Source organism: Eublepharis macularius, chromosome 12, assembly GCF_028583425.1.
Source record: "Eublepharis macularius isolate TG4126 chromosome 12, MPM_Emac_v1.0, whole genome shotgun sequence".
In the NCBI taxonomy this organism is placed as follows: domain Eukaryota; kingdom Metazoa; phylum Chordata; class Lepidosauria; order Squamata; family Eublepharidae; genus Eublepharis; species Eublepharis macularius.
The window spans coordinates 66,699,144-66,769,878 of NC_072801.1; the positions used below are offsets into that span (position 1 = coordinate 66,699,144).

At 45.9% G+C, this 70,735-nt stretch overlaps 5 protein-coding genes across 5 annotated transcripts in view; 4 read left to right on the forward strand and 1 right to left on the reverse strand.

Annotated features, from left to right (window-relative positions):
• The first annotated feature begins 13,802 nt into the window (after positions 1-13,802).
• Positions 13,803-16,837, forward strand: LOC129340243 (ribonuclease pancreatic-like). Its single transcript, XM_054994915.1, has 2 exons — positions 13,803-13,868; positions 15,445-16,837. The coding sequence occupies exon 2, from the start codon at positions 15,464-15,466 to the stop codon at positions 15,899-15,901; it is 438 nt and encodes a 145-aa protein (XP_054850890.1). The 5' UTR covers positions 13,803-13,868; positions 15,445-15,463; the 3' UTR covers positions 15,902-16,837.
• Positions 16,838-28,984: 12,147 nt separating this feature from the next.
• On the forward strand, positions 28,985-29,565 carry LOC129340242 (ribonuclease-like). Its single transcript, XM_054994914.1, has one exon. It carries the CDS (start codon positions 28,985-28,987, stop codon positions 29,423-29,425), a length of 441 nt encoding a protein of 146 aa, XP_054850889.1. The 3' UTR covers positions 29,426-29,565.
• An 11,150-nt stretch (positions 29,566-40,715) lies between these two features.
• LOC129339573 (ribonuclease-like) lies at positions 40,716-41,186 on the forward strand. Its single transcript, XM_054994154.1, has one exon. The coding sequence runs from the start codon at positions 40,716-40,718 to the stop codon at positions 41,184-41,186; it is 471 nt and encodes a 156-aa protein (XP_054850129.1).
• Positions 41,187-55,475: 14,289 nt separating this feature from the next.
• LOC129340543 (regenerating islet-derived protein 4-like) lies at positions 55,476-62,105 on the reverse strand. The gene is made up of 6 exons (XM_054995399.1): positions 62,023-62,105; positions 61,023-61,102; positions 59,362-59,453; positions 58,538-58,678; positions 56,723-56,912; positions 55,476-55,723 (listed from the first exon to the last, which is right to left on the reverse strand). The coding sequence occupies exons 2-6, from the start codon at positions 61,087-61,089 to the stop codon at positions 55,656-55,658; spliced, it is 558 nt and encodes a 185-aa protein (XP_054851374.1). The 5' UTR covers positions 61,090-61,102; positions 62,023-62,105; the 3' UTR covers positions 55,476-55,655.
• Positions 62,106-67,825: 5,720 nt separating this feature from the next.
• LOC129340514 (C-type lectin LmsL-like) overlaps positions 67,826-70,735 on the forward strand; it is a 4,075-nt gene continuing 1,165 nt past the window's right edge. Inside the window, exons 1-4 of the mRNA XM_054995355.1 lie at positions 67,826-67,856; positions 69,786-69,864; positions 70,052-70,143; positions 70,266-70,406. Coding sequence (XP_054851330.1) covers positions 69,798-69,864; positions 70,052-70,143; positions 70,266-70,406 — 300 coding nt within the window. The 5' untranslated portion in view covers positions 67,826-67,856; positions 69,786-69,797. The remainder of the gene's footprint in view (positions 67,857-69,785; positions 69,865-70,051; positions 70,144-70,265; positions 70,407-70,735) is intronic.

Sequence of the window (70,735 nt, forward strand, 5' to 3'; positions counted from 1 at the left end):
ATAAGACTTCCTCAGTCAAAGCTCACTTGGTCAGACAGGTGGAAAATTTTGTTTGTCTTTCAGAAGCCAGTGGACTCTTACTCTCACACACTAACACGGCTACCCTGAAATATGGAGACCTGTTAGATTCACAGGTTTTTACATTTCAGTTACCTTATTTTTACCATTCAGTACTCTGTCTTACATACATTCAACACAGATAAATCCTTCTCATTCACTGCGTGTTCACACGCGCACATCTAACCGTAGTCTTGCTACTTAATTCTCACACCTAATTCACATACTACTCTCTGTCATTTGCAATTAGCCTTTCAGGTAGTTCATACACCTACTGAGGTACCATACTGCCAGTCACTTTACAATCTGTTGTCTACTAGCAGTACCTCCTCTCCTTCTTCAATCATCCCTAGATGTATGAAGCCTTGGTGTGCTGATAGGGTTTACTTTGGAATTGTGTTTATCTTTTTTCAAACTTTTGAGCACCTGGAATCTTCATAAACATTCCACAGCACCTCATCAGCTGAGCAGTGAGGCCCATTTCAGACTATTGAGTCTAGAATTCCCACAGCCAAGAGCAAAAGAGGTTTTAAACACTGCAGACTGTATTATTTCCTGTTTTATCTTACATTGAGCTTATCTAACAGCAGAGGGGGCAAATATGTGAGGGGTCTTCTCAGTATAGGGATATGTCCTTTGTAACTTCCCATACGCTGTTTGCCTCCCTGCAGGCATCACTAGTGTAATCTGACTATTGAACCAAACAAGGCTTAGAAATAGAAGCAGCTGCAGCTCTCCAGGTGCTGTTTTCTCCTGCCCTCTGGTGTCCATTGCTTGGTATTACACCCCTTCGCTTCTGGTCACCCTACAGATGAACAAAGTAATCTTCCCGCACCCATCCCCATGTTACTGCCCAATAATACGAAGGGAACACTGGATCAGGGTGAAGAACATGTGCTGGTGCTTGCTTTTCCCTCCTCCGAGTCAAATAAATGTGTGCCAATGCAAAAGCTCTGTGTGCATGTGTGTGAACGGAGCACCTGATTTCTAAACAGAACTACTGGGCTCATGTTTACCTTCAAGCAAGATCATGTTACTTGGTGCTGCTACATCGTCAACTTAAAGGACAGAGAATCATATTCAAGAGAAGAGGGTTTATTTTCTTTTTACATTCAGAACCCACAGCCCTTGACATTTTTCTAAGCACAATTGTGCAGTTCAGGTGGGCTTAGTTTGGAGACAACCCCCTGTAAAGGATCATGCCCCACTGTCTGTACAGCTTAAGGATCCCGTCCTCGTGGTGATAGCAGGAGATCCCCCACTCCTAGTCTCTGCCCCCACCACCACTCACCTGGCCGGTGGGAGGGAAAGGTTGGAGGAATGGACCCGGAAGGCAAGAAAACTCCCAGACAAAGTGCGCACAGAGAAAGAAGTCTCTAGGTAAATGCCAGGTTCCCCCCTCCTGCCAGGAGGGTCTAGGCCAGGGACCTGGCAACTCTAGTACAGCTTCCTTGGTAGCGCTACCACCATCTCCAGGATATTAATGTATTTGACCCCCTGAGCTTCCCTTGTCTCCCATAACTGCCCCGGGAAAAAAAATTCACACAGGGTTATTACTCAGTGCTCCATTGCGCTAAGCTACAGTACTGCAGCCCAAGCTCTGCTCACGACCTGAGTTTGATCCTGGTGGAAGCTGGGTTCAGATAGCCGGATCAAGGTTGACTCAGCCTTCCAAGGTCGGTAAAATGATTACCCAGTTTCCTGGGGCTAAAGTGTTGTTTCCACACCAAGTTGCAAAAAGCAGACATCCAGAGATGCAGGCTGGGTCCCAGCCTTGGTACAGCAAAGCAACTCCCCTCGAGCGCTCCATCACCATATCTGTCCAGGATTCTCTTCCTCAAATACTCTTGCTTCATTCCATGACACCCACCACCACTGATTTTTCTTTTTGAAGAACCAAACAGAAGCCCAAAGAGACAAACATATCCATGAACTGTGAGTGAAATAATCATCAGTCTAAGAATGGATTTTTAACACATTCAGAACCTTGTATTGGTTTATAACTAGACATGGGCACGGACCAAAAAACATTTAATGAATCAGCAGTTCGTGGTTTGGTGCCAACGACGATCCCGAAGTCGCGAACCGCAATGAACATTTTCTGTTGCCAAAACAGTTCACAGTTTGCAGTTCATGAGGCTCAGAATGCCGCCCCCCCCCCTTGCACTTACAGAGCCCATTTTCACAGGGAGTGTGTAGCAGACTCTCCTCCAGCCAGCAGCCAAGTTTGGTCAAGATTGCAAGAGGGATCTTGGAGTTATACCCTCTCCAATCCGAGGCCCCCAGGAAACCCCCACTCGATACAGTTAGAGCCACCAGTTGATGTTGGCCCAGTGGACAAGGGGTGTACTCAAAGGCGGACCACCTCCCCTCCAGGGGGCGGTGGGTATGGCCACTCGCTGGTGGCACCCCCCATGTGCCTGCCCGCCAGGCCTCAGAAGAGCGCGCCTTTATTTCCGGCGCAGGCCGGAAGGCGGGTGATGTCCCCTCTTTCTTTTTCTATATCGTTTTCTACATACAATTCTCTAACTATGTAACATTCTCTAACTGTAAACATACATTCTCTAATGTATGTACACACATTCTAGTGTACGTTCATTATACTTATACATTCTCAGTTGTTTGTCTCCTCTGTTTTTGATTTTCAATCCTTTTATCTATGGATGCATCGTGTTCTGTTCAATTCAATATCTCTTTGTTGCATTCGCCTTCTGTTTCTAGATGTAGAACAGTCGATATGTACCCTTTGCTATCTGTTTCTCTCTTACTGTCTATTTGTCACGTTCTTTCTCTCTGTTTCTTTCTATGTGTTTTCTACCACAATCTATCTGAATCTATATCTTTCTTTGTATATCTGCCCTTTCCTATTTCTTTCTCCCTCTCACTGTCTTTTTCTCTCTTTCTATAACTATATTGTTTCCTACAAACCTTTCTCTATCCTCATCTATATGTATGCTTGTGTGTCGATCTTTTTCTAAGGATTTTGTTTCTTTCCATCTATCTGTCTATCTTGTTCTGTCCAACTCTGAATCTATCTGTAGTGTTTGCATGTCATTTGGAGGGGGAGTGGCAAGATCTCCAGAAACTGCGTGGCCTCACCCGAGGGTCCCACTGAGGAACAGTACGGTGGCAGCCAACAGCGCCCACCTTCCTGCCTTGGCAGAAAGGACAGGAGGGACAGGAGATGCCATTTGGAGGAGAAGTGGGAAGATCCACCCTCCAGCCGTGAGGCCTCCTCCGAAGCTCCCACTGAGCTACTCTGTGCTGGCAGCCAACAGCACTCACCTTCCTGCCTTCGCGGAAAGGACGAGAGGGAGAGGAGATGTTGTTTGGAAGGGTTGGAGTGCTCCAGAGAGGGACAGGTCGAAAGAGGGTCTGTGAAGTTGGAAGATCCCAACAGCCGCGAGGACTCCTCCAAGGATCCCACTGAGGAACATTGTGGCGGCAGCCAACAGCACCCACCTTCTTGCCTTTGTGGAAAGGAAGGAATAGGACAGGACCGGAGAGATGGTTAGGAGGGGACTGAGTATTCCGGAGAGGGTGAGGTAAGAAGAGGGACCGTGTACTTATGTGGGAGAGGAGGGCCGAGCCCGAGGCTTCCTGGCCGTATTGCACAACAGGACCGGGACGGAGGAACCCAACATCCACCCTGAAGGAGTGCGCAGACTGCTGTGGCAGAGGCTTGTCCACTCCCCATGTCACAGTGGAGGCTGTCGCCAGCATCACTCACCTTCCTGCCTTCGCAGAAAGGACGAGACCGGTCATGGCAGCATTACCCATTCACCCCTGCCCAGAGGGGACTGCCGCTGCTATTGGCAGGGGCCACCGTGACGTACAATTTTATGTGCAACAGTAGTTGATTTATCCCTCATGGCCCAAAGCCGAAGCATCATACAGCACCCACCTTCCAGCCTTCACGGAAAGGGTGTGAGGGTGAGGGACCCATTCCCCCCTGCTCAGAGGGGGCAGCAGGTGCCCATGGAAAGGGGGGCGTGCAGTGCCACACTAACACCAGCAACAGCTCCCAAGCTGCCCCTTGTGCCCAAAAACAGCAGTGGCAGACCTCAACCACCTTCCTGCCTTCATGGAAAGAACACATGACTGGTTGTGGGACCCATTTCCCCCAAGCACAGAGAGGACAGCAGGTGCACATGGATAGGGGTGCACCATGCAGCTCAAACCTGTCAGCTCGGCAAATGTGTATGAGCTGCCCCTCATGGTCCAAAGAGGGGAGGAGCTGGGCCTACAACCCCAGGGTGGCTCAGAGCCCGGGGAGGTCCAAGTCCACAGAAGGTGCACCAGTAGGTTGAGGTTGACCTTTATGAAGGTCAACATGTCCCCCAGGTCTGGGTGCAGACGTGCACGGTGGGGACGGAGGAGGTCTCCCAGGTGGGGGAACACCTGCTCGCTCTGCATGCTGGTGGGAGGGCAGGACAGGATGTAGTTAGAGATGATGGACAGGTCCAGCCATCAATCAGATTTCCTTGCCCAATACTGCAACGGGTTGGCGGGGAGACTCAGTGGGCTCCGAAAGGTACTCACGTACCATGGCCCCCAATGAGTCCTCCACTGAGAGGGACGCGCCCACCATGTAGCGGCCAACCATGCAGCCCACTGATGAGGCCCAGAGATCGAATGGGGCCGTTTGGGTGGCTCTTCCCTGGCATGGCTCTCTTCCCACCTCTTCACCCTCACCCTCCTCCTCCTCCACCTCCTGCCCCTTGCCCCTGCCCAGTTCCTTCTCTAATGCCTTCTGTCTCTGGAAAAGGAGCACCTCTGTGCAGAGTTCCTTTTTCCAGTGCTGCATCTGACCCGCCTGCGTGGCAATGCTGCCCTTGATGCGGGGGTCACAGAGAGAGGCCAGTTGGTACGGCGTCTCGTGGCGTAGAGGATGCAAGCATTCAGCAATGCAGGCCTGGATCCTCCGGACAAAGTCCCGGACCCTGGGGAGCAGCTCTTGCTCATGCGGGAGCTCCTGGGCCAGAAACTGGTCAAGGCCATGGATCAGAGGGAGGACCTGACCCAGGCTGCCCTCGTAGGAGCACAAGAGCTCAGTGGTATCCTTGAAGGGTTTCAGAATCCGGGACATCTGGGCAAGGACTCTCCAGTCCATGAAGCTGAGGCTCAACTCCTCTCCCCTCCTCAGCACATCCGAAGAGGACAGGATGTCCTGCAATGGCCCCCTCTGCTCCACCAGATGACATATCATGTCGTAGGTGGAGTTCCAGCGGGTGGGCAGGTCCTGGAAGAGTTGGTGCTCAGAGTCCCCCCTCCCCCTGCCTCTGGAACAGCTTGTGGGAAGAGTTTGTGCTGCGGGAGAAGTGGGAAGCGATGCGGTGGCAGCTGTCCTGCAGGTTGCGTGTCTGCAAGGTTCCCTTGTCCCAGCTGTCCCTCGGCTTGCTCCCCAGTCCGAGCACATCTGGTATCACGAGGTGCAGCTTGTGCACCATGCACACCAGGCCTTGGAGGGATGCCTCTTACAAGACTGCCAACATGTTGGCTCCCGCGTCCATCACTGTGAAGCCATGGACAAACCCTTCCACCCCAGACGTCCACTCACTCAGAGCCACCTTTACAGTGGCAGTGATGTTCTTCCCGGTGTGGACCTCGTCCATCCCCCAGGCCTGAAGAAGAACCATCCTGTAGCCCGGAATCAAGCTGGGCACCTTTTTACAGCTGCCAGATCTTGGCCGGGGGTGGCGGAGGTCCTCTGGTTGCCACCAATGGGCAGTGATGGCAAGGTACCCATGATGGCAGCCACTCCACAGGTCAGCCATGAAGTGCACCATTCTGCCTTGGGCGGCCAACAGCTCTCTATGCACCATGTCTCGCACTGACTCGTACAGGGCAGGCATGACTCAACACCCAACAGTGCGCTGTGATGGCATGGGGCAAAGTGCTGGAGCAGCAGTTGGAAGCCTATGCCCTCCATGACCAATAGGGGGAAGCCTTGCAGGGCAATCGTCTGCGCCACCACATGAACGCCTGCCTCCTGAACCCTTGACCTCACCCTTTTCAGCAGCACCACCTCTGACCTCGATGGAACAACTTCCCCCGATGGAACAACTTCCCCCCTCTGGCCCTTCTGCTCCCACCAGCAGCACCCTCGGGGCATGGCTTCTTGCTCGGGGTGCATTCTGGAGACCCTCCCACCAATCCCAGATCAGACAAGCTGGTGGCCCTCGGTCTCCCCCCAAAGGATGTTTCACTAGCCGAGGACAGAGACCACAGGCTCGGGTGGTGCCTCTTCAGGTGCCTCACACACACAGCACCACAGCACGCGGGGATCAGTTGGAAGGGACCAAAAGAGCCTCCAAACATTGAGATTGAACCATGGCCCACTAACGGTTCCAAGGGAGGGAGGACGAAGGGTTACTGCTGGATGTGCCACAGAGCTGGCAATGGAAGATGAGTGATGGGTGGACTGCAGGCAAGGACAGCACCAGTAGTTTGGGATGGGGACGGGCTGGATGTTTCCTCAAACCCCAACCATTCCTCCAAGGATCCCTCGGCCTCCTCCTCCCCCAAAATTTTCAGGAGTTCCTCTTCCACCGACAGCAAGAGCTCTTCAGCCTCCTCCACTGCCTCAACAGGTGATTTTTTGGGAGCGGGAGTCTCTGTTGCTCCAGAGCCCTGCACAGCACTGCTTCCCATGCTGCAACCGGGACAATCTCTGCACTTCCTCCCACGACCACTCTTGTCCCCCACCCAAAGTCTCATAGTGCCAGCAAACAACAATTGAGGAGAGGAAAGGAGATGACACTGTGTGCCCTCAGCCAAGGTGCCCACTGAGCTTGGCACCAGGGCCTAGCAGCAGCCCTGGCACCAGAGGGAAGGAGGGACTAGACCCCTAGCCCACCACTTCCACAGACCTGACCAGATCAGGCACTTATGTGAACCCTCAGCCAAGGTGCCCACTGAGCTTGGCCCCAGAGCCAGGCAGCAGCCCTGGAACCAGAGGAGATAGATGCCTATCCCCGAAATCCAAGTTCAGTTATACTGCCTCTCTCTCCCCAAGTAGCAAGCAGCAGCTCTGTCACACTCCACTGCTAGCCGAAGGTGAACCCCATCCTGGGAGCCCACTGCTATTTATAAGCTGAGGACTCATTGAGAAACGCAGGAGGTCTGTGGTTGGCTGTCAGAACTGCCTATCAGGGTTTGCGGGGATGAGATTGAAGTGCCCATGGCTACAGAAGACCCAAGTGTCTTCTCCCAACTTGTAACCGCTTTGCAGCTCCAAGTTTGGAAGGAAGACCTGCTGATCAAGGTAAGCTGGGCTTCCATTTGGGTTTCCAGGGCGACAGAAGGAGTACAAACAGAGTTCAGGCATTCCCCCGGCTCTGTTGCCAGGGGAATTGATTGATCAAAAAGAGTCCAGTAGCACCTTTAAGACTAACCAACTTTATTGTAGCATAAGCTTTCGAGAATCACAGTGCTCTTCGTCAGATGCATGGAGGGCAAGAAGAAACTGGTCAGATATAGAGGCAGGGAGGGAGGAGTAGATGCAAACAGCTCCTTCTGATACAGATCAGTTTGCTTCTGTTAAGGAAATGTTACTTCTGATAATGAGATAACCATTCATAGTCCCTATTCAGTCCCAGCCTAACTGGGTCAAATTTACATATGAATTCCAATTCAGCCGCTTCCTGTTGGATTTTGTTTTTGAAAGGTTTCTGTTGAACTACAGTGACCTTTAAGTCTTTGATGGAATGTCCTGGTAGATTGAAGTGTTCTCCCACTGGTTTCTGGATGTTGCCATTTCTAATGTCAGATTTGTGTTCATTTATTCTTTTGCATAGAGGTTGGCTGGTTTGTCCAATGTACAGAGCAGATGGACATTGTTGGCACATGAGGGCATATATCACATTGGAGGATGAGCAGCTGTAAGAGCTAGAGACAGTGTAGTTGATGCCATTGGGTCCTGTAATTGTATTCTCTGGGTAGATATAAGGGCAGAGCTGGCATCTGGGTCTGTTGCAGGGCCTGGTACCTGTGCTGGTGACTCTGCTAGCCGATTCATGATTGTAAGTGAGAAGTTGTTTAAGGTTGGGGGGCTATCTATAGGCAAGGAAAGGTCTTCCACCCAGGGCTTCTGAGAGAGAGGTATCATTTTCCAGGATGGGTTGTAGCTCACTGATGATACGTTGGATGGGTTTGAGCTGGGAACTATAGGTGACAACCAGTGGTGTTCTGTTGTTAGTTCCTTTAGGTTTGCCCTGGAGCAGGCTGTTTCTGGATACTAGTCTGGCCCTGTTGATTTGTTTCCTCACTTCATTTGGTGGGTACTGTAGTCCCAAAAATGCTTGTTGTAAATCTCTTAAGTGGGAGTCCTGATCAAGAGCATTGGAGCAGATACGGTTGTAACATAAGGCTTGGCTGTAGACAATTGACCGAGTGGTATGTTTAGGGTGGTAGCTGGAGGCATGTAGATATGAGTATCGGTCTGTGGACTTCCAGTATAAGGTGGTATTTTTCTGTCCATTATGTGCAGTGGTGTCCAGGAAGTGTACCTGTTGTGTAGAGTGGTCCAGGCTCAGGTTGATAGTAGGGTGAAAGTTGTTGAAGTCCTGATGAAATCTCTCAAGGGCTTCCTTCCCATGGGTCCAAATGATGATGTCATCCAAGAATCTTAAGTATAGTAGTGGTTTCAGTGGATGGGAGCTCAGGATGGGAGCTGAGGATGGGAGCTGGATGGGAGCTGAGGAAGCGTTGCTCCAAGTCCGCCATGAATATGTTAGCATATTGTGGTGCCATGCGTGTGCTCATGGCTGTGCCATTATCCTGTAGATATAAGCTGTCACCAAATTTGAAGTAATTGTGAGTGAGTACGAAGTGGCAAAGTTCAGTGGCGAGGTGTGCTGTGGTTTTATCCGGGATAATATTCCTTATGGCTTGCAGTCCATCTGCATGTGGGTGCCTGACTGTCTGGCTTCCCCGAACCACGGCCAAACACACCGAACCAGCCTTCTTCCGAACGCTGATTCGTTGGCCAAGGACAATCATGAAATGCTGGGTCACGATCGCGCGATCGCCAATTTTGTGGGTTTTTGAAGTTCGTAATGCGGTTAGTGCCCATGTCTATTTATAACTTAAATCTTCCTTGACTCAATCAGAACATCAGTAGAACATGCAGGATCGGACCAGTAGTCCATCTAGTCCAGCACACAGTTCCACAACCGTGTGCTGGACAACACCAACCAGTTTTCCAGGGGGGCCAACCAACAGGGCATAAAGGCCAAGGCGTTCCCCTAATGCTGCCCCCCAGCACTGAGATTTGAGGTGTGCTGCCCCTGTGCATGGAGGTTTCCTTTAGTTCCCATGGTTAGTAGCCATGGATGGACCTCTGGTTGACCTTGGGTCAATCACGGCTCTCTCAGAGCTCTCTCAGCCCCACCCACCTCACAGGGTGTTTTGTTGTGGGGATAATGAGAACATACTTTGTAAACCACTCTGAGTGTGCGTTAAGTTGTCCTGAAGGACGATATATAAATTGAATGTTATTATTGTTATTATTAGGATTGCAAGATCCCCCAGGCCACAAACTGGGTGGAAGGGAGTTTCTTGGGGGGCATGCTTGGGGGGGTACTCATCACACCGGAGCCATCATTTCAGCTGATTTTAAGGAAAATACCCTTGCATGGGGCCTGCCCTTCCTTCTTGTACTGGGAATCACGCCATTCCCAGCATGACAAGGAAGTGTCTGGAGCGTGCAGGAGCGTGCCCCGGAGCTCCCGGGCCCAAACTCTGCACATCCCCCCCCACACCGGCCAGGTAAGAGGCAGTGGGGGGAAGAGGCTGGGAACCCTACCATGCCCACCTAAGGCTGCCAACTCTGGGATGGAAAATTCCTGGAGATTTAGGGCTGGAGCCTAGGAAAAGCAGGGTTTGGAAAAGGGGAGGGAACTCAGTGGGGAATAAAATCATAGAGCCCACCTTCCAAAGCAGCCATTTCCTCCAGGGGACCTGATGTCTGGAGATCAATTGTAATTCCAGGAGTTCTCCGGGCCCCACCTAGAGATTGGCAACCCTTCATGTTGGACATCAAAGGACTTTCAGAGACTTGGAACCTAAATAATGCCATCTGTTTGAGAACAAAAATGAGATTTGAACCAGGACCTTCTGGAGTTGTTGGCAAAGTCTTTTCTGTAGAAGTGGGGTTTATGGGGAGAAAGGCAGAGTTCTGATCTTATGGCTGATTGGTTCCATTTTCTTTCCTCTCTATTTTAAGTGCCTTTTGGATTGCAAAATGCCAATCGTACATTTGTAGGTGTGAATTGTTGCTTCACTTCCAAGGGGATGCAAGGATATTGGGTTTTGCAAAAATGACTTCCTAAGCTGTTTCTACACTGTGACCCACCACAACGGCAGAGAATAACTGTGGGGACATCCCACCGTTGGTTAAGGGATTGAGACATCCCATTATTTCTGAGTAAGACCTCAAAAGGCAGGTAAGTCAGTGTACATCTTGCAATCTTTATTCTTAGAATGCTTGTGTTCCTTCTTTGGACTGGAGAGACTTGGTGCAAAGTTCCAGCTCAGGGTGAAGGTCACCGGGACTGGACTGAGTCCAAACCACGAGCAGATGAACTCTCAACCTAGAGCGTCCTCTCTGTTCCTGACTGATGAAAATGGAGCTTGAATTTCAGCACAGCTCTGTTGAGAAGGCCATAGCCTGGATGTAGGGTTGCCAGCCTCCAGGTGAAGGCTGGAGATCTCCCAGAGTTACAACTGATCTCCAGGCAACAGAGATCAGTTCCCCCTGGAGAAAATGGCCGCTTTGGGAGGTGATCTCTTTGGCATTATACCCTGTTAAGGTCTCTCCCCTTTCCCAACCCTACCCTCTCCAGACCCCACCTCCCAAATCTCCAGGAGTTTCAAACCTGGAGCCAGGAACCCCACCAGCATGGGCCCAATGTGCTCACCATTTTATCTTGAACGTTGACTTGCCTTATCTAGGAATTTTTGAAAGACATTCTTTAAGATCTGTGGCATCACAGTTTCCATTTGATGGATTAAAATGGTTGTCTGAATATGGAAGTTTTTGGTTTTAAGAGAAGACCAGGTGGGAACTGGTGGCCTCCCAAAGTGGTTGTGCTCCAAACCCAGATCCCCTGACCACTTCCAGCCCTACCCACCTGTGATTCTCTCTTGCTCAGGGGAAATTGTTAAGAATCACTTTCCAGTTGATCCATCTTAAGTGATACTGAATAATCAAATCTCCCTTTAGCCTCTGTGACTGAAGCGGACTTCTGAAGTGGGGTCACTTAATGCAACTGGTTATTCATAATAAATAAAGAATTCTGAGAGCAGAACTAGACTTTATAATTGAATGATACTAATAATTCATAGACATAATAATATGTACGGAGAAATCTGCATCTGGAAAACACATTGTGTCTGCCTGCATGAGGCATATGTGTTTAAGAGCCAGTTTGGTGTAGTGGTTAAGAGCACGGGACTGTAATCTGGAGAACTGGGTTTGATTCCCCACTCCTCCGCTTGAAGCCAGCTGGGTGAGCTCTCTCAGAGCTCTTAGCCCCGCCCACCTCATAGGGTGATTATTGTTGTAGGGATAATAATGACATATTTTGTAAACCACTCTGAGTGGGCATTAAGTTGTCCTGAAGGGCGGTATTTAAATCAAATGTTGTTGTTGTTAATTTATTAGGAGACTAACTGGGAAATACAGCAGCCATACGTAGTAAGGAAAACTGGCCACAACCTGCCAAGAGAAAATGGAACTCTTACTATCAGCACTAGACCAGCTAAGCCCACTTCCAATTGCAGAGGCTGATCTTGTTCGGACGTATTAATTTTATTCTTTTATTTTTATTTTTTAATTAAATTTATAGTCCACTCTCCCTGCAAGCAAGCTCAGAGTGGATCACATCAGTTTAAAAGACGGCAAATAAAACAGATAAAATCAGTAGCATAAAAAACAGATACAATTTACAAATTTATCCTCAGCAGTGCACACTGCAGTCCCATATACAACCATTCCAGGCCCACAGGGGCCATTGACAATCAGCAGATGAAACAACAACAACCAGGAAGGGGGCATGTCCCGCCTTCTGGTAGGAGGCCAACTTAGAGGCCCACTTGCCTCAACCTCCAAAGGCCTGGCGGAATATCTGCGTTTTGCAGGCCTGGTAGAATGATAATAAATAGGAGTGTGCACCCGAAAAATATGCAGACTTTGGGTAAACTGGAAGTGGGGAAAAGCTTCGGAAAAAGCCCCAAAATCCGAAATGGCATGCCGCTTCGGATTCCAGTTTCTAAGTCGCTTTGGTATGCTCCGGAAAGATTCGGAGCATACTGAAGTGACGGGGAGGGGGAGGGGGGAGGCCCACCACCACCCTTAAACTCCCTCCCCCTCCTTTAAACCCCACCCCCACGCCCCCACCCCACTTACCTGGTCAGGCAGAAGGCTGGAACAGCCCAACACTGAGCTGGCCAAGTGGCCAGTGGGGAAGGCCTTCCCTGCCACGCAGCCACAACTGGCATGGCTAGCCGGCAGAGAGGGCCTTCCCTGCCATCATCACTGTGCAGCCGCGGCCAACAGGGCTGGTTGGCAGAGAGGGCCTTACCTGCTGCTGTCACTGCACAGTTGTGGCTGGCGCAGCTTGCTGGCAAAGAGGGCCACTTCCGCCGCTGCCAGAGGCCATTGGGCAGGAGGAAGGCTGCCTCCTGCCACTGCCAGCGGTAATCGGTGGTGGGGATAAGTGAGAGTGGGTGGTGGTGGTGGGGTAAGGGTGGGAAATGGGTACGTTTAAAGGGCCCTGTCGCTTGTGAAAGGGCCCTTTAAACTTAATCCCTGGAGGCCCTGAAGCTTCCTGAAGCATTACGAATGCTTCGGGAAGCTTTGCTTCGGGATTACTTTGTTCTAGCCCTGGAGTCCTTATCAGTTAAGAGCCAATGGGAAAGATGCCATTTCTCACCCAAGACTCATGGAGAATGGCATAAAAGTACTAATGGCCACTATGAACTGTACCATGAAGTGTTTATCTTGTAGTCATAGTTGGATGGCTTAGAAAAGATGGACCATTCAAAGACTTGCCAGGATACTCACCATAGAGGACAAGTTCCCAAAGCAAGCCTCCATCTTCCACAGATGCTTGAAGCAGCAGTGAGCAAAAGGCTCCCACCTGGCAACCCAAACTATGTATTTTTTAAAAAAATTTAATGCTATACTTTAGTTCAGTTGCTGTCTTCAAATCGTTGCTTCCCACCCCCCAATGTCCATGTCAGCAGAGAAAACAGACATGGGTGCAGAGAAGCCTTCGAGTGTGTGGGTCAGCGAGCAGTACCTGAGAGCTCAACCTACCACCCTGCGAATGAGCCCCTCCACCAGAGACCGGACTCCGTGCTCCTCTCAGAGGTTTTACCTCTACACTGATGTCCACAATTATTGCACAGACGCTTCCACATTTCTCCTGAAATGTCGCTTTAAGAAATAGATCTGACAACAAACAGGAAAAACAGGAGTCTCGAAATCTTGGGTTCCTCCCTCCCACCCCTATGCCCCAGTGGTGGTTTTTCTAAGTACAGGGACGTATTCACGAGGGGTAATTTGAGTAATTTTCTCTAGACCCCCCCCTCACACACACACACACACACAAAACCTCTTTGCACCATTCTTTTGCATCCCATATGTGGCAACTGACTGGATGTTCCTCCTTTTTGATCCTGCCCCTGAACCAACTGAGGCCTATATAAGAATGCAGGGAGCAGGTTGAGGGAGAGACTTGGGCCTGTGGAATCCATCTCTCAGCACCTGCAACTTTCCATCACTCAGAGGGGACCAAACTTGGGTAAGCCAGAGGAAGCCATGACCGGGGCTTGACTTCTCTCTTGTGTGAGCCTGCTTCAAAGGGTGACAGTTGTAGGATAATAATAACACACTTTGTAAACTGCTCTGACAGGGTGTTGTCTTGAAGGGCAGTATATAAAGTGATTGTCGTTGTTGTATTGTTGAAGGCTTTCACGGCCGGAGAACGATGGTTGTGGTGGGTTTTCCGGGCTGTATTGCCGTGGTCTTGGCATTGTAGTTCCTGACGTTTCGCCAGCAGCTGTGGCTGGCATCTTCAGAGGTGTAGCACCAAAAGATAGAGATCTCTCAGTGTCAACTGAGAGGGTGACACTGAGAGATCTCTGTCTTTTGGTGCTACACCTCTGAAGATGCCAGCCACAGCTGCTGGCGAAACGTCAGGAACTACAATGCCAAGACCACGGCAATACAGCCCGGAAAACCCACAACAACCATGATTGTGATTGTGATTGTGATTCAGAGGCCCTGAAAGGAATCTGCCATCATCGATTCGTGACTAATAGCTGTTGGTAGATTTCGTCCCTATAGAACTCTGTGGCCACCACCATCCTGTAGGTTTAGAGCCTCCACCCTCCCTTCTTTCCCTCCCTCCCTCCCTTCTCGTGCCCTGGCCCTGGCGCCCCTGAGATTGCCACTTGGTGCTCCCCCATATAAATAAAGGGTTGCCATTCACTACAATAAATTAAGCAACCCAGTTCAGAACAACTGAGGCCGTACTGTGGCTGTGTAATTGGATCATTTAAATAGTGTTTGATACTTGAATCGTTTGGTATCATTTAAAAACCAACAGGCATACAATTGTATTTAGAGTTTGACAGCTCCTGTTAATTATGGTGCTATCTGGAAATTGATAGGTTTGTGTCCTGTGATAACCATCGTCTGATATTCAATGGGCAACAGTCTGATGTTTGAGTGCAGAGGTCCTCAGCCAGCTAAAGATTGGTCTCCCTGGAGATGGAAAACCAAGATCTGGACTTTCCATTCCAGGTGGCGGGGCAGGGGCTCACATGGCCAAATGCTTGTGCCCACAAAACTGGAGTGGGGAGAAGGCATCTGGCCTAGCCTTCTCATTGGTATTTAGCTTTCTGTGTAAAAGGCTTCTGTATGTGTGAAGGAGCGCTGACTCCTCCTGCAGTCTGAAGTGGTATCGTCCACATACAGGTTTATCACTTCCATGAGCTGTAGACCTTTATGTTATGTACTACTTTATGTTGTGGAATGGGGTGTCATTTCTTCGATTGGAAAAGAGAGAAAACCCAGTGCATGTAGCAAAGTAGCATACTTGAGGGAAAGATGCAGCCGGGCCAGCCATGCTTAGTCTTATGCAAAGAAATTTTTAATGTGTCTATATATTCAAAATATTTGGCAATCATGCGTATAACCGCTACGGTGGTCTGAAGTGGTACAATCCAGAGTCCCACTTTCTCCTGCAACATGGGAAGAAATACTTTTATTTTTAAATAATAAACTCAAATGAAGAAAAGACCAAATAACATCACCCTCAATACAGAAAAATAGCTTTCATGTTCTATTTCTTCCTCCCCTTATTTCCTCCATAGCCTCCATTATCCCACCAGGATGTCCTCCAAGGTCTCCTGCTGGCTGCTGCTGCGTTTGGCCATCCTCCTCGCAGCCTTTCTGGTACAGTCCGGCGAAGGGGCCACCTACCGGGATTTCGCTAGGCAGCACATCGATCATCCGAAAACCAATGCCCCCAATCCCAACGCCTACTGCAACCGCATGATGCAGCGGAGGGGCATGACAAGAGGAAGATGCAAAGCCTTCAACACATTCATCAACGCCCCGCCACGCAACATTCAGCATATCTGCCGTGGTGGAGGGAACCGGGTGAATCCTCGTCAGAACCTTTACGACAGCCGAAGGTCTTTCCCTCTCGTTAACTGCCGCAACATAGGTCGTTATCCTAATTGCCGGTACACTGGCATGCAAGCGAACCGGCGAGTTCGTGTGGCCTGCGTCCGCCGCCTGCCTGTTCACCTTGAAAGAGTCCTGTAGGGCAAATTCACAGTCTACACACAGGAAGCCAGGAGTCGAATGAAATATTGAAATGGCGGCCATCTTGTTCTGCTTTGCTTAATGCTTTCTCAGCAATGGGTCTCTCGGGCATATTCACAGTACAAACCAAAATTCATTTAGCAGGTGTCCGTTGTCCTCAGGGAATCCAGAGAGACCTTCTACGGAGAAGAGCTTAAAGATCTCTTTTGCAGGACGCTCAATGCTGTCATCAAACTAGAAACCCAGGATTCTTTGGGGAAGCTATAACAGTTGAGGAAAAGGCTTAAAATCACCTGGGTGGACAGAGGCTGAAAAACCTGGTTCACACATTCGCATTCAGCAGTGGATGAAAATAAAAACAAGTAATGATTTTGCATGTTATGAATGAGATGTTATCACAACAGAGAAACCCAACAGGAAACTTAACTTTACTATAACATTGTTCAAGGGTGTCAGTCATTGGAGACCTAGTTCACACATGCTAATGCACCTCTCAGTTAGGGTTGCCAACTGCCAGGGAAGCCCGGAGATCTCCCAGAATTACAACTGATCTCCAGGTGACAGAGATCAGTTCTCCTGGAGTAAACAACTACTTGATTGTATGGCATTATACTCTGTTAAGATTCGCCTCTCCACCTCAAATCCTCTCCTCCCAAGGTTCCATTGCCACATTTCCGGGAATTTTCCGGACTAGAGTTGGTGCCCTTACTTCCATTGATCCAAGCGAGGCTTTGATTTATAAATATAAGTAGCTGCAACTCTCCTGATGTTGTTTTCTCCTGCCCTCCTGTGTTCATTGCTTGGTATTACACCCCTTCCCTTCTGTTGTCCCTACAAGTACTCGTCCCCCAAATCTTAGTCCCCATAATATGGAGAAACCTCTGTATCAGGATGAAGAGCATGTGCTGGTGGCTTGCTTTTTTCTTCCTCAATCAAATAAATTCTTGCAAATGCAAAAACAATGTGTGTGTGTGTGTGTGGCGCTGCAGGGCTCATGTCTGCCTTCAAAACAGGGTCATAACCGGCCTCCCTTGCTGGGAGGGGCAGCTATACTTGAAAAGACCAGAGAATCATATTAAACATAAGAGGTTTTTTAAAACATTCTTTTACCTTTTTTTTCTCACTTTCAAAACTCACAACCTTTGAGAATTTTCTAAGCACAATTGTGCTGTTCAGGTGGGTGAAGTTAGGTGGCCACTGTTTGGGGGGGGGTGTTAGCGGACCAAACAGAAGCTCAAAAATCCAAACATATCCATGAACTGTTAGAGTCAGAATCATCAATTGTCTAAGAATGGATTTTTTTTTTAACATTGAAAACCTTCCAAAACGAATAGTGCAATCCAGGGCTTTTTTGGGGGGGGAAAGAGGTGGTAGAACTCAGTGGGTTGCCCTCGGAGAAAACGGTCACATGGTCGGTGGCCCCGCCCCCTGATCTCCAAACAGAGCGGCGCGGAGGGCAGTCTAAACTCCCCTCTGTCTGGAGATCAGGGGGCGGAGCCACTGGCCATGTGACCATTTTCAAGACATTCCGGAACTCCGTCCCACTGTGTTCCAGCTGAAAAAAGCCCTGGTGCAATCCTAAGCAAAGTTATTCCATTCCATTGATTTCAATGAAGAAACCTCTGCTTAGGATTGCATTGTAAATCAGAACATAAGTAGTGCCTGCTGGATCAAAACAGAGGTCCATGTAGTCCAGCACATGGTTTCACAAAGCAATCAACCAGTTGTCCTGGAGAGTCAACAAACAGAGCATAGAGGCAAAGGGCTTTCCCTGATTTTTACTCCTAGCATTGGGTTTTAGAGGTTTGCTTACCCTGTGTAGGGAGGTTCCCTTTAGTCACCATGGCTTAGAGCCAAGCCACAAGTGACGCCTGACACAGGTTGGACACTCGTCAGCTTCCCTCAAGTTTTGATGGGAAATGTAGGCGTCCTTGTTTTACAGCTTGGCTCTCCATTACAGCTGCAAGACCAGGATGCCTACATTTCCCATCAAAACTTGAGGGAAGCTGACGAGTGTCCAACCTGTGTCAGGCGTCACTTGTGGCTTGGCTCTAAAAGCTATGAATGGACCTCTCCTCCACGAATCTGTCTACACCCCCCCCCCCTTAAAGCCATCTGTGCTTGTGGCCATCACTATCTAGAGCTGCCAACTGTGGACTGGAAAATTCCTGGAGATTTGGGGGTGGTACTTGAGACGGCAAAGTTTGGGGGTAGGAATGAGCTCAAGGGAAATAATGCCTCCCAAACAACCATTTTCTCCAGGGGAACTGATCTCTGTCATAGGTGCTGTCTGCATGGCACACTTTAAGCCAGCGATGCTGAGCATTCACACCGATCAGTGCTGAAATGGCTTGGGGTCCCATGATTCTGCACTGCACAAACTCAAAGTGATTTGGTGGCTGCTGACAAGTTGAGATGGGTCTGTTTGGAGTCACATTTTGTGGGGGCTGGAGCTGCCTTCTAACATTGCAACGTTGGAAGCCGTCCCCCACTCTGTATTTGCTGGTTGGACTGTCCCAGGTCCACTGGAGAGGCAATTGGTGGTGGAGTTCTGAGGAAAACATGTACTTTTCCTACTTGTTCCACTCTCATTTATTTTTTTAAAAAATGCCAAGCCGGGAAAGGGTTAAAATGCTGCTGCTTCATTCCCTCCTGGCAGCTTCCCTGCCACTTTGTGCAAGATGCTTTTTTTTTCTCTTTAGCAAAGCCTGCAACATGCCTGGGAGTGAGGGGAAAGCAGCCACTTTCTTGGCTTTTAAAACCAGCAGGGAATAAGCAGCAACATTTCTGGCTTTGAAAAAAAGAGAGAGTGTGTGTGCATACCTGGGAGGGAGGAAGCCAACAGAGAAGCAGCCTTATGACCCTTATCTCACTTTACTGATTAAAATGGCAGAAAATGAGTTCAGAGAGCTGAGAAGGGTGGGAGTAGTTACCAGCGAACAGACCAATCAGCTCCCGTTGAAAGGAAGGGGGGAAGAGAAGCAGAACGGGAGTTTTTGATTCTTCATGGACGGAACGTGCATCAGCAGCAACTGGGCAGCAGCTTTAAAAAAAATCACAGGATGTGTGCAGGGGGGAAAAAACGGGGGAACGACGGACAAAAACTATTTCTGCCTCCTGTGATTCCCTTGCAGGTGCAGAACCTGGGAGAAACTGGGAAGCAGAATAGATTCTGAAACGCTGTAAAGTGACCATGCAGAAAACAGTCTGGCAAGTCAGTTGTAATTCTGGCAGAGCTCTCCAGGACCCCCCTAGAGAGTGGCAGCCCTATCATTATTACCTCCCCTGGCAGTTAATTCCACAGTTGAATGACTGGTTGAGTAATGAAGTAAAAGAAGTTAAATAGAACAGCTTTTAGTTATCCTCAAACCCTGCAATGATCCACAAAATTCATTCATGCTGACCAGGGATTTTTTTTTCATAATCTCTGAAGCATCAAGGGAACAGTGATCTAGGGGAAAAGCTATTCTGACACAGAGGAAGTGTCCCCAACCATGTGCCTATGGGCACCACGGTGCCCACCAATACCTTTCCTGGTGCCTGCCAAGTGTTTTTAGAAAGTGGGTGTGGCCAGGTGGGACTTTTGTCCAGTTGGGCTTCTCATTGGCCACTGCTGATCGGACTGGCTGTGATTCTTTTAAAGTTGCTTCAGCAGCAGCTGCCACCACTGCACAAAGGTCTTCCCTGCATCAAGGAAGGTAAGCTGTGTTTAGACAAGACCACGTCTTTAAAGAATATGCTCATTTAAAAAGGTTTCCTGTTAAGCAGAGCGTCTGCCTGAAATGCTGAAAAGTTACTATTAAAGTTATGCATGAACTCACTCCCTGTGGGCTGCCTCTTTTGGCAACCATTTTGTGGTTGGCTTCGCCTAAGGTCGCCAACCCCCTTACCTAAAAAGCGAGGGAGAGGTTGCTAGGCAGGTAGGGCGCCTTAATCAAGTTTCCTCATTTTCACTATGTTTGGGGCCGATTTGGCCCCACTGAGACCCAGTAGCTTCTGGTTTTTAACCAGAACTGTGTCATCAGGGCCTCCAGAACGCATATGACGCCATTTTGCTCTGTGCTGTGATGGTTCCTGGATGGCCTTCCCCCCCACCCCCAGCCAGCGAGGTGAGTGGAGGCAGAGGAAAAGACAGGGGCAGGGGAGCCTCCATGGATTCACCTCCTACAGCAGACATTTTGCAGTTGTTCACACACACCACCCTGTGTTGGAATTCAAATAGTGCCCACAGGCTCCAAAAGGTTGGGAATCTATGTTCCAAGATTTTTAAGCAAGATTTCAATGGGATGTGGGAGAATTTTGAACTGCTGCTGTTTTATTGTTGTTCGTGTTATTTATTTTGTAAACTTAATTTGTATTGGAAAAGAGCAATAGTCCAGTAGCACCTATAAGACTAGCAAAATTAGTAGTACGGTATGAGCTTTCATGAGACACACATTACTTCTTCACTGAGCTCTGGCTCACAAAAGCTCATGCCCGACCACACATTTTGTTAGTCTTTTAGGTGCTACTGGACTCTTGCTCTTTTCCACTGCTACAGACAGACTAACATGGCTACCCATCTTGATTTGTATTATTTTAGTTAAATTAGCTGTATTTGATGTTTTATTTGTGCCTGGATAGCCCAGGAGTGCCCGATCTCATCAGATCTCAAATGTAAGCAGGGTCAGCCTTGATGAGTAATTGGATGGGAGACCTGCAATGAAGACCAGGGCTGCAGAGAGAGGCAGTGGCAAACCACCTTACTTAGTCTCTTGCCATGAAAACCCCACCAGGAGGCACCATAAATCAGCTAGGACTTGAGGGCAGGAGGTCATTTTTAAAGTCCATTGAGTGCTTTTTACACAGAAGGATTTAATATAAATCTTATGAATGAACAAACTGAAAATGATCTACTGGCTGCATTTCTGCCCATTCACCAGAGAAGGGTCACTGGCTCACTGTCCATTGATTTGTTCAGCCACAGCAATGAACCAAGCCTAAAAGGGGTTTGCAACCCATCTCTTAATTTAGTTTTTATTGATCTTATGTCAGGTATACTTCACCTTTCTCACTGAGACTCAAGGCAGATTACACCGTGTGAATCAATGCCATTTCAAAGGGAACGTGCTCATATGCAGAGTAGGGCTGTCAATCCCTCAGCCACTGCCCTCCCACTTCCACTCACCTGGCAGCCGGGGCAGGGGGAGGATTCTGAGGGAGGCACATGTGCAAAGCATGTACACGCTTCCACACTGGACCTTAAAATGGCATCATTTTCCAGCATGACCCAGAAGCTACGGTTCATGCTGGTGGGAGGGGGACAAGCAATTCACTAAAAATTACCCTGAACACTAAGCTTGGGGGCAATTTTTAGTGAATCAATTCCCCAGCATGACCTGTAGCTTCCATGGCATGCCAGAAGGGTATGATAGCAAATGCGCATTTCACACATGCAGGAGTTAAGTTCCTGCTGCCCCCCCGCCTCCCCCCCTGCCTTCTGGTTTGGTCCTGGGGGACCTGTAACCCCTACTACATGAACTTCCAGCAGCCACCAGGGCTTGGGCTTCCGGCCACCCCCATGCTGTAGGAACCAGTAGGGCAAAAAACCCAACACACCACAAGGTATGTGCCAAAACTTCACAGGAACTTAAGATCACCTTTGAGCAAAAAGGAAAAGTAAGGGAAAAGGGAAAAGGCCACCCCATCAGTAGGAAACAGGTTGGGACAGGAGCAAGGGCTAAGAAGAGGGGCAGTGAAGACTCTGTGGTGATCACATGTGAGGCGTGCATGCCATATTTCCTTGCCAAAAAAAATCACAGATTCCATCTGCAACCAGTGTAAACTGGTTGGTCTGTTAGAAGAGGGACTCGAATTGCAAATCTCAATGCTTTGCTTCATTAGAGAAGAAGAATTCTTCAATAGGACACCGGGGGGGGGGGTGCAATGAGATGAAGAGTGAGAGGACACTGTCAAGGATAATAATAACAACAACAATATTCAATTTATGTACCGCCCTTCAGGATGACTTAACACCCACTCAGAGCGGTTTACAAAGTATGTTACTATTATCCCCCCAACAAAACACCCTGTGAGGTGGGTGGGGCTAAGAGAGAGCTCCAGAGAACCGTGACTAGCCCAAGGTCACCCAGCTGGCTTCAAGTGGAGGAGTGGGGAATCAATCCCGGTTCTCCAGATTAGAATCCTGCTGCTCTTAACCTCTACACCAAACTGAGATGAGATCTGTATTGGGGAGGGAGCTACAATGAAGACCTTCTCAGGAGCTGGAGAAAGACAAGACATTCTGAAAGTGTGTTGTGTTTTTGGGCTCCTTGTTAGGGCACTGTGGAAGCACAAGTACTATTCTGGGTAGGTTCCAGAATGCTCACCAGAGCATGCCAACCATGCTATAAGAACATTGTGGGCACATTATGACTGATGAGGGTCATTACCTTAGGCTATGGAGACTTGTCCATTTTCTTCGTGGGCAGCTGGTCACAGCATATCCTGGATTGGATCCTGGCACCTTTTCCACTCAATCTTGTCCAATTCTCCTCCTTACTTGAAAGGGGGAGGGTGGTATTTCCCATGGACCCACACTCTGGGACCTTCTTGGATTCATGAAACTAAACTTTAGGAAAGTACAAATGGGGCAAGTTTGGCACCAAGCAGTTTTATGTTCTAAGGTTCTATCTTTTCTTCGTAAAATGCTGCCGTACCCAAAGTGATTTGGTGGTTTAGCATGTCTAAAAAGACTTGAGGTGCTGCACCTGTATTCCATGTGCAATAGCCTTCCTTGGGAGACTCACCAGCTACAGTCCTTGCCCTAGGGGTGACGTGGAGTTCACATCCAATGTGTTCAGTAGTCAGACTTACTGTATTCAACTGCAATGAGTAGATTGTTGAACATAAACCCAAACCGGGCAAGGTGCCAGGCTTTTCACTGGTGGAGCACCCCAACGGCTTTATTTCATATAGGGTCTGCAAGCGGATAAGCAAACAAATATGTCCTGATATAGGCTAGGAAGCAAGTTAGCAGTGTTTTGGCTCGGTGATCCATAGAGTCGCCAGCTCCAATAGGGAAATTCCTGGGGATATGGGAGTGGAGCCTGGGAAGGGCAAGGTTTGGAGAAAGCAGGGAACTCAGCAAGTAGGGATCCCAATCCCCCAGTGGGGGATCCCCCGCTTTCACTTTCCACCCCCGCCACCACTCACCTGGTCAGCAGGGGAAAAAATAGGGGTCAGCAGGGGCCTCCTGGGCGTGCTCCCAAGGTGGCACGATGACATCACTCCCTGGAATGATGTCACTGCAGCACCCTGAGAGTGTGTGTGCTTTGCAGCAGGTCAGTTTGGGCCCCAAACAAGCCAAATTGGGCCCATTTGCGGCCTAAATCTGTGCACGTGCTTCTGCACCCACACGATGACATCACCAGAAGTGAAGCCCCAGATCCCAGCTTCCTACCGGGACAGTAAGGGGGCCTGGCAACCCTATCAGCAAGTGCGTGATGCCACAGAATCCACCCTCCAAAGCCACCATTTTCTTCAAAGGAAATGATGTCTGCAGTCCGGAGACGAGTCGTAATTCTGGTAGACCTTGAGACGCCACCTGGAGGTTGACAACCCTAGTGACTCAGGATACACCCCCCAAACATCTTCTGATCTCCACTTGTTGCCCTCATTGGGTACATCATTATGAAAGGAAAGGAAGGGAAGGGCTAAGAGCTCTGAGCAACATGCACAGAATGTTCACCACAGGTGACGGCCTTTAAAGACCTTAAGGGATCATCAAGTTCATGTTGGCTGCTCTTTAAAAGTATCTTAAAGTTCTCAGTGGTTGCCTGGTAATGATATGAGCTGTTGTGCCTGTGTGGTTAATAGCGCGTAGGGAGGAAACTTAAATGTCTATGGGGGGTAACATGGGTTCTCAGTTCAGAGCCAAACTACACAGGAAAGAGATTTGTCCTTGCCCAGATACCTCCATTGATGGAAGTGGTTCCTGGTTCCCCCATTACATTCTTGGCACGCCACTCTGCAGCCAATTTCTTCTAAGAGTGAGCAAACCAGTCAATGAATAGCGTTACCAGATCCAGGTTGGGGAATTTCTGGATATTTGAGGGCTAGAACCTGAAGAGGTCAGGTTTTGAGGAGGGGAAGGGCCTCAGCAGGGTATAATGCCATAGAATCCCCCCTCCAAATCCAGCATTTTCTCCAGGGGAACTGATGTCTGTGACCTGAAGAACAGTTGTAATTCAGGGGGATCTCCATCCACCACCAGGAAGTTGGCAACCCAATGGGAATAGACCAGAAGAAGACAAGGAAAGAAAGCAGCAATTGGGGCCAATGAAGATGGAGAAAATGGCAATTGGGAAAGGAAGAAATGGGGGGATATGGATGGGATTTTCCTCACCTCAAAATTTGTCGTGTCCCTCACTTAAAATAAATGTACTATGTATTCCAGATAAGAAACTCAAAAAGAGTCCAGTAGCACCTTTAAGACTAACCAATTTTATTATAGCATAAGCTTTCGAGAATCAAGTTCTCTTCATCAGATGGCTGATGAAGAGAACTTGATTCTCGAAAGCTTATGCTATAATAAAATTGGTTAGTCTTAAAGGTGCTACTGGACTCTTTTTGATTTTGCTACTACAGACTAACACGGCTAACTCCTCTGGAGATAAGAAACTGTGAGAGAAAAGTTTAACTAAGGCCATTTGTTTTATAACAAAAGTGATATTTGAACAAGAGACTTCTGGAGGTGTTGTCAAAGACTTCTCTGTAGAAGTGGGGTACATGTGGAGAAAAGCAAAGCTCTGATCTTAAGGCTAATCGGTTCGATTTTCTTTCCTCTCTATTCTAAGAGCCTTTCGGATTGCTAAGGGCTGGTCATAAAATTGTACGCCTGACCTGTTGCTCCACTTCCAAGCGGACACAAGGCTGTTGGGTCTTGCAAAGTGAGTTCCTAACCTATTTCTCCACCGTGACCCAGAACGGCAGAGCATAACTGACAGGAAACCAGACACTGCTCAAGGCAACGTTGGTTAAGAGATTGGGACACCCTGCTATTTCTGAGCAAGACCTCAAAGTCCGGTAAGAAAGGGTCGACTTTGCAATCTTTATTATTAGGAGGCACACTTGTTTTATTCTGTTTTTTAAAAAACATGGCTTTTATGCAGAACTATTAAGTACCTTACAGCAACACATTAAAATCCACATAGCCTACCTGAAGAATATCCTGAAGCTAAAATACACGACAAGATTTCGGATTCAAACCTGCCTCAGGCAAGCAAGTTCTTGGTTCTAGCCCTGGAGTCTCTATCAGGGTCAAACCACACAAGACAAAATACACTTGAATTACACTCGAAGTATACTCAAATATACTCAAATTACAAAATACACTTCAACTACCCATTATCTCATTATCACAGGTAACTGATTTCATTTACATAGGCGGGGTCAGGGAGAGTCCAGTGGCACCTGACGTGGGCTTTCGAGGACCACACTTCTCTTTGTCAGATGCATCTGGCGGGGAGGGCTGTGGTTATCGAAGGCTTGTGCTGCAGTGGAATTGGTTGGTCTTGGTGGTGGTGCTGGACTCTTTTTGATTTTGCTACAACAGACTAACATGGCAAACTACTTTGAACCTTTACACAAGCAAACTGATCCCCACATCAAAAGGAGCTCTTTGCATCTCCATATCAAAGGAGTTGTTTACATCCCTCCTCTCCTCCTCCCCTCCCCTCTCCTCCTCTATAATTGACCAGTTTCTTTCTGCCCTCCATGTATCTGACGAAGTGAACTGTGGTTCTCGAAAGCTTATGCTACAATAAAATTGGTTAGTCTTAAAGGTGCTACTGGACTCTTTTTGATTTTGCTACTACAGACTAACACGGCTAACTCCTCTGGATCTTCAACTACCCATGTAATTCGAGTGTATTTTGTCTCGTGTGGTGAGACCCTGAGTTAATGGGTTTTAGCAGGACACAATTTCTCAACTTAATTCTCTTTACAGACTGACCCCCTCCAGCACATAAAATCCCAAGATTTGTGGAGAAAGACATACAAGTACTATTGGCAGTGCTTCTACACACCAGTAGAAACTGTACCTGTAATCACAGCTGGATGTCTTTGAAAATATGGTCTATTCACCACATTAAAAAAAATAATAACATGGAAATTAGCTTTGTGCTAAATATAAAACATAGCTGAGTCTCTAATGCCAGATTGTTGCTTCCCACCTCCCATGTCCATGTCAGTAGTTACAACAGAAATGTAGGCAAAGAATCCCTCAAGTGTGTAGTCTTGCTAAACACACCTGCCACTATGAGAATAAATCTCCAAACTTAACTTTAAGGCCAAAGGTTGAAACTTAAGAGCTCTTCAAAGAGCTCTTGCAAGAATAAAATGGTGGAAATCCACATCAACTCATTGCTATAGGGTAAACACAATACCCACTTAAGGTAGAGAAGCCCTGGCGCTGATCTCACTCCTTGCTTCCCTCAAATTTTCACCTCTATATTGTTTTTCCAGAGATATTCTACAGATGCTCCCTCATTTGTCTGGAAATAATTCTTTACGTGACATCTGGCAACAGGATTCCAGAACCCCTGGCTTCTTCCTGCCCACCTCTCTGCCCTCAATATTGCTTTCAAAATTCAGGAAGTTATTCCCTACAGGTGCAGGGCTCAAACAGCCAACTGAATAATTTTCATTTGAAAGACATAGAACCACTTTTTTTTGCACTTCGTATGTGGCAATTGGCTGAATGTTCCTCCTTTTTTAACCAGCTTCAGTTAGCAACTGTGTAGAGTATACATGGGATAGGCAGGATATAAACAGTTTAATCCAACCAAGCAACAGATACCAGCATGCCTGTATCTCCCAATATATAATCTGAAATTAGATTATCTCAGCTAAAAAAGCATTTTATAGGAACGTGCAGCATATCCCTTTTCTTGAGTGGCCCTGAGGGGAAATACCATCATGGCTAATACCTGTTAATAGATAGGCTTAGGGCCAAGCTACAAGTGACGAATGACACTTGCCTAGCAAGTTAACAGATTCATGTGTATTCCTCCCTGTTCACTTGCCATTCACTTGCTCTCCAATTGATCAAGTGGAGCACAAGTGAATGGCAAGTGAACAAGGAGGAATACATGTGAGTCTGTTCACTTGCCAGGCAAGTGTCTTTCATCACTTGTAGCTTGGCCCTTACTTTCCATAGATTTCTGGGGCCACCACCATATTGATGTTTTATGCTCCCCCATGCACCCCTGAGTTTGCCCCTTGGCTCTCTCCTATATAAACGGTCACCATTCACTACAATAAATTAAGCAACCCAGCTTAGTACCAAACTGAGGTCATGTAACAGTGGTATTTAAAATTATTTGATACTTAAAACAAGATATTTGGCGGTATTGCATATCTGAGACACATGCAACGATCTTTAATGAGAATCAACAAACTAATTTCCTTTGATACCTGACATCTAATATTCCATTGGCAATTGTTTATCATATTTGATTTGTCTTGAATTTGATCATGAAGGTCCTAAACCAGATAAAGTTAGTTTAGTCTCATTTGAGATGATAAACCTGGATCTGGAGTGTACCATTTCAGATGACAGGTGCAGCTCACATGTTCAAACATAAAAAACTGGATGTGGACGAGAAGGTATTTAGCATAGCCTCACTGACGGTTAGCTTTCTGTGCAGAAGGCTTTTGTGTGTGTGAAGGTGAATTCACTCCTCCAGTCTGAAGAGGTAAAGTCCACATATAGGCTTACCTCAGAGGAATCCAGCCCTTAATCTGGCAACAACTGCAATCCTACGCACACATACCTGGGAGTAAGCCCCATTGAACAAAGTGGAATTTTGGTTGTTGTGGGTTTTCCGGGCTGTATTGCCGTGGTCTTGGGCCAAGACCACGGCAATACAGCCCGGAAAACCCACAACAACCATCGTTCTCCGGCCGTGAAAGCCTTCGACAATACAAAGTGGAATTTTCCTCGGAATAAAAGTGTTTGGGATTCCATTATAATGCAGCAATCCTTGGTCCATATAGTTGGAAGTAAACCTCATTAAACTTAATGGGATTCACTTCCTGAGCAAATATGCAAAGGAGTGCCCTATGAGGGTATGATTTACCTCAGAATATGTCCAAATCAGTGGGATGTAGTTCTGACAAAAGGTGTAGAATCAGACCATGAAGACTCAGTGGCAGCGATGAGAGCTACGTATGTCTCATATCAGTCATTCCATTGGTTCCAACAAAGCCTAGCTGTGACTAAATTCATAGTTGCACTTCTAACAATGTGCAGGGAACTTAGTGAGACCAAAAAATGGTGTGTTGCATCCTGCAGAGGACAAAATGACTAGATAGCTCTCCAGGAGGTACAGATAAGACTCATATTGAGGGTAATGGCTGTCTGTTTTTCAGGGTGCCGTGTTCAGTGGAAGGCCAATCGAGGGTGGGAGAGCTCAAAAAATTCCCTGTGAAAATTTGCTCCAATGCATACAATACACATGCGAGGGATAAGCTAATCTTCCATTTATTATACTTATAGGGGAAAGAGACTCCAAACACCCCAAGAGAAAATAAACTGAAACCCAGAAATATTTGATGTGAAAAGATTTTTTTTTTTAGAAAAAGGCTGAATATTCAAATTTCCACTTTTTTTCAGAGTCAAACCACACATTATGCAGAATAGAGGTGGTAAAATGCTGAAGTGTACTACTTTACATTGCAGGTGGGGGGGTGTCATCTCCTTTAATGGAAAAGAAAGAAACCTGGGTGAATGTAGTAAAGCAGCATACCTGAGTGAAAGATGTAGCCCAGCCCTGCTTAGTCCTGTGCCAGGGGCTTTTTTCTATGTGGGATAATGATTTTTTTAAAAAAGACAAATACACACTCCACCTGCAGTCTGAAGTGGCACAATTCAGAATTCCAGTACTTTCTGTGTCAGGATTCAAAAGTCTTGAATTTATAAATAATAAATACAAATAATGAATAAATGACCAAACGTCATCCTTAAGAGAACCAAATAATTATCACATTCCTTTTCTCCCCCCCCCTTATTTCTTCCATAGCATCCAATACCCCACCAGGATGTCCTCCAAGGATTCCTGCTGGCGGCTGCTGCGTTTGGCCATCCTCCTCGCAGCCTTTCTGGTGCAGTCCAGAAAAGGGGCCTCCTACCGGGATTTCGTTAGGCAGCACATCGCTCACCCAAGAACCAGAGCCCCCAATCTCAACACCTACTGCAACCGCATGATGCAGCGGAGGGGCATGACAAGAGGAACATGCAAAGCCGTCAACACGTTCATCATCGCCAGGCCAAAGGCCGTTCAGAATATCTGCCGCAGAGGAGGGACCCGGGTGAATCGCCATCGGGATCTTTACAACAGCAGAAGGCGTTTTCGTGTCATTACTTGCAGCAACAGAGGTCTTTATCCTCGTTGCCAGTATGTCGGTAAACGAGAGACCCGACGAATTAGTGTGGCCTGCGCCCACACCCTGCCAGTTCACTTTGAGCGACAACGCCCATGATTCACCCACAGGATGCCAGGAGTTCAATGAAATATTAAAATGGCAGCCATCTAGTTCCGCTTTGCATAATGCTTTCTCAGCAACAGATGTCTTCAGCAGGCTTTGTTCTCCCCAGGAAATCCTGGGGATTGAAGTTGTATAGGGAGGAGTTAGCAAAATATTCCGTACCTTCACCAAACTAGATTAGTTTCAGGTGGTTATTCATGCCGATCTGCAGTAGGAGAGCAAGATTTGAGTCCAGTAGAACCTTAAAGTCCAAAGAGATTTTTCAGGATATGAGCTTCTAAGATTCAAGCTCTGACAAAGGGAGCTTGACTCTTGAAAGCTTATATCCTAGTAAATCCTAAGGTGCTACTGGATTTGAATCTGGCTCTTCCCCAAACTACAATTCCCAGAATTCTTTGGGAAAACCATACTAGCTGAAGAAATGGTACCAGATAATCTGTGTGAACTGAGACTGAGAAACCAAGAGGTGTTTCAGGCACACAAGTTCTGCAGTTGATGACACCAAAGTCAAGTAATGAATGTGAGTGGGCCATTATCACAGCTATAAGACTAAAGGGAAAACATACTATTACCACAAAACTTTCCAAGGCTGTCAGACATTAAATATCTGGTTCACACACGCAAATGTACATCGCAGTTTCTCTACTCTTCATTACTGTCTTGACCCTTGTGACTGGGGGAGAGTGTGTGAACTGACTGGTGTTCCCTGAAGGGAATTATGCTTGAGGTGATAATGCAGTTCAATCTGCGGTGTCTGATCTGTGAATACACACATGCCAGTGATCACTTGATGTTGCTTATATCTGAGTTTATAGATTACATCTGTAGTCTTTAAGGTGCTACTGGACCCGAATCCTGCTCTTCTACTACAGACCAACATGGCTACCCACTTGAAACTATCAATAGATCTGTGAGATTCACAATTTTTTACATTTGAATCACCTAATTTTTTCACTATTCTACATTCAGTCTTACGCACACATGAATCCTTTTCACTCACTGCTTTCATATGTTCTTCCGCTCACATATCTAACCACATTCATGGTACTTCTTAATTTTCTCACCCCTTTCTCACGTTTACTTCATTGCCATATGCAGCAACCCTAGATGTCTGAAACCTTTGCCTTGCTGACAGAGTTTGGTTTGGAACTGGATTTTCCTTTTTCCAAACTTCTGAGTGAATGGAATCTTCATAAACATTCCATAACATCTCATCAACTGAGCTATGAAGCCCACTTCAATCAACAAAAGCTAGAATTCTCTCCACCAAGAGCAAAAGAGGTTTCAAACACTCCATGCCATATTTGCCTGAAATTTTTAATCTTAGACTGAATTTATCTAACAGCAGAGGGAACAAATTAGCAAATATGTTAGTTTATATTATAAAATCAAATGTACATGTTCCTGTCTTTCCATGTACCATTTGTCTCTTTCCCTGACTGAGAGCCAAGCTACAAGTGATGCCTTACACAGGTTGGACACTTGTCAGCTTCCCTCAAGTTTTGATGGGAAATGTAGGCATCCTGGTTTTACAGCTTGGCTCTCCATTACAGCTGCAAGACCAGGATGCCTACATTTCCCATCAAAACTTGAGGGAAGCTGACAAGTGTCCAACCTGTATAACGCATCACTTGTAGTTTGACTCTAAGAAACATAGGCCACCTCAACTCTCTCCTGCCCTCCAGTGTCTATTGCATAGCATAACACTGCTTCCCTTCTGGTCTCCCAACAGATGAATAAGTAACTTACTGCTTTTCCTTCCTCAAACTTATTAGTGGCTGCCTAGACTGAGTGTGAACTCTATCAGACTGAGCAGCAGATGGCGCTAAAGAAATGTGCTTGCATTTGTTTCCTCAATAAAGCACATTCTTGCCAGGCAGATGCTCTGTGTGTGTGTGTGTGTTTGTGTGTGTGTGTCTGTCAGTCAGTCAGTGAGTCAGTCACACTTTCTAATCTGAGATGTGCTGGCCTCAGGCTTTCCTTGAATCAGGATTACAGTTTGCCTTCCTTGCTACATGAGGCTAATATATTTCCAAGTGGGGCTTCAAAGAACATAAGCTTTAGAATTTGTGGCATGAGAACAAGGGCTTATTTTCTTTGAAGCCCCACTTGGAAATATATTAGCCTCATGTAGCAAGGAAGGCAAACTGTAATCCTGATTCAAGGAAAGATTTCAATTACTACAGAATAGACCATTAATAATAAAAAAGCAATGATCTGAATCCAGAACTTTTTAAAAAATATCACCTACATTGTTAGGTTGTAGGTAAAGCTCCCCTAAAGCTTCTTAAACAGGCTAACCATGTTTTGCTCCCCCAAAGTCTGCAGAATTGACTATTTTAGTAAGCAAGTTCTGTTGTACTGGGGCCACAGCTGAGAAAGCCCCGTCATCTTGTCCGTCAGATTTCACCTTACTAATAGAAGGACTAGGTAGTATCCACGAATGATTTCAAAACGCAGGAACTTGAGTGGGGCTCACCCCACAAGAATCCTTTCTCTAATGACGGCTGTAACATATGCCACTTAGCTGGCCTCATGCTGTTGCACCTTTAAGAAAAACAGCTATGACCCTAAGGACTGGTTTCTAGAGAGCTGATCCTGCAAAATGTGCTCCAGCAAGAACAGGCTGGAAATCTGAAGGCCCCTGGCTGTCAAGACTGGCGTTAGAATCAAATTGTCCATCTGCTGGCTTTATCCTGTTGCCGGCCTCCATTCCTTGCGGCCCAGAGCGATACATAGTGTCAGAAGCCAGGCAGGCCACAGCCTTCGCACAGAACAAAGGAAGAAACGAGCTGCCGACTGAATCGGAGACTGGAAACAGAGCAGAGAACAGGGTAAGAGGGGCTTTCGCAGGAGCAATGGAAAAGAAGTGGTCCGAAGGCTAAAAGCCTGCTTGTTTTCCTGTCTGGATTGGGCAAAAGGGCATTTGCAGAGCTTGGGTGGTTTATTAATGGCACGTTCACAGAGGCAGAAATAAACATTTAAGACCAAAGCAGGCTGTTTGAATCTGTTTTGCAAATATCATGGTGGCAGCTGCAACTCCTTTGGATCCCCTTTGAAGTTGGTAACCATTTCAATATTGGGGTAATCTAAAAATGACCTGCTTATAGAGGCAAGGGGAGTATATGCTCCAGCACTGGAAAGGATGAGTGCACAGGACTTACAGCAACACAAAATAGCCCTTGGCCAGAAGATGGCCTTTTATTAGGGTGAGAAAAGTTGCGCTTACCAGTCCCCCCCCCCCCACTTCTTTTACACAGCTATTCAATTGTGCAATAATGCTGCCCTCTGTTGGTGGGTCATGAGCTTATTTGAGCTGAGTTGCACCAGGTCCATTTGTTTGGGGACTTTCTTCTACACAACTTACGAGGAAGTGTTAAGCTAACGTGCTTTTGTATTCATGCAGCTTATAATTTTGAATGTTTTTGGAACCCTGATCTCTTCTAAATGTTCTCTCTCTCTCTCTCTCTCTCTCACACACACACACACACACACACACACACACTTCATTAATGGAGAAGAAATAGACCTGGAAGACTCCATTACATGTTTGAATTGCTGATAACTTTGTGGACTAATTTTGGTAAGTCTTGCCCCTAAATGAACAGAATTCACTGTGTCGATTGCCTGTTTTATTTCCCTGCCTGAGCCAATATCCATAAAGGGTGGATTTCTATCCAAGAAACTTAAAGGGGAACCACCACCCAATGGCCCCAATATCATGGCCCCAAGCAGAATCACAGACTACTCCGCCAGCATGGTGTAGTGGTTAGAGTATCAGACGAGGATTTGGGAGGCCACAGGAGCTCGCTGGGTGGCCTTGGGCCAGTCACTTTCTCTCAGCCTGGCCTACCTCCCAGAGTCGTCGTGAGGATAAAATGGTGGATGGAGGAATGATGTTGTAAGCTGCTTTGAGTCTCCATTGAGGGGCAAAGTGCAGAGTGAATATCTTTTTTAAAAAATATATTTTTCAACAATATTAGAGATGCCTAGAGACCCAGTCATGGATTTCCTGCATCTCATCTTGCTGACAAAGAAAGAAAGAGAAAATGTCTGTCACTGCTGAATGCAGGACTGAGTGAATAAGGACACTCCCTTCTACTGTAAAGAGAACACCTCACACGGAGCCTCCAGGTGTACAATGGGATGGATAGGAACGTGTTGCCAGAAGGTGGCTGGTGTGTGACTTGTTCTTATGAGAAAACTGACCAAGAGCCAGCCCAGCTCAGATTCTCAGAACACACCTACATGAAGCTGCCTTATATTGAATCGCATCCTTGATCTATCAAGTAGTGTCGTAGTGTCTACTCTAATGGGCAGTGGCTCTCCGAGTTCTCAGGTAAAGGTCTTTCATATCGTCTACTGTTTGATCCTTTTTTAACAGAAGATATCAGGAGTTGAACCCAGTTTCAGGTGGGTAGCTGTGATGGTCTGTAGTCGAAGAGCAAAATCCGACTCCAATAGCATCTTAAAGACCGACTAGATTTCCAGAGTATGAGCTTTCGAGAGTCAAAACTCCCTTAATCACCAAGTAGCACTTTTAAGACTAACCCACTTTACTGTAGCATAAGCTTTAGGGAACCACAGCTCTCTTCATCAGATGCTTCTGACGAAGAGAGCTGTGGTTCTGCAAAGCTCATGCTACAATAAAGTGGGTTAGTCTTAAAGGTGCTACTGGACTCTTTACTATTATGCAACTACAGACTAACACGACTAACTCCTCTGGATCTATTAATCTCCAAGGGAGCTTTGACTTTCAAAAGCTCATACCTTGGAAATCTAGTTGCTCTTTAAGGTGCTGTTGGACCTGGATTTTGCTCCAGGACTTGAACCTGGGACCTCTGCATGCAAAGCAGATGCTCTATCAGGGATCTTCTATCCTATCTTAGATGGGTGTAAGCTGATGGGGTCTGGAAGGGTTTGTGCAAGGTAGGACTGCTTGAGAGATAGCACAAGCCCCTAGAAAAGGATTTCCTTTGGGCTTCAACTCATACCACCCAGACCAACAGCTTGGGTCCCGCAAATCATTTCTGCTGGTGGAAAGGATTTCTGTCAGCAGAGTGGATTTTCCTCACTTCCTGCTGCAGCTCCAAGTTGGGAAATTCTTGGAGATTTGGGGATGGAGCCTGGGAAGGGCAGGGTTTGGGGAACAGAGCCAGGGTAGAATGCCATAGACTCCACCCACCAAAGCAGCCATTTTCTCTGGGGGAACTGATCTTTGTCTTTTGGAGATCAGTTGTAATTCCAGGAAATCTCTAGGCCCCACCTGGAGGTTGGCAACTCCAAATGGCCCCTTAATGCTGCTTGGGGGCAGAAAGCCTGTAATAGGAAGGGAGAGAGATTGGCACAAATTGCTCCTCCATGTTTAGCAGATACTTTCCACGGGATCCACACGAACTATTAGATGTAAATAAATGACATGACTTGTTCATGAACATAAACTTGTTCATGAAATAAAGTTAACCTTCTAGAAGCAGCTCTTTTATAGGCTAACAATATGCATTATGAGCATGGGTGTAGATGCAGCACAACTTTCTCAAGGCAAATATGGATCCGATCAATGCAGCAAATTTTATGGCCTCTGTGGAAAAGTAAATGTTCCCATGGTTGGTGAGTTAAAGTTATTGGAGCTCAGAGTGCTGAATTCTGCAAACAGTTGTATCTGCTGGATAAGCCCCTAATTTAAAAAGTTAAATCATCTATTTCTCATTTTATCTGGTTTGTTTTCAAGCATCTATTAGAGAAAGAAGTACAAAGAAGTGGTGGGAAGAAGTATTACTGTGAGTCTTAAGAAAACTTGTTGAATTTTAATGAGTTTGCAGTCAGGCTTTAGCTCCTGAGTTTGCCTGAATCTTTGCAAATATTTTGGCCAAAGGGAACATTCTGTCCTCCTGGTGGGATGATCAGATCCCTGGGATTTCTGAACAGGGTCAAAATCTGGCTTGTCTGCTTTGCATTGACCCATGTCCCCAGGTGATCATTATTTGAACACACAATCACCATTGCTAAATGAATAAGATTTGCCAATATATATACTGGAACAAGTTGACGTTTACACCTGGCGATCAGGTAGCTGATAATAAGATCTGTAAAAATGGGGATCTAAGCACCATCTTGCAGTCTGGCTGTTGGAAAACTCTGTGTGGTAGGGCAGTTAAGGGGCTGGTCTTAGCTTTGGAAGGTTCGAATGCATTTATTTATTTATGTCTTTACTTCATTTATAGTCTGCCTTTCTCCCCAACGGGAGACCAAAACAACTTACATCTTTCTCCTCGCCTCCATTTTATGCTCAAAACAACCCTGTGAAGTAGGTTAGGCTGAGAGTATTCAACTAGTCCAAGGTCACCCAATGAGCTTCCATGGTAGAGTGGTGATTTGAACCTGGGTCTCCCAGATCCTAGTTTGACATTCTAACCACTGCACCAAACTGTGGCCGTTTTCACACGGCTTGCCAGCCACGGAATATCGCACTGAGCTCCCGGAACGACAGTGTCTTCCTGGTGCAAGAGAACTACTGTTCTCGCGTGAAATTGCGCCAGGAAGATGCTGTCATTCCGGGAGCTCAGCGCAATGTTCTGTAGCCAGTAAGCCATGTGAAAACGGCCTGTATCCCCACTCTGTCATATGAAGTGAGCTTGGTTAGGAAATCTCTGTCTGACCTACTTCACAGGATTGTTGTGAGAAAAAAATGGAGAAAGGGTAGGGCTTTAAAAACAGATAAAACTGTTGACCATTTGCAGGGGGATTGCTCCAAAAAACCAACTGAAATGGGTCGTCGGACCCAGTTTCTATACCTCCATCAATGTGACTGCTTCTCTTTCTGAAAAGGATCTAATGTTCCTAATGCGTCCCCTGCTTATCTAAAGATATCAACAAGGATTTCTCTCTTTCCCCTCCCCTTCCCTATTAGTTTATGCTTTTATCATGGAGCCTCTGACCATAGTTCTCAAAAACAATGAAAGCATTCAAGACATCTCAGTTGATTCTACAGGACATAAATTAAGCTTTTTTGCTGAGCAGTTCTAATCCTAAAATAGCCCTAACTGAGATCATAAAGTAGATGGAGACGTAGTAGATTGGCATCAGCATTCAACATTAATTGCAAAAAGCCCTTTATCTCCCTTTCTCCACACAGAGTTGAAGAACATGGCCCCATTTAGCTGGCCCAAAAAGTGTTGGAAATACCTGAGACATACAATCTCAGCTGCTTTATATAATCACGCTGACTGTTCTTATTCCAGTGCAGAAACTGACCTTTTCAGATGAAAATAGGGCTGCCAGCTCCAAGTTGGGAAATTCCTGGAGATCTTCAGGGTGAAACCTGGAAAAAGTGAGGTTTGGGGAGGAAAAGGACCTTGGCATGGCATAATTCCATAGAGGCCCCCCCACCCACCCAAAGTAGCCATTTTCTCCAGGTGAACTGATCTCTGTGGCCTGGAGACCAGTTGTAATTCTGAGAGATCTCCAGTCACTACCTGGAGGCTGGCAACCCTAGATGAAGGTAGCTAAATGGCCCAATAAGAGATAATATGCTGGAAAGATAGCACCCCATTAATTGCCTGTTTAGGGGACCCTCCTCAATTTTATTGATGGCAGTCAGTGAAAGTTTTTGTTTTTATTAATATTAACTTTCCTCTGTGGTGTACTGTAAATTTTGCAGTTTACTAAAAAAAAAAATCCTGATATTCGTGCCTCCCCCCCTCCCCCCGCCGCGTTTTTGGAGAATACCATCATTTGGCATTCCTCCTTCTCTTCAAGGTCTCGAAGAGAAATCTTTCTCTTCTGGGCAGCAGGACAGACAATTTCTCAAGTTGCAGTTTCTGAAACAAGTTTTTGAACTGTTGATAACATATTGTGGGACAATTTTGTTCTGTGTGTGTGTGTGTGTATCCTACCATATGTTTCCCCAGGCTTTTTTTCAGCTGGAACGTGGTGGAACGGAATTCTGGCACCTCTTGAAAATAGTCACATGCCCGGTGGCCCCACCCCCTAATCTCCAGACAGAGGGGAGTTTAGATCACCGGCGTGGAGGGCGATCTAAACTCCCCTCTGTCTGGAGATCAGGGGGCAGGGCCACCGGCCATGTGACCATTTTCACCAAGGGTGATTTAAACTTTAAAAAACTCCCCCCCCCCTTGTTCCAGCTGACCCAAAATGACATCATTGTGCGGTCCCGGAAGCATGCACACACTTTGTGCGTACACATGTGGTACCAGAGGCACCACTTCCTGCCAGGAGTTGCCCCCTGTGCCGGCAACCCACTGAATTCCACCACCTCTTTTCCCAGAAAAAAAGCCCTGCGTTTCCCCATGACCTTTCCTCCATTTTATGCTGTCAGGAACTCCGTAGGAGGGCTGCAAGTCATTGAGAACTCAGATTTGGATGCAGGTCGGTTGAAAAAAACTGACATTTGGAGAAACTGCTGGGGGGGAGGGTGTTGGTGGTGTTTTTTCCTAAAATGGAGGGAACTGTCTGAGGAAAGAGAAGAGAAGGCAGCTGAAGAGAGGGGAGAAAAGAAAAAGTTTTCCCTTGAAGAGTTTCCAAAGTTGTCTTAGCAAGGATAGCACTGTTGCTTTTTCTACCAGAAATCTCATTGTGGATTTCAGTAAACTCGTAATTTAATAAACAAATAAACATTCATAATTACCTGGTTCAGGATATGAATTTGTCCCCAGCTCAGAATGTTCAGGTGTATTATGAAATGAGCACCGTATGTCCTTCCCAAAGCTCTTCTCTAGCTCAGAATATAAATTAACGTTCTGCAAGATTCTACACGTAGAGAGAGAGAAACAGAGGGACAAAGTTTTTTACAGCACAATCCTACAAAGAGTTACTCCAGTCTAAACCCATTGAAATCAATGGATTTAGACTAGCGTAACTCTTTTTAGGATTTCACTTTTAATGTCTCTGTTACTCCCACTGCAATTTGCATTAAAGGCTGCCAAACTGCTTGAAGTCAAAAGTTAGTACATTGTAAGCGTATGCTCAGAAATTCTTTAAATGTTAAACCCTTCAATTTCGATGATACTCTCCTTGACTGCTTTGAGCTACCGTGCCCAGACTACCTGACAGAACAGCCTTTTGATTGATAAGTATCTTCTCTATCTGTTTGGGTCGTTTATCTAGATTGTTTCATGCAAACCTTTTATCTGGCATTTGTTCCCTCTTCAGAGTTTTGCCTGATTCCCAGATATGTTTGCAAGGGAGGGAGGTTGAAATTCCAAACTGCTTTCCCCCAGAACTGATGCTCAGAACAACAGTTTCCAGGAGGCAATATGATAAACCACCTCTATACAACACCATAAAACCACTGGCTCAAAGGTGCAGATAAATGTCACATCTCATATTTCCTCCATGTTGTGGTCCATTGACCCAGCAGTTTACAATTCTTATTTTCTTCATCATCATAGATATAAAAGTCCACCTAACAAAGGACCGCTATGTGCATCTGACAAAGTAGTCGAGCATGTTCTAGAATTTTAAAAGTTGTTGATTTTTACAAGACTCTAGGTTCCTGTATTTGTATAGAATTTGCCTTTTCAATGACTGCCATACACTAGCCCTGTTCACAAGTCACAGTGAACACATGTTCAATCCATATACAGTGTTCACTTGATTGTTTTTTAGTATGTATGCTGGGTAATTCTTGTGTTCATTCAGCATGTGTACAGCTCAATAACCAGATACTGGTTCAATGGTCTCAGTTACAAAGTAAAGACGTGTTGGCCTTTTCTCACAAACATGTACACACATTCACATTCATATGTTACAGTGAATGCACATCTGATTGCAAGAAAGAGCCAAGGCATATTTACTTTACAAATGAAATCTGGATAAATTTGGCTTTGGGTCACCTATTTGGCTGTCCGTGCATTCAATGTAATGTGAGAATTATTCAAATATACATACAAAGAATAAACAAATGTACTCTGTACATGGATTGTATGAACATCAACTGTAACTTGTGACTGTGGCTTGTAACATGTAAATAGGGCTTCTATATCCATGTTTCCATTCAGCTATCCTCTAAAACTCACTTTACATTGACTTAGCCTCTCTACACGAGATGTCTGACACGTAAAGAATATGTGTTGGGAGATGCAATGTTAGCCAGGAAGGATAGTTTAAAAAGAAAGAGCGAGCAGCAGGGCAAAGGCTTTCCTATGCACTGGAGCTGTGTGAAGGGGCTGTGAAATGCCAGAAGGGAAACTTCAGCCCACTATTACCTCTCCAGATCCAAGTCCGGCTCTGGAAGACAGCTGCAGCCCATTTCCACTCCTCGCTGCCCTCTGGTTGCGATCCCACACAGTTTTAGACTGGAGAGGAAAAATGGACAGAGCCTCAGGGAGGCGAAGATGAAATTTAACAAATGCTCTGAGGATCGATCTCCACCAGCTCTGTCTTTTTAAACTACCCTTCCTGGTTAACATTGCTTCTCTGCACTTGACAAACACAAACCAAGGCATTTCATGTAGAGAGACTCAGAATGAATTTCATTTGCCACTTTACTTACCGCTCACCCAGTCTGGAGAAATGTTCTTGGAGCGCTTTATGATCTGCCTTGATTCTCACCAGCCTGAATAATTTAGTGAAATAACCCCAGTGGAATAACCCCAGTGCTAATTCAGATCTTTGGTACCCCCTTTGGTTTTTGTCCTGTATTATTAGACCGGTCTGTTTCCCCATGAATCACCTCTGTCTATCTCCTTCATGTAGCTCGTATGAGACATCCAACCCAGATTAGACCTGTATGCAAGCTCTCGTGATCTCTGTACTTTTTTTAAAAATATATTTTATTGGTTTTCCATATAGATAGAAAGTAAGAAAAAAGAAAGAGCAAGAGAGAAAAGAAAGAAAAGGGAATACAAAAATTTCATTAGGCTTGCTTATATCAACATTCTAGTTCTCCAGATCTCATATTTTATCTTAACACAAAATTGACTGTGATTTCTGATATTTCATGCAGCTTTGCCTTACTACGTTTTAGTCTCTATATTTATCTTTAATCCATTTGTAGAAGGAAGTCCATGGGACAGCAAAATCTTCTTCCCTTTGTCCTTTCATTAATGAAGTTAATTTGTCCATTTCCACGGTGCCCATTATCTTCACTACTAATTCCTCTCGCTGAGGTATTATTTGACATTTCCAGTAAGACGCTAATAAAATTCTGGCCGCTGTTACTACATGAATTATGAAGCACTTCTGTTCTTTAATCATATCTGGCATACAGTTTAGCGAGAATGTCTCTGTACTTTCTTCATCTCCCTTTCTCCTCAAGGCAAATATGGCAGAAGACTCACCTGTGCTTCTGAGGGGACCCTTTCTCTCCTCGTCACTTCTGTTCTTGGTCCTTTTCCTGGTCTCCTCAGTGGACAACAACAAAGCCAGTTATCGGAGGTTCCTGAGGCGACACATTGACCCCAGGCGGGTGTTGATCAACCCCAGTTACTACTGTCAGCATATAATGAGGGCACGAGGCCTGACTAGTCCTACCTGTATGGGAAAAAACATCTTCATCCACGCCAGGTACCGTCGTATCAAAATTATCTGTGGCGAAGGAGGGAGACCTTTCAACAACAGCGCCAGTTCCGACAGTATTTACAGCTACACCATCACTACTTGTCATTCCACGGGTGGGTCTCCCCCAAACCACTGCAAATACAGAGGCAGAAGTGAGCGCCGGAGAATTCGCGTGGCCTGTTTCAAAGGGGTCCCGGTGGATCTCATAAGAATCCTTCACAGTGCCTCACCCTGAGACATCCGACCCGCATTAGACCTGTATGCGAGTTCTCCGTTTAAAGAGTGTCATGAGGCCTACAGAAGCATCAGAATGAGGAGCCAGAATTGTCTGGGCCTCTTCCAAATGGATTTCATTTCACATTTTCCATGCTTTTCTGTTTGAAAAAAGGGTACCACACCAGGCAACAGATTAAGCTACATCCTTTCTCCATGATGAGCTAGAAGTTTGTTTGTTTTTTAATTGCAGGGATTTCCCCTCCCCCAAACAATCAAAAAAGGTGGAAGGATTTGAGTCCAGTGGCACCTTAAAGACCAACAAGATTTTCAGGGTACAAGCTTTCGTGAGTCAGAGCTCCTTTCTTCAAAAAAGGCACAGGCTGAAACAAGGTCCAATCCAGGGCTTTTTTTCAGCTGGAACACGGTGGAACGGAGTTCCAGAACCTCTGGAAAATGGTCACATGGCTGGTGGCCCCGCCCCCTGATCTCCATACAGAGGGGAGTTGAGATTGCCCTCCGTGCCGCATCATGGAAGGCAATCTAAACTCCCCTCTGTCTGGAGATCAGGGGGCAGGGCCACCAGCCACATGACCATTTTCTTTGAGGACAACCCACTGAGTTCCACCACCTCTTTTCCCAGAAAAAAAAGCCCTGGTCCAATCTATTAACTTAAATTTCTGTGGCTTCATTATAATGAGGGTTGCCAGCCTCCACGTGGTAGCTGGAGACCTTCAGGTCATGGAGATCAGTTACCCTGGTGAAAATGGCTGCTTTGGAGGATGGACTCTATGGCATTATATCCCAATTAGGTCCCTCTTTTCCCAAACCCCAGCCCCCCGCAAAACTCCAGGAATTTCCCAACCCAAAGCTGGCAACCCTAAAATCATAGGGTTGGAAGGTACCTCCAGGGTCATCTTGTCTACCCCTCTGCACAATGCAGGAAATTCACAACTACCTCCCCGCCCCACACCCCCAGTGACCATGCCCAGAAAATAGCAGAACACAGTCAGGATCCCTAGGTGATCTGGTCTAGGGAAAATTTCTACCTGATCCCAAAGTGGCAATCGGCATTCCCTTGGGCATGTAAGAAGAGGCCAAGAGAACTAAGCACTGATGTACCCCATCCTGCCCTCCCTCTCATGATCTAGGTTCACAGAATAAGCATTGCTGTCAGCTGGCCATCTAGCTTTTACTTTAAAACTTCCAAAGAAGGATAACCCTATAGTATATGTCTAGACCTGACCAACATCACTTCACTCACACCCTTCTAGATTGAATTAGACTAAGTCCTAAATAGCTCAGGTGCAAGAGAACTGCCTCTTCCTCCCTCAAGCCCAGTTCTAAATGCAAGTGTCTTCTCTGTGATTTTGCTGAAGAAAACAGGGACGCTCTTGCATAAGAAGTCTACAACCTATTCTCAGTGACCTTCTGTCCCTTACATGTTCTCTACCAGTTATATGTTACATTTATTCATTCTTCGGTGTTTTGTCCCTCACTGACTTCTGAAGAACAGTGTGTTCAAAAATGTACGCTCCATAGTTTCCTTCCAAGTCCTGATGATACTCAGGAAATTCTAGGGATAGAAAACTGGAAAAGCTAATTAGAAATATGTCTCCGTGTCCAAGCAACATTAACTATGTGCTTATTAACTAAGGTAGGCAATAGAATTGTCACTTTAATTTTGCGTCTTTTCTTGGTTATATCACTCAATGCTACATCCTACTGCCACCTAGTGGCAGAGGAGCAGTAAAGTCCTTTGGCCATTTCTTGCCTTGAAGTAACTGTTACTTGCTTGAATGTCAATCCAATGTATATTCTCAGATAATAAACAGGAGGCTTGATTTCTATAAAACAGTTTTTTCTTGCAAAGCAAAAGTTGACTCTGTATTTGCTTCTGACCGTTTTATTTTAGTGTGCAATTAGACATGGACCCCTGGAATGCTTTCCAAGGCTGTACTTCTCAAATAGCTCACGTGCGTTGATGCTCCAAATGTTGCAGCTTAGTATCCTTGGGGGGCTTTGAATTGTGGCTGATGTTGAAATGGGCATGGCACATTACAGAAAAATCACAAAATATCAAACCCTTACCTTGGGGAGCTTAAAGTGAAATTTCAGCACAGAGGAGTCAGTGGAAGGAGGGCGTGAAGATATCGGATCAATTGAGTGGTTCTTTTTATTTATTTACACTCCACTTTTCTCCCCAACGAGAACCCAAAACAGCTCACAACATCACTCTCCCCTCCCCCATTTTATCCTCACAACCACCACTTTGTGGCTGGAGAGTCAAGGATATTTCAGCCTAGAAATAAGGCGTCAAAGAGGGGACATGACAGAAGCTTATAAAGTTATACAAGGGGTGGAGAAATTGGATAGATGCTGGTGGTGATGATGATGAAGACGATGGTTCATTTACATATGGCTCTTTTGCACAGAGCGGAGAACAAAATCAGTGTTACTATTATCTCCATAATACAGCTGGGGAGCTGTAGCTGAGAGGAGTGGCTTACCTAAGGCTGCATGCTGAGCTCAAGGCAGTAGTGAAAATTAAAACAGCAATGTGCGGCATCACAGTTCAGTTACTTAACCACTACATAGATCCAGAGGAGTTAGCCATGTTAGTCTGTAGTAGCAAAATAGAAAAGAGTCTAGTAGCACCTTTAAGACTAACCAACTTTACTGTAGCATAAGCTTTCGAGAGCCACAGCTCTCTTTGTCAGATGCATGCAGGGTATGAAGAAACTGGTCAGATATATATAGGTGGTGAGGGGAGGGGGGAGTAGACACAATCAGTAGCTTCTGATAATGGGATCAATTATTTCTGATAATGAGATATCCATTCATACTCTCTATTCAATCCAAGTCTGACTGAGTCAAATTTACATATGAATTCCAATTCAGCAGCTTCACGCTGCATAACTGATCTCATTATCAGAAGCTACAGAAGCTAGTCTTAAAGGTGCTACTCTTTTCTATTTAACCACTATACTACATCAGCTTTCTAAATAAATAAATCCTGCACATATACAATGCGGCCTCATACAGGCTGTTACTCAAAAACACCTCCATGAGACAAAATTTGACAGTTCACATTTTCTGACACTACACAGGTCATTTCCTACCCTGTGGCTGAGATACATTTTGACCTGTTCATGCCCTGTTGTAGGACAATTAGCTTTTTCCTGTTGAACACCCAAGCAAACACTGGGCTTTAAAAAAAATAAATCAATGCAGGCGGGACTGCTTCAGGATCGCTAAATATTGCATACACCCTTAAAGCCATCTGCATGAACGGTCTCGGGCATGAGCCTAGGGGTGCTACAAGTTTGTTGCTATTTTCATTTGTGAAATGTTGGAGAGCGTGCTGTGAACAATTGGTGGGAAAGGCCCACATGGTTGAGCTTCTGATAAAAATCACCCCTCTGGTAGTTAACCTACCAGTTCTGCAACATTCATAAAAGGGAATAAAGGATATTTCCGTCAACCTGCTGCCCTTAATTTCATCACATCCGTCTGATATCCACATAGCAGCCACCAATAGAGTGAGGAATCATCTGAGATGCTTCAAACTTAGTAGACAACCAGAGCATAACACCCAGGAGTGCCAAACCAACAGGTAAGGTGGGCGGGCGAATTTTGCTTAAAAGGAAGAATGGCCCACAGATGGGAATGGATTCATCGCTGGACAATCAACGTTCCACTCCAGGGCATCAAAAAGGGCTCATCATCGGCCAATAGGGAGGCAGCAGTTGGTTGGCCTCAGTTCCCCATCTGTAAAACGGGAATCCATGTGAAATAAGTGTTGCAAAAATTATTGCTGGGATGTAGGTTGTTTGGTGGGCCAAGGTCTTTTTGACAGTATTTTCAGGCATGGGAGGAAACAAGGATCTGCAACGTTAGCCCCTCTGACTAGCCAGTGGTAGGAGGCTTCTCGATTTGCCACACTCCATTGAAATACCGCCCTGTACTGGATAGCCCAGGTAAGCCTGATCTTGTCAGATCTCAGCAGCTAAGCAAGGTCAGCCTTAGTTAGCAATTGGGTGGGAGACCGCCAACGAAGACCAGGGTTTCAGAGGCAGGCAATGGCAAACCACCTCTGTTAGTGACTTGCCTAAAAAGCCCCACAGGGGTTGCCAACAGTTTGGCTTGAAAGCACTTTCCACCACCATTTAAATAAGAGGAGCCTGGTCTTCTTCTGTCTTTGACTGTCAATAAAGAATAATAACAACAACAATATTCAATTTATATACTGTCATTCAGGTCAACTTAACGCCCACTCAGAGTGGTTAACAAAGTAAGTTATTATTATCTCCTCAACAATCCCCTGTGTGGTGGATGGGGCTGAGAGAGCGCTGGAAGAGCTGTGACTGACTCGAGGTCACACAGCTGGCTGCAAGTGGAGGAGTGGGGAATCAAACCTGGCTCTCCAGATTAGACTCCTGCCACTCTTAACCACTACACCAAACTGGCTCTGAAGACCTCCCTACTCTATTGCTAGCTCCGGCTACTGAAACCTGAGAAACTGCATTGGAGAATATACAGTCCCGGTCTAAATCTGGGTATGGGCAGTCTCCATGGGACCTGGCCTAGCCTTGAACACAATGAATCAGACCATTGGTCCCTTGAGGTCAGTATTGTCCGTTTGTGAATTTTGCAGGGGAAAGAAGAGAATGGGATCTCTTGCTTATCTAAATGTCTTTGTGTTTGGCTTCCTGGTTTCAACCATCTTGGTGGGAGGTAAGTTTCTCCTCAGCAATCTGTTGGGAAATCAGTAGGATTACCAACTGCCAGGTGGGACTGACGATCTCCCAAAATTACAATTGAGATCACGGAGATCAGTTCACCTGGAGGAAATTACTGCTTTGGACTTTATGACATTATACCCTGTTGAGGTCCCTCCTCAGCCAAACCCTGCCCTCCCCAGGGTCCACCTCCAAATCGCCACAAATTTCCCAACCTAAATTTGGCAACCCTAAAAAATAGCGTTAAGATATGTGACCCTTTCCATTGCATAGGGAAAATGTGCAGGATCCAACCCAATAAATTAAAATTTTGTGGAAATAACACTTAATTTGTCATTTCAAAGCTGTGTATAATCAATCCCAAATTAAACTGAGAAAGAACTGAGGATATATTCTGAAGCAGACTCCCCCCCCCCCCCCCCCCGCATTGAAATATTTATTTTATTAATATAAATTCTAATAACATTCTATAATCCTGAATATTATTGAATTTAAGAGGGAGTAACAAGGTGCAAAAGATTGATTTTTTCCCAAATTAAATATACCAATAGGACATTTTGTATAGTTTACTAAAATGTCATCCCAAACCGATTTTTTGAAACAAAATGAACATCTGTTAGATTTCACATTTATAGAATATTCCTTTGGAAATCTGATCCATGCTGCAATTCTAATCTCTGAATATTTAAATTCAAAATTCTGATGCCAAAAATCTTATCTTTACTTGCAGTGTAATGTAAATTTCTTCCATGAATAATCAATTGGTTTGTAGATATGAAAAGGCCTTGAAAGAATAGTACCAGTCCAGACAAATTAGCCTTGGCAAATGCCAGTTTAACCAGCAGGGGACACCTCAACTCTCAGGCCCAGAAAGGAATCGCCTCTTTTTTCCCAGTCTCATTTTCTATCCTTCTTTGTTCTTTTCTCTCGCCCCTCTGGTCTGAGTAGTTACGACTGACTCCTGTCCCAGGGCCTGGCTACAATACCAGGGCAACTGCTATGGATATTTTGAGACGAAGATGACCTGGGAAGAAGCTGAGGTGAGAAGATGGTGACTATAAAGTCTAACACAAGGCATTTTTTCTGGGAAAAGAGGTGGTGGAACTCAGTGGGTTGCCCTCGGAGAAAATGGTCACATGGTTGGTGGCCCCGCCCCCTGATCTCCAGACAGAGGGGAGTTTAGATTGCCCTCCGTGCCACTTGGCAGCATGGTGGGCAATCTAAACTCCCCTCTGTCTGGAGATCAGGGGGCGGGGCCACTGGCCATGTGACCATTTTCAAGAGGTTCCAGAACTCCGATCCACTGCATTCCTGCTGAAAAAAAGCACTGGTCTTACATAACAAAGACTACTTCTGAACATCTTAATCTCTACGCTGTTCTCCTTTCGGCCTCGGAGTGAGTCAAGAAGTGAGGAGAGAAGGGGAACTTGTGTCAAAATAAGTTTTTTGCACTTATCACAAGTCATGCTAGAAGCAGAAGATGGCACTCTACTGGCTCCTTATGGCACCTGGTTGTGTTCGTCTTTGGTCTCTGAATACCATTCTCCAGCCATTTCTAGCTGTGATGCTGAAGTGCAACGGAGAGTAGGGCAAGAACTCCCTCCTCTAGCAAGCTGTTTTGCTTGCTCATTCAGTAAAGTGCCTCAATCTGGCTAGCGTGAGACCTCTTGTGTCTTACATCCCTTGAAGAACCATGAGCGCTTGCGTAATCATGGCAATGAAACCAAGGAATCCATGAGTAGATATTTTAATAATTAAACATTTAAGTATTGCTTCACAGTACTTGAAGGGCTTCACCTACCTCAGAAATACCAGAACTCTTGTTAGGATGTTGATGTTCAACATTATAACCTTTATGGAGGAACAAAGTCTTGTATCTCACCTTGGACTACCTCCAGAGATCATGATAGAGGCAAAATTTGAACCAAAGGTTACCAGGTTCGCACCTCACCACTATGTTGCCTTATGCCCTCTGTTGCTTTAAGTATGTGCTTCTATGTGCTACCTGTGCTTCAGATATTATCCTACTGAATAGTTATATGTTTTCTAATGTTAGGCGTAGAATTTCTTGTGTTGCTCTGTTTCAGCATTTCTTCAACTCTGTATTGATTCTTGCTAATGCTATGTCTTTGTAAACTTGTATTTATTTACCCTATGGCATTGTTTATGGAAATGCCCTTGATGTTGACTGTACTAATTTCGCACTGTGTAATCCACCTTGAGTCTTAGTGAGAAAGGCAGACTATAAATGATATAAATGGATGGATGGATGGATGGATAAGGAGCAGTGTAAGCCATGGAAGTATCTGTCTAGTACATTTTTATCCAGCCACAGTCCCAGCAGCCATGCATCGTACGTCCTTCATTTTTTTATCTTCACAACAGTCATGCAAGGTAGGTTGAGCTCCAAAAAGGAGGCCGTTTTCACAAACGCCCTGGGAGATCACGCAGACTCATGGCATGAAGCATCTTCCTAGCATGATTTCCCAGCACAATCACCTTTAATGGCCCGATGATGTCAGAAAAAGGGCCATTAAACGAGATCGTGCTGGGCAATTGCACTAGGAAGACGCTTTTATGCCGTGAGTTTTGCGTGATCTTCTGGGCACATGGCTGTGTGAAAACAGCCGGAGACTAGTCTAAGATCTTTTAGTAAATCTTAAAACAGGGCTGAGATCTGTAACCTGCATCTCCTAGATCCTAGACCAGTGCTCTAACCGTTGTACACAGTGGCCTAAAAGCATTTTATTCTTGTATTTGCCCAGGATGAGTGCAAAAGCTATGGCCACAGAGCTGATCTCGCTTCCATCCTCACCAATGCCGAGTCCCTCATGGTCGCTAATCACATCTCCACTCATCAAACTGAACCTAGTGATGTCTGGATTAGATTTTATGATGTTCCTCCAGATGTGAGTATCTAGAACCCGCAGCACGTCTGTTCCGTTAATGTCTTTGGTAGAAAAAGGAAGCAAAGCGCTAAAACTCGAGGAGATCAAGAAGGAGGGGTTACAATGAAACGCCATATGCAACATATAGAATGTTAATTTCAATTTTCTATTTTTCACGTGTTCATTAACCAATTTTATACATACATTCAGTCACACCATCCCATTTCCAATAAATATATTTTGTGCATAAGTCCGAAGTGAGTCATATTATTTGTCTTTATTTCTTTCTTATTCTTTAAGTCTATTTCCAAGAACGCTCAACAAGGCTGACGTGAAGTCTGTGCAAGCCGCTTGTGCTCCCCGCTGGGTAGAATGGAAAACGGCACTGCGGCGCTGCAAGATGCTGGCTGTGTTGGCTACGAGCTCTGCCAGCTTATTTCTTATAAGCTCGTTTCGAGTTCATCTTCTTTTGGCCAATCATTAATTTCTCCTGACAATTATTTCTTCAAAGTTACTGGATAATCATTTCAGATCGGGTCCAGCAGAACCCTTGTTGAGCGTTCTTGGAAAGAGACTTAAAGAATAAGAAAGAAATAAAGACAAATAACAGGACTCACTTCGGACTTATGCACAAAATATATTTATTGGAAATGGGATGGTGTGACTGAATGTATGTATAAAATTGGTTAATGAACACGTGAAAAATAGAAAATTGAAATTAACATTCTATATGTTGCATAGGGTGTTTCATTGTAACCCCTCCTTCTTGATCTCCTCGAGCGTTAGCGCTTTACTTCCTTTTTCTACCAGTTGTATTAGGAGATTCCCCTTTTGAGTGAAGTGCCATTAATGTCCTTAACAGACAACAAACAGCTTCTTCAAACATGGTCTCCTCTACATCCAGAGATATGACTCTCTAGATATTAACTTGGAGTCTATTTATATGGTGCAAAATGAGACATCCTAAGAATTTCTGTATCCATTCTGTCCTTACGGGTGTAGCAATCATGTTGTTGAAGAAATGTTTGGAATCATGTATAAAATTCTCAGTGAAAACGGACTTAATTTAATTCTGTTGTGTTAAGACAACACCCAGTCCCAGTACTGGCAAATGGGATCTGAAATGAAATTGAGGTACGTTGTACCTCCTATGGTTCTCTGATTCTTGTGGTCATAATTGTCTCCAAAGATGTCAAATTTAATATGGTGTTCTCTATCAGTTGTAGAGGTCACCATGAATCTTATAGGTGAAGGTGACCTCTTAGTAGACTTACCAATAGACTTACCTCCTGTTCTGCATCCCCAAGCCCCCACTGCTGCTCAGTAGGGCAGCAGAGGAAAGATGGAGGGGAGTTGGAGTCACTCCAACAATGTGACATCACTTCTGGTGTGAACCTGGAAGTGATGTCATCATGTTGGGGCAAAGCTCTTGGATTCTATAGAAATGTTATCATAAAACGTAAGGTTTCTGTGAAATCTTAGAATGTTGCCCCAGTACAAATGACATCATTTTGGAGTGTCGTCCCAGTGCAAATGACATCACTTTAGGGTTCTCACCGGAAGTGATGTTGCAACATCCAAGCAACACCAATTAACATGTCCCCTGCCCTCAAAAGCTCCCATTGGATGCCAAAGATAGGCTGGCAACCTTGCCTCTTAGCTATGCCAGGTCAAACTACTGAGGGCTGGACTGACATGGCTTGGCACAGTCTGTGAACTAACAAGCTGAAGGTAGCCCGCCTGTTATGCATTGTGGCCTACTGAGTGCACTTCTGTTTTTACTATCCCAGACAAGAGGCAACATGAGTTAATTTACTGAGGCCTTGTTGGGCTGCCATTACATGGCTAGTGGGTTGTAGGTTATGACGGTGTAAGCCATAACCAGGACAAGGAGTTAAAGCAATAAGATACTTTTGCTATCCAGAATACACTGGCATTTCGTCTCCTCAAAAGCTGTTTCTTCACAGCTTCTTTTCTCAACCTGCAGAATGGAAAACGGAGAAGTTCAGACGAGTCTTCCTTCAGCCACAAAACATGGGTGCCAGAGGCTCCCAGACACAAGGGGGAAAATGAGCATTGTGTCCGGCTGACGTATTCACCTTCCCTCCTTCCTTCACGTGGTAGAGAACAAGCATGATTTCAAGACAGCAGATTCCACGGCCTGGATCTGGATTATCAAGCACAGTAATTCCGAACAATGCTTTGGAACTAGCTGTCCATTGTGCAGGGTGGGCCTCCAAGCTGTTCTCTTGATGGTATTTCATTCTTTTATTGGTTGGGTCACTATGGAAATTAAGAGCAAGGATGCTGATAGATGTAAACTCTTCACTATTCTTCCCTTGCACAGCACATGCTGGTGCCTAAAGGAGCAGCAGTGTTTCATGGGAATTCAGAACATTTCGCCGTCCCCAACTTAGTCTTTTGGGTCAAGGCAACCTTGAATGGGTTTATGTCAGCCATTGTTACTGAAGTGCTGCCATTAATACACTCTGGCAGTTCTATATGACAGTTTCCCCAGTGAATTAATGTCGGATGAATACACAACGGAGTCATCTGCGGTCATGCCAAAACACTGATATATGAAACACCCAGTAACTCCAAGGCCTGTGCAAATTCAAATCGAACAAACTAACAAAATTCCAAGTCCCAGACAAAGAAACCTGAATTGTGTGCTCTCCATAAATCAAACTTTTAATGCATATTACTGAGTCTGAATAATTTTTTCTTCTTCTTCTTGTGATGGGAGGAGCAGGGGTCTAAGCGGGGACACCCTGCACTATCTTCTGAGATTTTATCAGGAATTTCCTAGTCACTTTCAAACTTATCATTACAATCATGAATGCTAGAAACGAAAGAAAGAAAGAAAGAAAGAAAGAAAGAAAGAAAGAAAGAAAGAAAGAAAGAAAGAAAGAAAGAAAGAAAGAAAGAAAGAAAGAAAATGAGGATTTATAGAATGTTGACGTTATTATATTTGCATTTACATAGTCTAATTGCCGAGGGACATACATAACCCTCGGTACGGCATACTGGAAAAACATCAAAGGGAAATAGCATGTTGTCCTGTGCTTCTTTGAATGGTGAAAGGTTCCAGGAGAATCACTCGACCAGGGCCGGGGTGTTTTCGGTCCTGGCCCCAACCTGGTGGAACTCTCTGTCGGAAGACAGTTGGGCCTGTCAGGATCTTTTATCCTTTCGATGAGCCTGCAAGACAGAGATGTTCCGCCAGGCATTTGGTCTCTCTGCTGGTCTTCTGCCTGTGTGTGTGTGGGGGGGGAGGCACATAGTCACCTCCCCACAACAATGTGTGAGTAGCCACAGGATACTAACCCACAGCTTTACCCTCTTTATAGATGATGAGCAGGTGAATTGCTGAAATGCCGTATGTAAAATTTGTGTTTTTAATTTCTGTATTTTGTTTTTGTTGTAACCTGTCTTGAGCCCACTTGCAGGAAGAAATTCTATTTATTATTATTATTATTATTATTATTATTATTATTATTATTATTATTGATGATGATGATGATGATGATGATGATGATGATGATGATGATGATGATGATGATGATGATGATGATACTTCAGATATGCTTTCTTTTGACATAGGTTTTATTCTCAACATTTGCTTTATTTACAGATATAAAAGTATAGGTGGAGGATATATAAAACCACTTCTACAGGGCAGGAGATTTTCTGCTCAAAATGCTTTTATTTTACCACTAATGGTGCAGTGCTAGGCATGTTCAACCAGAAGCAAGTCCTACTGTGTTCACTAGTCCTCACTCTCAAGCCAGCATGTATAAGAAGAGTTTGGTTTTCTTTGGGCAAGGATATTTCCGTGGGTGGGAAGAGGGGAAGATCTCTTTCCTTATGTGCATATTATATTCAACAGTTACGGAAAGAGCTGCCTTCCCTTGCCCTTTTCATCTTCGCAGAGCCCCGCCAAAGACTTATTAAAAGAATATGCTTTGAAAGGTTAAAGGACAAAAGTCCTGGAGATCATTAGGGCTTTGGTAACCAGAACATTTCTCCATCTGAGATAGGGTTGCCAGCCTCCAGGTGGTGGCTGGAGATCTCCCGGAATGACATCTCTAGACTAACCAGATCAAGTCCCCTTGCAGGAAACGGCTGCTTTGGAGGGTGGACTCTATGGCATTATACCTTGCGGAGGTCCCTCCCCTCCCCTCCCCTCCCCACACCCCATCCCCTCCAGGTTCCACTGGCCAAAATTTCCTGGAATTTCTCTACCCAGAGCCTCCAAGCCTAATCTGAGACTCCCTGACTAGTCAGGCCCTCTCCTCACAAACAAGAAATGAGTGAGTCTTTTTGCCCCCCCTTTTTTTTGCTAGTCCATTTTTGACAGCAGCCGTCTCCCACCCCACAGTGCTCTGTTTAATACTGAATACCACATTGTGGACTATTTTTAATCTGTATTTGTACTGTATTTGATGCATTTTATTGTGTGTTTTGTATGCTTTTATCTTTTATTGTATGTGGATTTGATACTGTTACTCACCCTGAGCCTGCTTGAGGAGAGGGCAGGTTGAAAGTCAAATCAGTCCTGATCAAAGAGTTTTATGGATCCAGTGACCAACCAGAGGAAGCCACAAGTCCAGCCCCCTGCCTAATGAGCCAGTGTACTGGCATGGATGGGTCCGGTTTAAAGAGGAAGAAAAGCAATCTGTAGGGAGGGGCTTGCTTGCCTTGCTGAATTAAAGATGGAGGCTTGTTGAACAGCCTTCCAGTCCTCCTGGGCTGTCTGGCGAGGACTCCAAGGCAGCAGGCAAGAGGAGGCAGAGGACAGCCTGAATTGGTGGGGGACTGCCCCGTTTGCTTTAATGCACTAGGCTCTATGGGTACCCCCTGAATTCTTTCGCCGCTTCACACGTTACAGATTTGACCACCCCAAACCAAGCAGCCTCTGCCTCCCACTGAGAGCCAAGCTACAAGTGACACCTGACACAGGTTGGACACTTGTCAGCTTCCCTTGAGTTTTGAAGGGAAATGTAGGCATCCTGGTCTTGCAGCTGTAATGGAGAGCCAAGCTGTAAAACCAGGACACCTACATTTCCCATCAAAACTTGAGGTAAGCTGACAAGTGTCCAACCTGTGTAAGGCGTCACTTGTAGCTTGGCTCTGAGATGAAAAGGAGTCTACTAATGGCAAAAACGACTGGCTGGAATGGCCGGGAAAGGTCAGAATGGCCCTGGCACGTCCTGCCCTTTCATTCTGATTCTCCAGTTTTCAATAGAAAAGACTGGAGGAACAATCTGGACTTCAGTTCCGTGTCTTGGGTAAGGACAATGTACTAATGAAGGCATCAGGTTTCTCATTGTTCTGGCCCTCAATCATCGTTGCGGATACACAATGCCTCCTACACCTGTGGTTTCTCAGCGTGGCGAACATGGGCCATTGTTTTTTCCTCTGGATGAAAAGCAGAAGGGAGCTGCCTTCCGGACCGGCCTAACTGACTTTTACACATGAAAACTGAAATCCTGCCCTCAAGTCATAGTCGACAACCTGCATAACTTATTTCATTGGTGCCCTGCCTTTCTCCCAAACAGGGAGGGGCCCAAAACAGCTTACATCATTCTTCTCACCTCCATTTTACCCTCATAATGACCCTGAAAGGTAGGCTAGGCAAAGTGTCTGTGACTGGCCCAAGGTCACCCAGCAAGTTTCCATGGCAGAGCAGGGATTCAAACTCAGGTCCTAGACCAACAATACTTAAGTGGTTGGACTGCCAATCAGCACTTTGCTGGTTCAAATCGCACTGCTACCATGAGCTCAGCAGCTTCTCCTCTCAGCACCAGCTGCCCAGCTGCATTGTGGGATAACAACAACACTGACTTCCTTCAGCACTCTGAGTGGGGCACTAATCTGTCTAAAAGAGTGGTATATAAATGCAGTTGTTGTCATTACTACTACTACTACTACTACTACTACTTCCACTTGGGGGAAGGCAAAGGACTGCAGGATCCAAAGCCCTGCCCCTTGACCAGTGCTGAAACCTTATTCAGCCGCAACCTCCAAGCTTCTTCTTTCACAAGTTTATTGTCCATATACTTCCAAACCTTTTTGCAAAGGAGTAATGGACAGAAACTTGCTTTTAAAAAACAAAGGCTGAATACATAATACCAATCCAGTCCAAGAAATGGACTTGCAGGAGAAATCAAGAAATCTGTACTAGACTAGTGTAGTGGTTAAAGTTAGATTAGACCCAAGGAGACCCACGTTTGAATCCACTCTGCCATGAAAATTCATTGGATGGCTAGGAGCCAGTCTCTCTCTCTCAGCTTAGCCTCCGTCACAGGACTGTTCTAAGGATAAAGATGGAGCTTATATACGGCCGTGAAACTGGTTGGAGGAAAGGCAATCTAAAAAGGTAATGAATCTAGCATATACCAGTGGAGGAAGTAACATGAGCTACACACCAGTTTATGCTCATAAAGATTTTATTAATATTAATCTGTGCTACCGCCACTGAAGCCGACATGGAGGAAATGGATGAATGGACCAGGTTTTGATTCAGAAAGCAGATCCACTCTGTATGCTTATGTAAGTTCTATACCACTTTGACAGTCGTGGCTTCCTCCCAAGGAACCCTGGGAACTGTAGTTTTGTAAATGTGATGAATCTTCTCTGTTAGAGATCCCTATCCTCCTCCTTACAGAACTACATTTCCCAGGGTTCTCTGGAGAGAAAAAATGAATATCAAACCATTTCAAGTGTATAGTGTAGCTGTATGCTGAGAGGCTCTTTGGGTAGGGGATTCTGTCATTTGCGTGGTGCATTTGAGAGAACCAGTCCTTTAGAAGGAGAACATACAAGAGGTACTGCCGCACACTTGAGACTATGCCATCTCTACAGTTCATGCTTGCAGATGTAGGCATTCAGTTTCTGGCACTTGGTATTCCTCCATTTTGTAAAGTCTATGAAACAAAAGCAAAAGTCACACATTATAGTATAAAATGATAGTCAGCAGAGCAGAGATTCAACCAAAAATGAAGGAAGGAGGTTCTTCCTGCACAACATATAGCTGTACCCCTTGGTTTAGGGTTGCCAACTCCAGATTGGGAATTTCCTGGATATTTAGGGAATGGAGCCTGGGGAGACCAGGGTTTGGGAAGGGAGAGATCTTGGCAAGATATAATTCCATAGAACCCACTCTTTAAAGCAGCCATTTTCTCTGTCGTCTGGAGATCAGTTGTAATTCTGGGAGATCGCTAGGCACCACTTAGGTAGTCCCATTCCCCTGGTGAAAGCAAGGTTCTTTGCTCCCATTGCCCACTGCCTCTCAAAGAGGCAGCATGAGAAAAATAAAAGAATCCAGTAGTGTCACATATGGCATCTCATCAGGTAGCTCTAGGAATCATCAGAAACTCTATGGTAAAGCCGTAGAGTTCCTGGTGATTCCTAGAGCGGCCTATGTAACTCCCCCCCTTTTACTGCCGGTGATATGATGTTGCAGGGCCCCCTCCATATCCCCACCCACACTGCCTGCCAACCCTAGCTCCACCTAGAGGTAGACAACCCTACCCACGGTTCCTGAAATGACAAGAGGTATCAAAGGGAAGCAAGTGTTCCTATCTAATATTTCTGCTACCAATTGGCTTCCACTTTTCATCATCAATACAAAGTAAAACTTAAGATGTTCCCTCACTAATGTTTGATCAGATTTGCCTCAAGTCTGCACCTGCTTCCATCCCAGCCACTTCCCCCAGTTTTTCAGAGAGCCAGTGGCCTTGACATCCCTCAGCATGCAGGAGAAGGTTCTTAGGAGAAACTGCATCCACCACCCACGTGTCCAGAGAACGGCTAACTCAGCCATCCAAGGGGGGAAATCCTCCAGGACTGTCAGGGGAAAAAATGGATCTCTACAGTTAGAGGAAATGAATTGATTAGGAAGGCCTCCTTCCCAGAACTCTCACCTGCACGTTCACTGAGGCCTCTTTCTTCTGTTTGCTGAACGACACCGTTCTGATCCTGAACAACAGATGACCCACTCCCAGAACGCAGAAGTTCAACACAATACTTAGGATTCTTCTGTATCTTGGGCGGCACCACCAACCATGATTTGTAGTTGAAGACGGATCCATCAGCCCACCTCCATCTTCCTTTCTGCATGGTGCAGGGAGAGGAAACAACAGCAACGAAAAGACAGATTTTGAGCAGACGTGACAGAGATGCTCTCTGAAGACCCTGGAAACTCTTGCCTCAGTTCATGACCCTGGTTACGATTTATGTCAGGTCTAAGAAGGATTGCCAAACTTCATGTGGAGCCTGGAGAGCTCCTCGAATGACATCAGTTCCCCTGGAGAAAACAACTGCTTTAGAGGAAGGACAGTATGGCACTGTACCCCATTCAGGCCCCTCTCATCTCCTAACCCTGTCCTTCCCAGGGTCCACCCCCAAATATCCAGGAATTTCCCAACCCAGAGTTGGCAACCCTAGGCCTAAGCAATATGCATTCTATCAAACCAAATGCAGCCCAAATATCAGGCATGTAATGGCGGCCCAAGAGGCCTTCAATAAACCACTTGTTTTTGCTGGGCCAGGGAAAACAAAAGGGCTGTTGAGAAATGCACAGTGAGTGGGCCACCTTCACTTGTAAGATTCATAGCAACATCTAAGATTAATGGGAAACACTGTCTTAAACCTGGTCAGGGTTCCATGCCTACCAGGAAAGTAATGGAGCACTGATGAATGCTTACCCTCATTGAAACACAAGTTAAGCCCTGCCTCCGTTAGATATTTCCTCAGTTCTACCAAACATTTTTTCTATCATGACAGCCACCTTGATGAAGTGGCTAGAGTGCCAGAGGCTAGGATATGGAAGACCCAGGCATGAAGCTCTGTTCTGCCTTGAAAGCTCTCTGGATGACCTTGGGCCAATCGCATTCCCTAGGGTTGCCAGTTTCAGGCTGGGAAATTCCTGGAGATTTTGTGGGTGGAGCCTGAGGAGGGTGGGGTTTGGGAAACGGAGGGACTTCGGCTGAGCATAATGCCATACCGTCCACCTTTCAAGGCAGCCATTGTCTCCAGGAAAACTGATTTCTGTCACCTGGAAATTAGTTGAATTTCCAGGAGATCTCCAGTCACCACCGGGAGAATGGGAACCCTATCTCTCATCCTAACCTACCTCACAAGGTTGTTGTTGTGAAGATGAAATGTAGGAGAGGAGGATAACAATGTAAGCTGCCCTTGGTGAGGGCGAAGTGGGGTATAAATATCTAAGTGAATGAGAATTACAAATCTGAGGTGGAAATTAATGTCAATATTCTCAGGATCCCTAATTCTGCACCATATAATAGATTCCATGTTGGTGACTCTCCATACAGCAGTTAGTCTTTTTAAATAACAACAACAACAACAACTGATTTATGCCCACTCAGAGCGGTTTACAAAGTATGCCATTATTATCCCCACAACAAAACACCCTGTGAGGTGGGTGGGGCTGAGAGAGCTGTGACTGACCCAAGGTCACCCAGCTAGCTTCAAGTGGAGGAGCTGGGAATCAAACCTGGTTCTCCAGATTAGAGTTCCATGTTCTTAACCACTACACCAAACTGGCATCCATGTTGATCTGCAGTCAAAGAGAAAGACCAGCATCCAATAGCTCCTTAAAGACAAACTGGTGGTCTTTACGGTGCTACTGGACCCTGATCTTGCTCTTCAGTTAGTCTTTGTGTCTGTTTTCCTCATGAGGACATTGACTAGGCATGCAGTGGATTCTGCGTACTTACATGAGTAATATCGCGAAGACCAATCCAGACGTCACTAGCTTCATTCTGGAAAGCCGCAATATGATTGGCCACTACAAGGGACTCGGCTGTGGTAAGGATGGAAGCAAGGTGAGCCCCGCGAGCGTAGGACTGGCAATCGATCTGTGTGAAGCCAAGAACAACAATTTGGGTTTCGTTTCCACAGTTCACCTCTCTTAAAGCCGAATGGTTTAGAGTGAGTCGCAAGAATGGCTAAGATATTATCCTGTGAGCCCAGGAGTTGAAATCTTGCCTGTGCCATGAATTGATGAAAATGGCCTCCAGTAAGCTACTATCTCTTGGTCATATGCAATACAGACTTTAGTGTGCTGAAATGCTTTTACAGGGTTGTGGTAAAAATCATTCATAAAATGGATGCATTTTTGAACCCTCAAAAGCAGTATATAAATGCTAAGTGATCACTTCAGCACTTAAGGGACAGGGGGTGCGCAAAACATCAGTAGGATCCACGTACTTTATCCTCTGGGCCAAAAGATCAGCTGGAGAGAGGAAGAAGTTTCTGGTCTGGTTTCTCAGCACTTCAGCGCCACCACTTGAGATGGCCAGAGGTGGTATTGCTTCTAGCTCAACAGGTGGCAGACAGGGCAATAAAGTTCCCTCATATCCTGTGAAAATTCTGGTTCTTGGGAACTTGACAGGAGGAGCTCTCAAACTACACCCGGCTCTATATCGGCCACCAGTCCTGATAGGAAACTCGGTGGGGAGCCTAGATTTCCTTCTTTTGGACTTCCAGTAGGTGACAGATATACCTAACACCACCCTGTGTTAATGACTACCAGCCTCACCTCAGCCTTTTCCCATGACACCTTTGTCTCAAAATATCCATAGCAGTTGCCTTGGTATTCCAGCCAATCCCTGGCACAGTTGTCAGCCTTCACTGTTCAGGAAGAAGAGAAAAAGAAAGAGGGAGAAAGAGTAATGTGATCCAAAGCAGCGAGAGGCCGGGTTAGCTGGCATCAGACAGGATAAACCAAGAACTTTAAAGATATTTTCAAGGCCTTTTCCCTCTCTGCACAACCTGCTCTATACCCGATAAACTCATTTAGAACACAGAACTCAAATATGGTATTAGAACTTTGCATTTTTTAAAAAAAGAACTTATGTTTTATTTCAATGCATATTAGAAGTCAAAAGACACTGTACATAAAGCTGAAATGCAGGAAATTGTTGTTCTGTGTATAAAACTCCCTCTTTCAAGGTCACTTTTAGATAGCTAACAATGCAATCTTAAACAATGTTACATCCTTCTAAGCCCATTGACTTCAATGGATTTAGGATTGTTTTCTAAGGTTGATGTCCTGCGAAAAATGTTAACGCAATGAAGCACTAATTGGGCACAACTGATACATAATATTCAGATCTCCAGTTTTGCTTAAGATCTTTAATCCAATAGTATCCCTAATCAGGAATGCTATAAGAATTCACACTAGGAAATATATATATAACCACCAAACGCCTGTTCCGCCAGGCATTCAGTGGTTGAAGGGGGCGGTGCCATATCGGCCTCCCACCTTTGGGGTGGGGAAGGTTCTCCCCACCATTGCACCTGGTTAATTTATTTCATTATTGTTTATTGTATGTTGATTTTAGAATTGTTGTTTTCTTGTTTTTATTGATTTTAACTTGTTCACCGCCAGAGCCCCTGAGGATGGGCGGTTTATAAATTGAAATATAAATAAATAAATATAAATATATGATCCCCTGAATTTGTTTCAGATGTAGTATGGATGCTCATCTGTAAGACCAGAGAAAGAGATCATTTCTGGAAAATCCGTATTTATTGTCCTTTTAAAACCATATTTTGCAAGTGAGAACATATTAGTTTATCTCAAAGGTTTATGAATCACAGATAACATTATTAGACAATTTGCCATTGAAATTGGAAGGCAGCTAAGATTAATACAGGCTAGAACTTGTTTGTCTGAAGTTGGTTGTACAGAAAGTCTGAAGCACTAGTATGGGGCTTGGATTGGGGGGCTACTCTGGAACGACAATGCTTTGGGCCTAGGCTGGGATCGCGGTGTGCTTGCTTCTGCACCCCTGGAATGCTCAGTATGTATACTTGCAAAGATTAATAAGAGACACCATAAGATTCCAATGGCTTCCCTCGGTAAAACTTCCTGAAAAGTATCACCTCTTGGGTGAAAAGAAGCACAAAGCAGTATAACTTTCCCAACAACCAACCAAGTTCCATAGTGTTCAGTTCTTTAATATTCAGACCTATGGAGAATCATATATGTTTTACCTCTGATGAAGTCTCCCATCACACTAGAAATGCATCACACCTGCTAAGTCAGTAGGTCTATCAAGGGGGAAGGAGGAATGGGCAGAGACCCATGGAACATTCTGGATTGTATGAGGGACTCAGAGGGACTCTTTGCCTTGGGTGAGGGCATGTTAGTTCTTGGCAGCTCAGTCAGCACTGAGAAATTCTTGAAAAACTCACCTCCCAAGAAGATGTATGAAACCAGAAAACTGAAGAAGAAGGCACTTAAATAAGTGGTGGATGCCATTTTCTTGGTTCGCCTGAAAATACACAAGGGGAGATCATCTCAGGGATACATCACAACTGAGTCCATCTTCCAAAACAGCCATTTCCCCCAGGGGATCAGACCTCTCTAGTCTGAAGATCAGTTATTATTCCAAGACATCTCCAGGCTCCACCTGGAGTCTGGCAACCCTAATTGCAGCCTCTACCATTAGTCTGGTTACCAACCTCAGGTGGAGCCTGGAGTTCTCTCAGAATTACACCTGATCTCCAGACTAAAGAAATACCTACCGAGCAGGTACACAGTATTATAGTCCATGGTCCCTGTCCCTTTACCAAAGCATAAGCTCACAAAAGATGTGTCCCTGTATTGGCAGAGTTCAGGAAATAATCCAATCCACGCTTTGGAATTTGCTTTCAATGAATTTACTGCAACAGGATTTTTGCAAAAGACAATAACTGACTGCAGGCCACTAATGCAACAGAGAGACCTTCAGAGCACGAGCACTAACACGTACTGATACACAGCAGAGAGAAGGGGGGGAAAACAAGAGGTCGGTTGAGCTGCAAGAGAAAACGTTCAATAAACCCTAAACACTAGAGAATGCTCTACAGCTCCCCCTAGGGTACAAGTGAACTAAACTACTTTTCCAGCCGTATTTTCAGTAACTAGATTCTAGCAGGCTGTTGTTTGTCCAACACCTTTCCCCAGAAGGGCCCTAGATCAAACCAAGAACATTGACAGATGGTTTATGCAGCCCTGCCCTCATCTTTGTAAACAGCAGGTAAGCCACAAATGTTCCCATTTTACAGATGGGGAAATAAAGTCAGCAGAGCAACCAACCTTGATTCTACACTGTCTTGGTCTAAACCTGGAAGCCAGATTTCTCAGGTCTAATCAAATAGATTAGATTTTAACCCTACTAAGTGAGCACCTAAGAAAAGTTTACCAACTCACTTGAGTCCTTCAGCTGCTTCTCCTTCCAAGATAGTTATACCTGCTGAGTTTGGAGCCTCTCAGATGATCTTCTAGTCTATGGGCAGCTGTTATATAGTTGTTGGAGAGAAATGATGAAATTTTAAAACCGGTTGGCTTGAGGAAATGCCTGGAATCACTTTCGCCAATGTTGCTCAACATGTAGGCCAGCCAGCAATGGGTGATAGTATCAGGAGCCCAAATATCAAGCACGACTATAGAAATGCTAGTTGGGAGAAGCAAAGGAGTCCATTATTAGGGGAGAAAAGTTTTTGCTACACTTGCTGAGTACATACTTTGGTAAATCGGATTTGAATCCATGCCATAATACCTTACTATTTTGAAATACTAAGATGGGGGACCAAAAGGAGAGATTGCAATGATAGCGACTTGTTATCCACTGGAGTCTTTTGTAGAGAGCTTGTGGATTTGACAGGGAATCACTTCTAAGCATGCCCCAACAAACTTCCAATCTCCTGATTCTTTAGCACAGATGTTAGGCTGCAAAAACAGCCAGCTGTCAGCTTGGTGAATTCCATCATCAGGGCCTGTGTCACCATTGAGGCGGTGAGGCGGGTGCTGTGCCAAAGGGGGCGCCGGAGGGGGTGCCGGGGGCGGAGGTGCGCACCACGGAGCTGGTGTGCCTGGCCCACAGCTGCTGCAGCCGGCCAGCCCCATGCCGCCACCGCCACCACCTCCGCCACCAACACATGCCCCCAGCCGGGCACAGCAGCCATGGGCCGGGCACGGCAGGCATCCCGGGCGGCATGCTGAACCTCCCCAGCCACCCGCCACACCCAACTGGGAGCGCGGGCAGCCTCCGCGCGCCGTCCCAGCCACCCGCCAGCCAATGGGGCTGGCTTGCTGCATGATGATGTCATCACGCAGTGATGTCATCACACAGTCTGGGGGGGAGCGCGCGCATGTAGGGGCAGCTGCAGGCACCAGAAACCCTGGCGCCACCCGTCCATCATTATGAGAAGAAATAATGCAAACATATGTGTGGATTATTAGATGTAACAATACTAATGGGAGAACCTCCCATGTTCCTTTTCAAAAACTATTTGACTAGCCTTGACCAAACATTGCCAGCAAAGTTTCCATCCAACATAAAGACCTAGCTCAACTGGTATTTGTGTGGTAGTGTGGAAGAGAATTATCCAACGTGTGCGGAATCCGTGTCTGCTCTATCATTCTCTGCCCCCCTCCTCCACCTCACTCCATTTTTTCTCCTGCCGCTCCATCGAATGAGCACAGGGGATGGACTGCAGGGGTTTTTCTACTGACTAAACACTTGCATGAAGAAATGCCAGAGATGGAGGATGTAGAATGGAGGGGAATTGGCCGAGAGTGCGTGAAAAGCTGGCTGGATCCAACTCGTAGTCACTGACATGAGCTCATTGGCAGAGTCATTGGTGTGAATCAAGATATGCAAGTGAGGTTTAGCAAGCTAGGCAGAAGGTCTTGAGCAGCAAATGTTAAAAGATTTCAATATATGTAAATGTTGTTCTTGAACTCATTCTTTTCTCCTCTTAGCTCTCCTTGACAGGCTATAAGGAAAACTATAGGCCTCGGGGGAATTGCTTGACGTCGCCTGGAAGGAGAGTTGTTTCAAAAACCTCCTACCCTCAGGACTTGATAATGTCAACAAATGGAAGCGTTATCCAACTTTAGGGCTGCCAGACCCCTGGTGGGGGGCCAGCGGGGGGGCATGCATCTTCCATGCGCCCCCCCCCCGCGGTGCTGCGCGCCCCCGCACACAGAAACCGCCAGGATCAGGCCTGTTTTGGCCTGGATCGGGTCCCCTGTGGAGCACGGGAGCGTTCCTGCGCTCCGCAGGGGCCTAAAACGGGCCCGATCCGCGGCAAAACGGACACAATTGGCACCAAAATGGGTGCGGATTAGGCCCGTTTGGGCGTAGATCGGGCCCGTTGTGGGCCCCTGCAGAGTGCAGGAACGCTCCTGTGCTCCACAGGGGCCCACAACGGGCCCAATCCATGTCCCAACAGGCTGCGTGGTGACGTCACTGATGTCATCACGCTTGCAGGAGCATGCGCACGCAGAGCGCACACACACACACCCCTCTCCAGGTAAGAGCCAGGCCCAATCTCCCGCTGGGAGATCGAGGGGACCTGGCAACCCTATCCACCTTGCTTCTCAACATAGGGTAGTTGTGTGTGAATATTTGTGTCTGTGGCCTCTGGACATATCAAGGGGAAAGGAGACAGTGGAAGTTTTGGAAGAAAAACGTCCTGAGTGGGTTTTGGAGGACCAATGGCCCACCTGGCTACAGTTGCCTCGTGGTTATTTTTTTAATAGGCTGCCACACCACAGGTGCTGTACGGAGGAACCCCAAGAACGCGTTCATGCAACCCTTTGCGGCCATAGCCATCATTATTACTCATTTGTCTCACTTTCAAAGGCTGGGCCAGCCAGACTCTAATCTCAGGTTCAAAGAGGGTGCCCAGTAACAGAGAAGAGCTTGTAACTGCTGTAGCACAGTGGTTAAGTGGTTTGGCTGCGAATCAGCCCTCTACTGGTTCAAATCCCACTATTGCCATGAGCTCAGTAGGTGGCCTTGGGTAAGCCACTCCTCTCAGCCCTGGCTCTCCACCTGTATTGTGGGGATAATAAATAATAACACTAACTTGTTCACTGCTCTGGGTGAGGCACTAATCTGTCTAGAAGAGTGATATATAAGTGCAGTTATTATTGTTGTTGTTGCTATTGTTTGTTGAAGATAAATAAGGCCTTACAGGCAAGGTAATGGTTATAAAGTCAAAGAAAGGCTGCTCAGTATCCCTCGCATGCGTGCACTCCCAGCGCTGCGTGATGATGTCACTTCTATGATGTCATCACGCAGGGCGGTGCATGCCGCCCGCATGGTGCGCCGGTGAAGGCAGCATGTTGGGCTGGGAAGCCGCCTGCACCATTTGCCTTCCCGCAGGCGAATGGCACAGGTGGCCTCCCAGCCCCCCGCACTGCTTTTTGCCTGCCCTGCAGGACAGGGGGCGCACGGCAAGCCGGCCACCCCCTGTCCTGCGGGACACGCGAAAGGCAGTGCAGGGGGCTAGGAGGCTGCTCATACTGCCACCCGTGTGCTCCCGGCAGCTGGCAGCTGCTCCCGGCGCCCTCTCCCTGGCGGTGCTAGGGGCAGACTACCCCCCCTCGATCCAGCCCTGCCATGAATTACTGTGTTTCAACTTTGATCTTCTGCTTTCTCAGTGTCTAGACTTGATAGTTAAAATATGTGAGATGTTCTCAAAGTTATGTTTTACTGATGGGAGGGGGAAAAGGAGTAATTGTGTTCTTTAAGAGGAATGGTTTTCCCACATGTAGCCATTCCTGTCAACCTGTTCTTACTGCTTAGTTGCTTGCTTCTGAGTAATTCTATGGACATATCTGTGGAAATGATCTGATTCCTGAATAAAACCTTTTAACCAAGAGCCTGGATTCTTGCTGTGATGGTACAGGTGTCTATCTGCCATAGCCTGTCATCCATAGCCTGACAGGTCTGAGGGTTGCCAACCTCCAGATAGGGTCTCGTGTTCTCCCAAAATTATAACTGATCTCCAGACTACGGACCAGGCTTGCCAAACCCCTGTCATAGCAGGAAATCTCCAGCCTCCACCAGTATCTGCCCTCTGCCACCATTTGCCTGGCTGTTGGAGGAAAGAGGCGCCTGGAAAGGCCAGAGGCAGGTCTGAGGGGTGGGTTGTAGTTTTACATGTAGCAAATGTTGGATATTGGCGGCACAGATTAGCATCTAGGTTACTCTAGGCCAGCCGAGGTTAACCGACACAAATAGAACGAGGGAATTCCCTAATGAGTCAGTTCAGCATCTCATGCCCTGGGCAGCCTGATCATGAGAGAACGTGAGGGCTGAGAGGCCCAGTTAAAAGTCACGTAGACCCGTAACATTTCCTTCATCCTTATGAGTTCACTGTGGCAAAATTCCAGCACGAACTCTCTGTAGCAGACATCCATCACCTTCAGGAATGGTTTGACCTTTTTTAGAGCTCGATGATTAACCAAGTTCCTTTACTGTGCCAGTTCCTTTAGAGGCACTCTGGAGCTATAGTTTTAATATGTCATCGGTTGATGACTAGTCCTTGTCAGATGTGACAATTATGTGTACTGAGAGGGCACCAACCGCATGTAGCGAGTACCTGTGAACGCAAACCCTGAAAAAACTAGCGGTCAGCTTGTGCGTAACAGAGTTGTACACATGTTAACCCTGTGCAGACAGTCCCAGGTTGAGTTGACCTCTCCATCTCAAAGATCTGGACTCATGGCCTGACCAAGGAAAGACATTTCATACATTCAGCTACAGCTTGTGTGAAAACTAGGCCAAAATGACACTCCTGGTGGAGCAGGCACCCAGACAGATGCCTCTGTGCAGATTCATCTGAATGTCAGTCTCAATGTACCATTCTGTAGTTAACTGTACTCTAGTTCTGGCATCTTAAAGGGGCACACTGGACCGCACAGCATTCTCCTTGTGCATGTGTGTAATGTCAAGTCACAACCAATTTATGGTGACCTCAGCAAGAGCTTTCAAGGTAAGGGATATGCAAAGGTGGTTTGCCATTGGCTTCTTTTGCAGAGTTTTCCTTGGTCATCTCCCATCCTTGTCCTGACCCTGGTTAACTTTTGAGATCTGAAGAGATCAGGCTACACCATGCTGCCTTCCTTTCCCTTCCTGGTGGTGGAGAGTGCCCTCAAGACATAGCTGACTTATGGAAACCCCTGGTGGGGTTTTCATGACAGGAGACTAACAACGATGGATTGCCATTGCCTGCCTCTGCAAGCTGGGTCTTCATTGGAGGTCTCCCATCCAATTACTAACCAAGGCCGACTCTGCTTAGCTTCTGAGATCTAATGAGATCAGGCTCACCTGGGCTATCCAGATCAGGGCCTTCCCTTTCCTACACTCATAGAAATGTCCCATCACCGGTCTATTTGGCTCATCTCCCCTTCACCAGTTGCAAACGGAGCTGATTTTCTGACACATTCTTTGTCTTCTCAACATAGTTGTTCCACCATGTTGCTTCAGCTCTTCCTTTGTAACAGGGCAGTACAGTGCTCATAAGTGCACAGTCTCACACAACCCAACAAAGTGTCACCTCTTCAGGTATCAAGGATCGTAACAACGGAGTCTCTTGGATTACAGGGACTTGTACCCTAGCTGTTCCCCTCCTGGATATTGTTCCCTTTAGAAGACTTGGTAGCTAGACAATTCAGTACCCCGATATCATGAAGGAGGGGGCAGGGGGATAATGTGAGGGACATGTGACACAAACGCAAGGGACACGTGACACCTGCAGTAGCAGGCACATTGTGCTGGCTGGAGATGAAGACTCGGGTGTGGAGGTTGAGTACCATCTTTGCAGATAAGGTGGGTTTGAAGGAAGGGAAGTAAGACTGGATGCTAGAACCATTCCACTGGGTGGAATGAGAAACAAGGATAATGGTCCAGTATATTCCCAGCAGAGAATGACAGTTCTCTCCCTGTCTACTCAATAAAGATATATAGCCAAAGTGCATGTTGTCCTACCTAAATAAAGGATATTGTGACATCCATTCTGCAGGACTGATGGTCCAGTGATAAGCTACTTCCCTCTAGCTTCGGTCTAGATTATGTAAAACTGAAGGTTATGGACCAGGATTTCCTTAACAGCACTTACCCCTCCAGATATTGCACCATGTCTGCCCAGGGTCCATATAAGAGTCCCCAAGATAGGGCCAGATCATCAGAGAGGCTCCCAGCTCAGCAGTCAACCACATCTGCCTGCCCAGGTGAGCAACATCTCAAGGTGAGCATTCCGGGGAGATGGTTTGTAAGCACTTTCATGCAGAATTAAACATCTTCAAAGGTTCTCAAATACGGTGAAAGATTCAGGAACAAAGGTTTATAGAGGCATGGCAGGAAGTGTTAAATAAAGACAAGGCAAACCATATTTTGTACGCCAGTCAATAAGCAATATGTAGAAAGAGAAGAAATTTGACATAACTCTATAGATTTAAAGTAGAACTGCTGAATTTAATTAATTTACGGGTATGCAGATAAAAAATTAGCCTCTGGTTACTCAGTGGAGTAGACGGTAATCTCAGTCTTCGGAGTGGGACTCAAAAAGCCTCTTTATCCATAAAGGTTTTCTGAATGTACCTTTAAAAAGTGCAAATATGAAGGACACAGCTGTCTAATACAGGTGCACTTGTCAGGGAACTGATTTTGGCTGCGGTGGTGACATATCTGAGTTATACCTGTGAGGCATATCTGAAAAGACCTTTAAAGGGATTCCTGCCATACATTAATTCCCTCCATGTTGTATTTGAACTGATAAAAAGACATTTAGAAAGGGCTTTTTCTTCCAGTTGCTATAGCAATGAAGGGTTGCCAGCCATGCGCTTTGCTCTAGTGGGAGAAAAAACGGGGTGGAGTGACAGTGTGATGTTACTTCCAGTTGTACCTAGAAGTGATGTTGCAACATTAGTAAAAGGCACCGTTGGGAACATGAAGCATGGACCCACGTAGCCTTTCCAAAGGTCTGGAGTTGGTGCAGGAGACTGCCTGCCGTGGCCCGCCATAGCAAGCAATCTGGTAAGTCTACCACAGTGAGCACATAGCTCATCTTTCAGGCCAAAACTATTGTTTACTGATGGAGTTGGCAGCACTGCCTCAATGAATGCAGGATATTTTGAGGTCATTGCCTGGGGAGGGCGGAGTTTGAGTAGTATTTGACATCACTTCCAGGTTATTCTGTAAGAATTTTCCCTAATCTCGATGGTCTTTATCATAGAGACAATGGGAAATTCCTAGACTGTCACTATGGAGGCCACTTTTTAGCCATTTTTTTCTCAAGGGTGGTGGATTGGGGCCAAGAAGTGCCCCAATATACACTCCCTACTTGTGTGCGTATATAAATGGAAGATTTATTTCTCACCTTTCTATGCCAGTTTGACAGCACACAACTCATGACCCATTCAAAATAATAAAAGAGCAATAAATAATTACAAACTGAATATTTAACAATCTATTGCTAATAGTGAAATAAAATGATTAGGAAAAGACAGCAGTGAGAGACTAACAGTGCAATCCTATGCCAAGTTATTCCAGTCTAAACCCATTGAAATCAATGGCCTTAGACTGGAGTAACTCTCCATAGGATTGCACTGTAAAGCAGTAAAATCAATAGTGGTAAAAGCAGCAGTCAGTAGTACCATCAACCATCAAATTCAAAGATTGAATCTACAGCATTGGATCTAGCTTAACAGGCAATTTCTACCACTTCCCTTATCCTGCTGCAGCCCACTAACCCCCACCCCACCCGAGCAGCATTTAACGAAGGTCAGTGGGCTGGAATTGGAGGAGGGAGGCAGGAATGTCCCATTGTGCTGTTGGGAATTTTTCTAAGGAACTCAGTAACACGAAGGACTCCAAGTGAATAAGGTGCAGTTTCAATTGCTCTCAAGGCAACCATTTAACCATTTTATACCTGGATTTTCCACAAACTCTCTTCTCCTCTCCTACCTTGCTGGCTTGTTGATGTAAACAATAAATAAATAGTGGCAGACCTTGAACTTGAGCTTGGTTGTCACATCAAGCTTCCAGTCCTTTGGAGTTCAGATAAAAGATCAAATATACATCATTAGGATTGTAAACAGGGGGGGGGATCATTTCCTTTCTTCTTTTTTGCTCATGGAAAGAATGGCAGTCACTAACATATAATTTGTCCCCAAAGGTCAGCAAGAAGATGACCCTCCTCAGCTACTTGAGCCTTGGTCTTCTTGGCCTCTTGGTCGCCAATCCTTTCCTGGGAGGTGAGTCTAGGAGCTGTGAGCGTGGGCCCATGTAGGCTTCCCAAAGGGAACTCCATAGAGTACTAATCGATGGTATCTTTCATGTAGGTAAATGGCATCTTTCTCTTTTGAGAGAGAACATGCAAGGAAGTCTTCTAATCTCTTTTTCCTCTCTCCCTTCTCCTCTTACTTTTCTGCTACTTCCTAGTCAAGGCTGACAACTGTGCCAGAGAATGGCTGAATATCCAAGGCAACTGCTATGCTTATTTTGAGACCAAGAAGACATGGCAAGAGGCTGAGGTAAGAACTGGGCCTCACTCAACCAGGTGCCATCAGATCTAAATTAACTCATGATTTTTACCAGTTTTGCATATGAGAAAGGAGAATGGGCTACAACTCCTGATTTGGTTCTCCTTCCCCAGGTTGAATGTCAGGGTTATGGACGGGGGGCCCACCTTGCCTCCATCCTCAGCTGGTCAGAGACCCTTCTGGTGTCCCAACACCTCCTGGAGTACCAGAGAGTCATCAGCGATGTGTGGATTGGGTTCCACGATGTCACTAAGGTGAAGATCTCCCCATTGCTCCAGTGCTAGCCATTGTCCACCATGGGGGCTCCTTAGAGACCCCTCTCAGTCCCCTCCCACCTTGAATCCCATTCCTCTCCATCCCTCCCTTCTCTTCGTCACAGTCTGTTAACACATGAAACTGCCTGAGACCATATCAGGTCCCTCGAGCTCAGTATTATCCACTCTGGCAGTTGCTCTCCAGGAACTCATGCAGAGAAGAGACTTTCCCAATTATTCCCACCTGAGATTTTCTAACTGGGGATGTCATGGATTGAACCAGCAACCTGAAAGCAAAGCAGGTGTTCACCACCAGCTCCCAACCATGT

Coding starts and splice junctions, on each gene's coding strand:
- LOC129340243 (XM_054994915.1), top strand. CDS start 15,464: ATGTCCTCCAAGGTCTCCTGCTGGCTGCTGCTGCGTTTGGCCATCCTC.
- LOC129340242 (XM_054994914.1), top strand. CDS start 28,985: ATGTCCTCCAAGGATTCCTGCTGGCGGCTGCTGCGTTTGGCCATCCTC.
- LOC129339573 (XM_054994154.1), top strand. CDS start 40,716: ATGGCAGAAGACTCACCTGTGCTTCTGAGGGGACCCTTTCTCTCCTCG.
- LOC129340543 (XM_054995399.1), bottom strand. CDS start 61,089: ATGGCATCCACCACTTATTTAAGTGCCTTCTTCTTCAGTTTTCTGGTT. Junction 58,679..59,361: donor TGTCATGGGAAAAGGCTGAG/GTGAGGCTGGTA, acceptor GGCTTCACACAG/ATCGATTGCCAGTCCTACGC. Junction 55,724..56,722: donor AGGCCTCAGTGAACGTGCAG/GTGAGAGTTCTG, acceptor TTTGTTTCATAG/ACTTTACAAAATGGAGGAAT.